Source organism: Mustela putorius, unplaced genomic scaffold (genome assembly GCF_011764305.1).
Source record: "Mustela putorius furo isolate JIRA1106 unplaced genomic scaffold, ASM1176430v1.1 tig00003867_pilon_pilon_pilon, whole genome shotgun sequence".
In the NCBI taxonomy this organism is placed as follows: domain Eukaryota; kingdom Metazoa; phylum Chordata; class Mammalia; order Carnivora; family Mustelidae; genus Mustela; species Mustela putorius.
Genome location: NW_025422019.1, coordinates 28,008,534 through 28,080,622, shown reverse-complemented (window position 1 = coordinate 28,080,622; position 72,089 = coordinate 28,008,534). Strand labels below are relative to the sequence as shown.

The following is a 72,089-nucleotide window of genomic DNA, read 5'->3' as shown; positions in this document are numbered from 1 at the left end:
ATTTAAAGAATTTTGACTTAAATAAAGGTGTCAGGAAATAACTACAAGGAGAAGCATTTGGTCTTTTTTTTTTTTTTTTTTTTTTTTTTACTTATTCTTGATGATTCCTGTCTTAATAAAATTTCCACATTTAGTGTAGTGTGGCTTATACTAATGAACTCAGATAAATAATGATATTATCTGTAACAGAAGCACATGACAAAAAGGATTCCATTTGCAAGGTGTTTTAATCTTGCAAATGATTCTACAACTAAGGGAAGACTGTGCAAATAATTGCAAAAGGGCTAAGAAGAGGCATAGAGAATCAGTTAAAGGTTTGCTTGATTTGGCAGTCAAAAAGTACAGTCAAAACAATAACAAATAATTATAATATTACAATAATCTGTTAGGACTACTAAGTATGATTTTTGTTGCTGTTGTTAAATCAAGGGATACTTCCATCTTCTGTATTGCCATAGAAAGTGCATGGGAAACATAGTTTGCCACCCAGAAAGTATGAAAATTACAGAGAATAATAATGGTAATGACAATGATTAAAGAGAAAGACCTATTAAAGAATAAAGCAAATGAATTTTTGATATTGCCAAGTGATTAATAGAACTTCAGAAAGTCATTGATTCTATGCCACACTATACATTTATCATGGGGTGATAAAAGAAGAACAGGGTCAGGTATGACAAACTATGGCCTAAGTCTTCTGTAGACCATTTTTTAATATATGTTGTCAATTATGAAGTCTTCCCCATCCTGAGAGTCATTGGTGATCCCCTAATGCAGTGAATAGCCGGTTTTTTCAGAATTGAAGGTTTGGAGTTCTCTACTCCCTCTGATAACATTCTGTCTTGCTGTTCATGCCTGCTTCCCATCATATCAGGCACCTTCTTGGAGTAGAAAACAGGTGAACTCATAATTCATGAGGCTACAATTTGACTCTTTCCTACATGCCTGGGGTTTTGTCCCAAAAGTAGATTGACAGGAGCAAGTCACTATAAACTACCTCTTAAAACCCTGATCATGATACTTCAACAGAGGCTGGCATTTTAGCCTGACCAGATATATCAGAGAAAGGTAAAGCCAATAAGTTATGACTAGGTAAAGACGGGAATATCATACTGTTAAGCGATAGGATAAAGCAGTATGTAGTAGTGATCAGAATCCTGAAACGTCATACTAGTTTTGTTTGTGAAAACTAGAAATTTGACAAGCCTAGTTAGAGAATGGCAATTATTTTCTTTTTCGTTTTTGTGTATTTTCAAGTATATGACAGTATACTTTTCTAAGTACACTTTTCTAAGTATATGATTTTCTACGTATATACTTTTCTAAGTATATGATTTTCTAAGTGATCTTTCAAAAATTTAAAGCATTATTCCTCATATTAGATGGATTGCCCACTTCCTTTTGTGTCACTGTACTCTCCCCTGATGTTTCCAGTTTCCCTTAACATGTTTTCCAAACATGGGTGAAAGAGTAACATTAACACCTATTATTTAATTGAGTATTACTGTATGCTAAACACTGACCGAGATTTGTTAAATTATTGGTCTTCTTAGGTAGGCACTGTTGTTATTTACATTTTACCAATGTATAAACTGAGGCTGAGAAAGGGTGGGTGACTTTCCCTGGGCCATATATATATATAGAGCACTTTATGCCCTGATGCAGATTTAGACAGTGTGGCTCCAGAGTTTGTCCTCTCAATGTCTGCTTTATACTTGGCTACAGTAGAAGCATCCTCCTTCCCTCTCCGTCTTGGGCAATCTCACAGTTAAGAAGTGAAAGAAAGAGAAGAAGCCTTACTCAATCAGTGCCTCGCCAATTTTATATTCCTCAGAATCACCTGCAGGCTTGTTAAAACATTTTTCTGAGCCCCTCTCCCCCCTGTTGGGGCAAGTATCCAGTGCTTCTGGAGCTTCCCTTTGAGTTTCACAGCATTCGGTTATATTTAAGTAAATCATAAGCTATTCCCTATATACATGCTGACTGTGTATCTTCAAGAACCTCAGAATGTGGCTCTTCTTCTAACCTGTACCTGAGTTAATAAGGACATAAAAGCTGGGCCCCCTATGGGAATAGAAGTTTGTTCATGTAGACTACATCATTGACACTTGTAGTTTCTTAGTTGTGGGGAAATCTTTCCTGTGAACAGATGGCAGCAGGAGAGATTTAGGTTAGTGTTCAGCAGGAATTTTCAAAGATTCTTTTTCGTGTCGTAAGCACAAGATTTGAGCGGGATTAAAATTAATTCAGTTTTGGTCCCAAGATGTTGACCTTTCTAATCAGCTAGGAACATTTTGCTAGATGAAGAAGAAACTTTATCTTGAATCAATTGTTGATGAAATCATTTCTCTATTTTCTTCCTGATCTGTGTATTTCATCACATAAAAATTATCAGCCATTAAGCTAGTAACAGAAGCATAAATGAAAAGATAGTAGAGTAGTGCTTTCAGAGGAATTATTTTTTATTTTAACATTGTCATTTTTCCTCTGTCGCATTTATGCCTATAACATTGACTTTGCTAAAATATTTTCCAAAGAAATAAAGTTAGTAATGCATCTGTTAAAGAGCAAAGAAAAATCTTTTTTTTTCCTTTCTTTTTTTTTTTCTGTCTCACTCCACTCAGGCCTAAATAATTTTCACCCCTTTGGAAAGAGACATTTTAATATGTCACGTTTCAGTTCCAGCTCAATAAACAGCCATTTATTTACAATTTTAAAACAATCTTAAGCCTAGTCAGGTAAGAATTATTTCAAAAGAATAAAAACATTTTCATTTCCCATCACTGCCAAAAAAGAAAAGAACATGAGTTATGAGTCTTGCTATGTTGTCTTAAGTTGATTACTATGGAATGATTAAAAAACTAGCTGTGCTGTCAGTGCAGAGGAGTACATTATAAGTGTAATAACAGCTTAGGGATACAATCCATCAATGCCGCACTTGGAAGAGGAAAAAAAGTTGATCTATTTCTTTGGTCATCATTTTCAGCATATTAGATGACAAATAATTGTACATTCATCAATAACAATAGATTAAAGTTGAAATGATTTATTGCTATTACACTGCTGTTATGATGGAGCACCGGGTCAGTCAAGCATCAGCGGGGTCTGTATTTAATTTTCATGGGTCTCTTAACAGAAATAATAGACAGAGAGTAAACCACCTGAAACAAGGTAGATCAAAGTTGTTGACAAGTGATTTGTAGGTTGGTTCTTCATGAGTGGTGGAAGAGAGGCAATAGGACCTCTCTGGCGGGCTTGTTGAACCACTAAATCAAGCAGACCTTAAGGAGCTCAGGCTAACATGCAGCCAGGCAGCACGTGGAAATATGAAAGCTGCACAAGTATAAACTTCATTTAATGTTACCCAAAGGTAATGGAATGCAGTACATGTTTCTGGGGCCAAACCAAGCAATTTAAATAATCTGCAAAGCCCAGGTAGGGTAGGCTAATGAGTAGTCTAATTGTTTTTATAGCCACTGACTATCAAAAAGTTGTATGATCCTGGAAAACTGCATAATATATTAATTTTAATATTTTTATTATGTCTTCTTAAGCAAGGTGAGGATTACTTATATTCAATGTATTTGAGCATTAAATTTCAATTCAATAAGAATTTACTAAGCAGCACATTGGTTAGGTTTTCTCAAAGTGTGCTCTATGGACTATATCAGAGTCACCTGGGATTCTTGCAAAAACTCATTACTGGACTCCATCCAGACATACCTAGTGAGTATTTCTAGAATAAAGACTAAAAACTGCATTTCTACAAAGTATCCTGGGTGATTATGCTGGAATCTAAACTTTAAGAATGAATGTGTTAGGACCAGATATTGTGAACAAGCAATAATAATTATACACTGTCAGTGGGTTTCAGGAAAACCTGCCCACCTTGGGGTTTAGGCATTCCCAGAGAAAAGTCAATATAGCTTATAAGAATTCCACTATGCATGGATCCTTATTATCCTTAACCTTAGGTTTTTAAGTGATTTCTTTACATTTTAAAGGATGAAATCCAATTTTACTGGATTTCTCCAGTGAAACATTGTGACACAATCCCTTGTTTGCAAGCCTATGAAATAATTTTGTGCCTCATGTCACCCAATATGCATCTTTATTGATTTATCTTATGTTTACTTATCACTTTGTGTGTTTTTTTTTAAGATTTTATTTATTTATTTGACAGGCAGAGATAACAAGTAGGCAGAGAGGTAGGCAGAAAGAGAGAGGAAGGGAAGCAGGCTCCCTGCTGAGCAAAGAGTCTGATGCAGGGCTCAATCCCAGGACCCTGGGATCATGACCTGAGCTGAAGGCAGAGGCTTTAACCCACTGAGCCAACCAGCACCCCTCTCTTTGTGTTTTTTAATTTATTGTCCATTTTTTGTTTTTGCATACTCTTCAGTATACAATTTATAGTGGACTATAAAAGGATTTAGCAAAAGCTGGTAAACAGCAGAATTTATTAAGATAAAATGTTTGATGATATTTTGAACTGTTTTCAATTAAATAGTCTTTCCTGTTATTAAAAACATAGACATCAGTTTTGGAATTCAAGAATAAGTAATTTCTTCCTACTCAAAGTGATGGAAAAATTGTCATTCTGAGGTTTTTTTTTCAGTAGGGATTTGTCAATAAAAGTGAGAGGGAAGACTTTATAAGGTATGTTTCATCTAATTCGTAAATAAAAGACCTTGGATTGTGTCAGGCCAAAAGAAAGTCTCAGAATAATTTGGCCTTATAATTAATCATAGCGAAATGACCAGTTCAGAATGGAAGGAAGTAAACTAATAAATCAATGTTTCGTATATTGCCACTGAAATAGAAATCAGGCTATATAGTGTTGCCACCACCAACTGCCTGCTGGGTTGGCATTTCATGGGCAGCAGTGGTGATTGGTAATATCTACCCAGAGCACCATGTTTAGAAGTTGCCCCAAAAGTAGACCCAGAGAAAAGTAGCATATTTGGCAAATGAAGTAAGAAAGAGAAGCGGGGAAAGTTAACTTACTTACGTAAGTACTGGAACTGTCCATAGAATTGCAAACTGACCTCTAAGGTGGGCGTGGGCCAGGGAGGTTTGGACAGGGCACTGATGGTGTCTGCTTAAAAAAGATTCTTAGGTTAAATCTAGACTCAACGAATGAAAGTATATTCATATATGTATTAGATGTCTCTGCTGGTTTTTCCATCCTTTAACTTGTTATAATCCGCATGATTGCATTTCATGGAAACTAAATCTCATGATATTTTTCTGTGATATATAAATGTTCCCTCTGTATGGTTGATTGACATAGAAATAAATGTGGGAGTGCCACATACATGCCCTTAGTGTCTTTAATTAGCAGTAGCCCTAGGGACATAGAAATGACTTTCACAGTGGAAGAATAAAGACCAACAACATTCCTATTGTTTGATGATGCTGTTTGGGTGGTGAAAGCTGAGTTCTCAGATTTAATTTGGTAAACATAGTTTTGTGTGAGGTGGTTGTCACAATACTGAAAATATTTGAAATCATGTCATTACATTTCCTAATTTAAAGCTTTTAAAAAAGACATATTTAATAATCTTAGCTGTGAAGACAACAATGTCTAACAAGAAATCTGTCTACTGATGTTTGTAATTTACAACCGTATCCCTGTATAGAGCAGTGTACTAACAATCACAGATAGTATTAATTATTCCTTTCAGTTTAAGAAGAAAATGAGAAGTGCTTAATAATCAATCTCAAGTTTATTAAGAGCTAAATTCCATTGGATGTGAGAAGCAGTTTTGCAGTAAGAATGCCAGAGGAGCACATCCAGTGGCCTGGAGCCCTGATGAAATTAAAATCATTAGAAAACAATTAACATATGTAGATTTAGCAAACCAGAAAACTGGCTAAATTCAGCTTTGAAAAATCCCACACCTGTCAATAGTTATCATCAGCAAAGTAGGATGTATAGTTAAAAAAAAAGAAAAAAGAAAAAAAGCTTTAATTTTCTGTCCAGTCAAATCTAAGTGTATCACACTCAATTTTCCTTCCTTAGTAATCTAAATAATTTCCCACCTTGCTCATGATGAATGTCTTGCCAGTTCCTACTCAGTTCCTCCACTTTACACGACCTAATTAAAGAAAACATTCCATGATTGCCTATTTTTTCTCATGCATGACAACCTATTATTTTTTCTACCACCTGATTAGGGCTTTATTACCCTTGGATTTAGATTGATTTGCTGAGCACTTTAATAAAACACTACTTAGTTTGATTTAAAGGGCTACAGGTTTCCTTCATTCATACAATTATTCTTATAACCATCTTACGTTCTAAGTACACTATAGTCCCCCCCAGAATGCAGTTTTAGATTGCCAATGAACAAGGTTATAAAATAAGAATCACAGGTGACATTCCTGTTGAATATGAGCAATGCGGTTTCCATTGTGGGCAGTCATGAGAGGACATTTTGCAATATAATTTGTCAAGAGTGATAAATCTATTTCATCATATCTGTCAGAATGGCTCCTGTGTATTAAAGCCACTATAAAGTTTGCTCAAGATAAACCAAAACTTTCATATGATTAAATAATAATATGTTTATGATGACAAATTACATTTACTGTGTTATCTACAATGAGCCAAAATTAGATAGAGTTCAAATAGATGATGATGCATTTGATTTCATATCTGGTGAATTTTTATTAAATGAATGTGCAACATTTATAAAACTGTCTTTTATTTTGGACCTTTGGGTAGAGAGTTGTATCCTACTTGTAAAAAAGGTACACACATGTCCACGTTGAATAACTTACTAATTGAATAAATTTCCAATAAAAAAGATAGAGAAAATATTTAAATATTTACTGGAGAACACACTTAGCTTTTTGGAGGCTAGGCAGTTACAGGCAGAAAGAAATTCCAGTCCTAGGAACAAGTTATAAATCCTACTCTATAGTGGTGGAAGACAGGTGTTGTTCATTAGTAGGCTAGAAGAGATAGCCCACTGTGGTCCAGGGACTAAAGAAATATTGATAGAAGCTTCAATTGTACATAATCTAATCAGAGAGTCAATCATTTATTTATTTACTAAGTGCACGCTCTGTGAAAGATTCAGAACAAAATGTTTTCCACGATTTTAAAGAACCTCAAGGGGCTTGCAATCTCATTGGAGTAACTGGGTTTATTTGTCAAAGGGAGTTTAAGGAGGACAGGCTTGGAATATGCCCTAGAGGTGTTAAGGAGCTGTATGAATCCCAACTATTTGATTTTAGGATTCTGTGCTGAAAGAATTCAAATGGGAAGTTGTTTTTGGCGAAATGGGTATTTCTGTGACTTTTAATACCACAAGCAGGTGTGTACCTGTGTGCACATGCAAGTGCATGCCCACACACACACACACACACACACAATTTTTTTATACTTGTGAAATAGAATTAAGAGTTTTCCAAACTTGGTAGCATTCTCAAATCATATAAAGACATTTTAGTATCTGTTTCATATCAGGCAAATTGGGATTTTTTCCCAAGGATTTCTGTGCAGCAGTCTATCCTCTACCAATCAGCCTGTGGAAATCTGGGAATCAGTAGGTAGTCACTTCCTAATTTGGTCAGTGAGAAAATTCAGCGTAAACATCACCTGTCTGAATAGACAGGATCAATGAATGTGAGTGTTGTTAAGAGTTTTGATTTCTGTAGAGCGTGAGGTTAGGAAAAATCTAGACAGGTATTTTGGGATATAAATAACAGAAGGATTGAGAATATGGTAGGTGTAGAGTGAACACATAATATATTACCCAAATTGGAACAATTTTGAAAGTAATAGTGGATGCTGGTAATAGTTAGACTGCTGTTACGGTCATGACTCTGGATAGTCCCAGGCTAACAAGATAAGTGTTTGCCCTAGGCGTATTCCTCCATGTTTCCCATTGCGTTTTCTCCTGATTTAATCCTCAAATCCTACAAGACATGGATCAAAAACAACATCGGTGTTACTTATGCTCATATCATCATCTCTATCACTCATCTACTTTGTGGCTTCCATGTTTTCCTCTTTATGTTAATCTCTTTTATTATTGAAACTTAGCTGCTATGTCAATTCATTTTTTCCCCCCATCTCTACTCTTTGTCATCTATGGCAGTAGCATCCATGTGGATGTCGCAATCAACTGCCTGGTCCCTCTGTTCCTGAGTTCACCTGGGAAAGATCTCTCAACTTCTCTGGTTGATTCCAACATCAACAGATATGAGTGTCAGCTGTTCATTGCCAGGTATCCACATTCTAAACATTGTCAACAACAATAACTGCATTACTCTTAAAATCTTGGTGTCTAGCATTTTATTTTCTAACCACCAAATTTTATTTTTTTTACTTCCTTACTCTGTCTATTGTAGCAACCTAAGAATTCCAATTTATCCACATCAGTATTTCATTATTTGTCACTGTCTGTCTCCTTCCATATTTATTGCTTTACTCACTTTAGAGATGACATACTATCATGATCACCTACATTGAAAATGCCCTAAAAAATTTACTCCATGCTTTCTGCTCTATATTCCTTGACCAAGCCAAATTTAAATTCTGTTACCTACATTTCCACACCTACAGCAGAATAACTGAAAATTTTAAGTGGAAAAAAAAAATCACTCTGCAAAGAAATTCCTTTCTTTTCTTTCATATCAATCAATTAAAACATAGTCATAAACCACATAAACCCACAGTGTCATAGTGGGCACCGAAAGTATTGGCCAAGGGCTGATTTTATTAATCCTTAAATGGGCGCTTAATCCTTTTGTATTTCTGAGGTAAGATCACTTCCTCCTCTTTGAGAAAACTCTACATTCCTCTTTCTTGCCAATTTTTCCCCCACTTTTACCTTTACCTAATTGCACTTGATCGAGAAAATAGAAGTAATGAGGAACAAATTACCTCCTCTTCTCACTAGAAACATAACATCTGCATTCTTAGTACTACTCTGGATTCCGTGCCTTCTCGCCTTTCAGTAGCTCCCTCTTTCTTCCTTCATCAATTTCTCCCTCTTTTTTCTCTCTTTCTCTCTTTCCCTCTTCCTCTCCTTCCCTCCATACCTCCCACCCCTTGCTACCTCACCAGGCAAGATAATTTTAATTTTTTTTTTTTTTTTAAGATTTAAGACAGGAAGAGTGCACAAATAGGGGTAGGAGCAGAGGGAGAGGGGAGGTAGACTCCCCTCGCTGAGCATGGAACCCAACTTGGGCTTTATCCCAGGATCTGAGACAAAACCAAGAGTCAGATGCTCAATCGTCCGAGCCAACCAGGTACCCCCAGGATCATTTTTTTGAGTTCTAGCTATTGATTATTGGCTCTTCGTTAAGTGCATGGACCTTCTCATAGTGGACTGCTGCTTAGTCTTGCAAGGCATTGTTCTTGAGAGGACACTGTAGCTGAGCCTTCAACATATAATTCCACTATTATATCAGGGCAGCCATGTACATGGTCAGAGCTGAGGAGAAAATGATTTTCTCATTATATGCTTTTGTAGTAAAAAGAGTTCCATAGTCTAAGGAAACACTGTATATGATAACATGACAATGGATTGAGCCCTTAGATGGTGCTAGAAGAGGTATTTAGCAGGGAAACTGAACCTTAAGCACATGACTCTGTATTCTGTTGTTCTCTATTCTGTCAGGCAGCTGCTTCTGGGTGAAGAAATATATATTACTCAAGAGCCAAGAAAATAACTACAGAGTGGGTCTGCATATCCTCTGAAATTAATAAGAGATGGACTCAGTCCAGCATTCATGTGGCTCCTGATCAAAGGAGGAGCTTGATGTATTTTAGAACTTTCTGTACAACATCAATTCGGATCCTGTATCTTTTTTTTTTTTAAGATTTTATTGATTTATTTGAGAGAGAGAGCAAGAGAGGGCACAAGCAGGGCAGAGAGGGAGAAGAAGGCTCCCCACTGAACAGGGAGCCTCATGTGGAGCTGGATCCCAAGATCCTGAGATTGTGACTTGAGCTGAAGGCAGCTGTTTAACTGACTAAGTCACCCAGGTGCCCTTCAGACTCTGTGTCCTTTTTTTAAAAAAAGATTTTATTTATTTATTTGACAGACAGAGATCACAAGTAGGCAGAGAGGCAGGCAGAGAGAGAGGAAGGGAAGCAGGCTCCCTGCTGAGCAGAGAGTCTGATGCAGGGCTCTATCCCAGGACTCTGGGATCATGACCGGAGCCAAAGGCAGAGGCTTTAACCCACTGAACCACCCAGGCACCCCTAGATCCTGTGTCTTAACAGACCTTGAAAAGTCCAGGTATTCCCTTTTCTGTAGTGCGTGGTTACTCTGGTAAAATAAACTCAGATTCCTTGGGGGAAAACATTATAGTGCTGAATTTACTCTATTCTGTATTTGCAAATTGCAAATTCTCAAGGGGAATCCTATCTTTCCTTCAATTAGTGGGCTTAGGATATGAAAACTGACTTAGATCTGGAAACTGAATGAAGATGTGATTTTCCTTTGAGGTAAGCCTTCTCTTCATCATCTCTTCTATTATAATTAAGATTATCCTTATGATTATTCAAATAGAACACATTCTAGTTGGCTGTTCATCTATAATGCCCTTCATAACACTGTGATATATTTTCATTGTCATAAATCTCTATAGTTCAAAATATTCTGATTGCTTCCATTTATTAAGATGACTACATGAGGACTTGCTATTTGTTAAGCCACTTTCATCTACCTCTCCTTTTTTCTTTACATTCCTCCCACTGGTCGCTGGCCCTCTGAAGTTCTATATTCAGATTCCATGGTGGCATCTCCTACTATCACACCTAGACTGGAAGTAGATGAAAGCCATACCAGATTTCTCAAAGATGTCACTGCTCCTCCTCATAGATACATTCCTTATTGACCTAGAAAAGACAGAGTCCTCTGGCCCCATAGAGAAAACAGCCAGGTTTTTTGATATCAGGCCTTATGTAATAAATGGTTTCATATATTTCATCTTATAGCTAACAAATCACATATTACTGTCTGAGAGCAATCTTCTCTGACAACCTTGTGTAAAGAAGTTTTTCTGCTGCTGCTTTATTATACCTCTGTATTTATTTCCTTCAGAATACTTCAGGAGAACCTGGAAGTTACTTTTTTTAGGTAGTTGATTTTTTTTTTTATTATTGTCTGGTTCCCCAGTCAAATGTGAACATCTCAGTAACAGTAATATTGCTTGTCCTACCATATGTTTAGCTCTTAGGAACTAAAAAGAAATTTATATATTCAGGAAAAGTGAAATTTTTGATTTCTAGAAAGTTTACACCTTCTTCTTATGTGCAGAAAGTGCTTTGATGCATAGAAGGTAGAAACCCTGCTGGGGTTTAGGCTTATTTAGTGACACTAATTTTTCTGGTTCACACATGATTACTCAACTGAGCAAATCTTTGTATGTTAAGAAAAGTTAATTTTATTTTTTGTATGTATCTGAAATATTATTATATTGTGCTCTTTTCTATTACATAAAAATACAGAGGACTGTATTTTATATCAAATAATACTTTTATGGTAGATATTATGGCATATAAGTAAAGAGAATACCCACATTGAATCAAATAACATTATTTTGAGACTTCTGATATTTTATACTGTGGCCAGAGATAGTGACAAAAATGTGCTTCCTTTAAAATAACTTATAGATTGGTGCCTGGGTGTCTTAGTAGTTAAGCATCTGCCTTTGGCTCAGGTTGTGATCCCAGGAACCTGAGACGGAACTTGGATAGGGCTCCCTGATTGGTAGGAAGCCCTGCTTCTTTTTCTCCTACTCCCCCTGCTTGTGTTATCTCTCTCACTGTCTCTCTCTTTCTCTGTCAAATAAATAAATAAATTAAAAAAAATTAAAATAAAATATCTTATAGATTGTAGATTATGTGCTCTGTTTTTTTTTTAACTGCTAATACTCTTTCCAAAATTCAAACTTACAAAAACATATGCACATTAATTGGGAGGGTAAAAAGAGAGAAAAAGATCATAATGCAATAAAAATTCTGGGATAGGAATTCTAAAATTTTACTGTAGTCAGAAGACTTAAATAGATGTATTTAATATGCAAAAGTTCATTATAGGAGTTAATTCAGTTCTTATGTAGAATAACTCACTTGTTAAGGAAACATCTCAGTAGAATAAGAACTTTTGAGAAAGATTTAGCACCTAGGTCACCTGGGTGACTCAGTCTGCTAAGGAAAGACTTAGCACCATGCTTTCTCCTTTCTATGGGAAAAATAGGCAGGGATAATGCCCTTAGAAAGAATAAAGAAACTATGAATTAGGGTATGTTATTTACTTTCCATTGAAATGACCAAATTACTGATTTTCAATAAACACTTCATTTTTGCAGTCTTTCCTAGTGAATATTTTCCCTCTTAGACATATGGAGCCATATTTTGTCAAGGGTATATGACTCAATCTATCTAAACCTACTTAAGTCTATTTAAATTATCTTTAAAATACGGAATCTGGGAATTCACAATGTGGTTTAAACTGGGAACCCGTAGGATGTTTATAATTGTATATCTAGATAAATTGATCAGATATTTGTATGAGATTTTTTAAATTCCAGAAACAATAAATTGATACATAAGTAAGTTCTACAAAAGCCCAGTTTTATAATTTTGAACAAGATAGGGAGACAAAGTATTAATAGGATGAGAGTATGGAAGATTTTTAGTATGCAACAAACTTTTTAAAAATTTTCAGATAGTAGTTTGCTTGCTAATATTGTCAATTGACTAGGGCAAAAAACTTTGGAAGGGAAAATTTACAGGAACATTTTTTAAAAACTCAGTGTCAGGGGTGCCTTTGTGGCTCAGTGGGTTAAAGCCTCTGCCTTCAGCTCAGGTCATGATCCCAGGAGTCTGAGATTGAGCCCCTGTGTCAGGCTCTTTACTCAGCAGGGGGCCTGCTTCCTCCTCTGTCTGCCTGCCTCTCTGCCTACTTGTGATCTCTGTCTGTCAATAAATAAAAAAATAAAAATAAAACTCAGTGTCATTTTTTAATTCTTGGGAATGTTGGTTTAGTGCATGAGCAGAATCTTTTAAATTTGTGTAATTGTGAGAAAGATGTATATTGTTTTTGCTATTGATATTCATGAACCAAAGTAAGGCAAGATTTTGTATATGTATTTTACTTCCAAGATATTATATAGGTGTATGACATTAGACGAATAGGAAGTCTTTGGTCAACAGGTGGTCAAGACAAGAGGTCAGGTCATAGACCCGGTCAAAGAGTGTGTGCAATTGTTTTGTAGCTCAGTGATAAGCATGTGGACTCTTTTAATTTTGTCCAAGTGTCTCAGATGTTATGTTTAATCTTCATATTCTAGAAACCTTGATAACAGTTTTTGAGAAAAGAAGATGCTTACCATGAAATTCCAGAACCCAAGGCAGAGAGTATCCTTAAATGGGAGGGTGGGATGTACACTAATTTACAAAGATAAAACCTGAAAACAAGAAAGGAGAAACATATAAGGAAATGATCGATTCAGTGGCACAGAAAGCAACCAGAGTTTCTCCTATTATTGGTAATTCTATTTTAACAAGGTTGTTCTCTCTCTGTCCCTATAGTACAGATAATCCAGTCTTCAGAAAGGGAACAGGGACATTTTCATATGTATATTCCAATGCTCAAGTACAAATACAAAACATACAAGTAGGTGGGTATTGTTTTTTATTATAGTATTGTTTCAATAGTAGTTAATCATTCTTACTTTATGAAATAATTCCATGAACAATAAAGTTGGGTATCTCAGTGAACCTATAAAGTGCAAAAATATCTCTAATTGAATTTTTAATGCCTCAATTTCCTCTTTTTGGATAAATGGCAATAAATAAGGGTTTTATCTAGTGCATTTTGATTTCTAACATAATATTTGAAAAGTTTGTAGTCTTGACAGCAAAAGGAACTTGCAAGGAAGAGCTTCAGGCTGATGAGATTGTAGGTTTGCATGATTCTGTTGATTTATGACTGAGGGGGTAGCTTACTTACCATCCCAGTTTGTGTGTATTCATTAAGAAGAATGAAGAAACTGACATATGGGAAATACACCATTTCAGTTCCAGACACTCTGACATATTTTAAAGCTTAATAGATGGAGTTATTCAAATGCAAAACAACTACATTCAAGTCAGTACACAAAAACATGTTGAAATTTTCCTCATCAAAATATGAGGCAAGGCCTGCCCAGGTTCAAAACAATTACTCTTTTTGGTGGATAAACATCAAAAATAATTTTCTGCATTTGTTGGTGTTAAGATAAGGTGCTTTATCAGTGTAATAGTTGAGAATGATATGCTCTAGTAATATTTTGATGAATTACATGATTATAGTTAAAATGAACAATTTCATCATGCTTGAATTAATAATGGTACTATGATTTGGCAAGCACTCCTGCAACATTCTCTAACTCATTACTTCAGAAGACAGACCTATACAGTCCATCCATTGTTTTAGAAAATGTGAGTTGATATAGTTTCAAAAAAAGAAGGGACAGGGAATCCTGTCAGCTATAGAAACTAATACATGCCCAGATTTTCATAACATCATTGCTTGATTACATTACTTCTTACTTCTCATTTTAATCTCTTGTATAACTAATGGTAATTCAGCATAAAGGGGCATTTTTCAATATTTCATTATTTACCAAATTTAATTGAAAATGATACACACCTCAAGGTACTCCTGATACACAGACATTGTATGTGTATATACGTTACTTTATATTTAGATTTAAGAGGATTAAGAAGAATAATATATAATCAATGCAACATTCATTTGGGTATCAATCAAGTAAAACACAGACACAGAGCCAAACTTTACATAATTTCAGTCATAAAGAGTACAAATTGTGAACTGATTTAATATATTCATAACTAAGCATTCTCCTTTAATGTAATTCACAATTTGTTTCACAAAATTATTCTGTTCATTTTCTTTCAAACCTTACATGCCTGGATATATCTTCTTAAAAGATACATATAAAGGCACTCTTTTAAGGATTTATACTTACATGCTGCATTGTAGATCAGAAGTAGTCAAAATTAACATTTTAAATACATCCTTTTTTCACAGATATATTTGGATGTAGTTAAATCACAAATAGATTATTATTTTTCTTGAAATAATGTGTAGAAATTCTAATAAATATTACTATAATATAATGAATTCATAACAAATCTATACTCATCATTTATGTGAGGGGTTTTTGTACATTTTAAATGGATTTCTTTTTATTTTTTTTTAAAGATTTTCTATTTATTTGACAGAGAGAGAGAGAGAGAGAGATCACAAGTAGGCAGGGAGGCAGGCAGAGAGAGAAGGGGGGGAAGCAGACTCCCCACTGAGCAGAGAGCTCGATGTGGGACTCGATCCCAGGACCCTGGGATCATGACCCAAGCCGAAGGCAGAGGCTTTAACCCACTGAGTCACCCAGGTGCCCCTTAAATGAATTTCTTAAGTGACATGTGGCATTTATTTCATTTTTCTTGAGTTAGAAGTAGCTTGAAATTGTGTATCCATTTTTCATTTTTTTTTTTAGCAATCTCAAAATCTATCTGTATTCTGAAATGTTTTATCTAAAATTATTTAGGTGGTATCAATAGAGCAAAGCCTCCTATACATTGTGGAGTAGAGCATTTCAAAACTGGTGTGTCATTAAAATTGATATTATCTTTTTATCTTGATGATCTTTAATATATGTGTTGTTTTGGAGTTAAATTGTGAAGTTAAACTAAAAAATCCTATGTATAATTTTTATCAAAGATGTTTACATAAAAGGTTGTATTTTCATCTCATTCTATATAAAACTAAGTAATTGTTCTTATCTCCATCCATAAAAGGCTTTCCATACAGAGTGGAAAGGGAAGATTTAATATCATTTGGTTAATTTGATTGCTTTATGCAAATTATATACTTCATACCTTGGAAGTGCATATGGCGTCTTAGAATGCTATATTGACAAGAAGTTTACTTCTCATATTGGGATAAAACTAGAAGTTAAAGAAAAAGCAATCAGTACCATATTTTCTAGGACCATCTGTTTTAATAAAAAGAAATGAGCTTTGTGTTCTTAGAAGTTGTATTTATCTACAACCATAAGTAAGTGACATCAAACAGCTTCCACTTTTTTTTGAAAATCAACCTTGTGTCATTTATGAACTCAGGAAGCAAGTCATATTTAAGCTTAATGGATGGTTGAAAATTGTATGTATACTTCGAGAGCTTCATGGTATAAGTAAGGTACTCATCATATTTCTAATCAGAGTGTATTACTCTGGCAGGAAGAAATTGTGTCTGTATTAGTGCCTCACAGACCAGGTGCTAATCATAAGTCCTTGGAAGACTGATGAGTTAACTTAAAAATGTTAATATTTTTTGTTTATTAATATGTTTGCTTTTTATACTCCTTCACTAAAACCCAATTATTTTTCACAAGTTAGTTAAAATTCTTGTGGACTGTGTTTTTATAATCACTTGATTATCCTTAGTTGCATTTTCTGCTGCTTTGAAAACATATTTAAAACATATGGCTTTAAAATGACCTATGTGAAGACTTCCCCTTCTCAAAATGACATACTGGGTAAAAATTGAGCAAACTTCTTACTGAGGAAAATTGAATTGGGTAGAGTGTTGAGAATGGTGGCAGGTCTAATGCATGCATTTGTTTGAGGGCATCAGAGAGCTAAAAGTTGTGAAGTATTTCTAATTTAATATTGAGGACAAGATGAAAATCCGTGGAAGTGGGGTGCTTTTCCCCAAGTAACATTCACAAATTCCCAAATAGGTGACTGAAAATATGAGTAGTTCTTTCGATCCTTTCATGGTTCAGGGCCACAATTTAGAGTAGCGGGCTCGCAGTAATGGTCATCCTGGTATATCCTTCTATCATCTAATTAGCACACAAAATGACTCTACCCAGAAGTAAAGGTGAACTGGAAGCAAACAGGCCTCACACAGACTTTAGCCCATCTACTAAGCTATTTAAGTGACACAGAAAATTATTGCTCCAATTGGATTAAGGTATTCTGGATGTTAGTTTTCCCCAGGTGCCTAACCATAGGAAAACAATATCCTAGACCTCAAAATATATCTACAAGTAAGTTAACGATACAGTGTCAAACAAATCAAAGATATCCGGGGAAACAAAGAAATATAAATGATAACCAATAACAAAAAAAGAGAATATTGAAAGAGAGCTATAGGGGCTTCTTATATTGGAATTATCAAGTATAAACTTAAAAAAAACAATGCTTACTATATTTAAGGTCATTTTAAAAACATACAAGGTTAATAATCTTGACAAATAATTTAAAATGATGAAAAATTAGAAGGCTTAAACAAATACAAATTATAGAACTATAACTTGTAAGAAACAAGATAAAGATGTCTGTGGATAGTTTTAACAGTAGACTGATATGAATAAAAGAGAACTTACAGGGTCACCTGGGTGGCTCAGTGGGTTAAGCCTCTGCCTTTGGCTTAGGTCATGATCTCAGGGTCTTGGAATAGAGCCCTGCATGGGTCTCTCTGCTCACCAGGGGCCTCCTTCCCCTCCCCCTCTGCTTGCCTCTCTGCCTACTTGTGATCTCTCTCTCTCTCTCTGTCAAATAAATAAATAAAATCTCAAAAAAAAAAAAAAAGACTTGAACTTAAAAGAGAGAGAGAGAGAGAGAGAACTACAGATGTCTAAAAGAGATCAGAAAAAAATACCAAAGTGGATGGAGAGAGAAAAAGACAGAAAATACAGAAAACAAGGATAAAAACTTGAGAACTTATGATGATTAGACCTAGCATACTTTTATTTGGAGTCCACATTTCAAGTGATGATTGCTGAGAATTTTCTAAAACTTACTAAAAGAAGTATTTCTAGATTCAAGAGTCCATGCAAATCCTAAGGAAGATCCTAAACAGAAATTCATACTTAAATAACTCATAGAAAAATTGCAGAAAAACAAAGACAAGGAGAAAATCTTAAAAGCATTTGGAGGAAAAAAAAAAAAAAGAAGAAGAGGAGATTACTTAAGTGGAGAAAAAGAAAAAAGTGATTGTAGAGGACTTCTAAATAGAATCAGTAAAAACAAGAGTAAAATTTTTAATGTGATGAAGACTAGATAGTCCCAAAATTGTAAGGCCACTGCAGGTTTACATCTACAGTAAAGATGAATAAAGATTATTTTTGACCAAAACAAAACAAGAAAAAACTTGAGGAGAAAAAGAAAAATAATAATCTGAATATTTGGTTCCCCTTATCAACCAAGACTTTCAAAGGTATAAATAGTATTATATTTATACATAGTTTTACTTATATGTTTTATATATCATAAATATAAAGAGTATTAAAGAAATTATAGATTGTTTTGAGTTAATCTTAAGGCTCTACTGGATTTCTAATATGTGTATTTATCCTATATAATACAGTTATGGTCATATAATGTATATTACAGAGTATGATAGAGAAATATAGAGTCAGAAATGAGAAAATCTGCTATATAAAAATATATTTTGTTGGACTCCTAACTTATATCATTCGTAAATATTAACTTGAAATGGGACAATGACTTAAATATAGACCTGAAACTATAAAACTTCTAGAAGAAAACATAAGGAAAGATTTTCTAGCATTGGTAATGCTGAGGATTTTGAGGAGATGGCACAAAAGAACAAGTATCAAAAGCAAAAAAATCAACAAGTGGGGCTACCTCAAGCTAAAAACTTTCTGCACAGCAGAAGAAACAATCAACAAAATAAAAATGCAATTTACTGAATGGGAGACAATATTTATAAACCACACATTTGATAAGGGATTAATATCCAGCATGTATAAAGAACTACTGCAACTCAATAGCAAAACAAAAACAAAAACCCCAAATAATCCAATTAAAAATGGGCAAAAGATCTGAATAGACATTTTACAAAGAAGACATACACACAACAAACAAGTACATGAAAGGTGCTCAACATCACCAAACCTTGGGGAAATGTAAATTAAAACTACAGTGAAATATTACCTCACACCTTTTAGATGACTATTATCAAAAAGAAAAGAGATAACAATACATGGAATATTATTCAGCCATAAAAAAGAAGAAAATCCTGACATTTGCAACAACATAGATGGACTTTGAGGTGATTATGTTCTGTGAAATAAACCAGACACAGAAAGACAAATACTCTATGATCCCACTTATATTTGGCATCATGACCTATAGTTAACAATACTATATTGCATATGTAATGCAATAACAATTGAAGTTGCTATGAGAGTAAATTTTAAATGTTCTCACCATAACAACAACAACAAAGCAGTAATTATGTGAGGTGAAGATATATCAACTAATCTTTTTGTGGTAAACACTTCACAATATATGTGCCTCAAATCATTACAATGTACACCTTAAACTTTAACAATGTTATATGTTAACATATATATAACATGTTACATGTTACATTTATACCACAATAAAGCTAGAAAATAAAATAATCTCATATATATGTGTGTATTTCAACTGAATTTGGAAAGATGAGCTGAGTGGATGACATGAAATAGGGCTTTAATGTCATATTAGGTGTTATGATCAATATATTGGGTTCATGTGTCCTATTCTGGTGTATTCTTATATAATACAAAAGGGGAACATAATTCTTCCCAGAATCTGTTATTATTTATTAAATGTCTACTATCAGCAAAGCAGCCTGCTGGATATTACCAAGGGGAATGTGAAGGGAGCAAAGATGATTAGGACATGTCTTCATCCTGGGAGGAGTTTTCTAACTAGTGGAAGTGAATTTGTTATTGGGTGGTCATGCATGAAAAAGACATCAGAAGTGAACAAATGTGGGTGGAGTAAATGCCAAATATGGACCAAGAATGGAAATCTCAAGCTTTCCAATGGGAAAGTTTTTCATGCTCCTATCTCTGAGTGTAGGTTTTTAGAGATGCTGCTTCTCAGTTTTAATTTTTTTACCACTGAGCATGTAAGTTTACATCCTTTTTGAAACTTTGAATCCATTTATTATTTTCAGAACCTCAGAATATTTTGAGGCTACTCGATGAAATCTTGCCTCTTTCTAGAAGATTCCCTTGAATCCTCATCTCAGAACTTCAGTGATATTACTTTATAACTTTATATTCAGTTTTCATATTACAGTCACTTAAAATCCATGGGTTGGTTTATTTACTCATTAAGTCATTCAAAAATGTTTCATTTTCATGGATATTATTAGTATCTGGGATTGAAAGAAGATGAATGATATAGATCTTACATAAAGGTTTGGCTCTTCTTGCTTACATGTCTCTGCTGCTTTTTGATTAATATTATGTTGAGCTATTTAAATAAAGACTGCTTGCTCTCTCTTGTGAGTAGAAAATCGATGTATTTTGTTGTTGTTTTCAGATGTAATATATGTCCTGTAGTTCCACCATGGTTATACTGAGTGAACCATCTGTGGACACTCTATGTCAGGGTACATAAACTAATAGTTCAAATTATGAGACCTTAATGAATCCCTTGAAAATAATGTTCATAGAGTATTCAGATTCAAAGTAATTGGGGGGAAAAAAACTGTTCTTTTTAATGGTAGAGGCATGATGAAAAGCCAGATATTCTTTTTTTTTTTTTTAAAGATTTTATTTATTTATTTGACAGACAAAGATCACAAGTAGGCAGAGAGGCAGGCAGAGAGAGAGGCGGAAGCAGGCTCCCCGCAGAGGAGAGAGCCCGATGTGGGGCTCGATCCCAGGAAGCTGAGATCATGACCTGAGCCGAAGGCAGAGGCTTTAACCCACTGAGCCACCTGGGCGCCCTGAAAAGCCAGATATTCTTCTATATAATTCTTTTTACAGATGAATCAAAACAATCTGAAAATTATATTAAGTACTGTGATATAAAGTATGCTTAGTCTTATAATCTTCATGGATATGTTCTAAATTTATAAGTTAATTTGTCTACTGTCTGAGGTAAATAGTTATGATTATATTGAACATTAAAAATTCTAGATGCTTAAATAGTGTTTAGTTTTTTTTATTTTAAATTTTCAGAATACTATTATATGTTCACTGTGGGGAGAAATAGAGATTACTCTAAAGCAAATAGAGGTTAATTTAAAAATACTGATTATCCCACTCATCAGAGATAAATTTAGTTTATTTTTTCCTACCAATATATGTGTAAGTATATTTATGAAAATGATATTATGTTATAATGGGGATAATATCTCATAGGGGTGCCAGTAGGATTAAATGAGAGCATATAGCAGAGTGCCTGTTACAGCACAAGTGCTCAATAATGTAGCTATATAAGGTAGTATTTACAGTTTTTAAACCTGCTTTTATCACTAGACTGAACCAAATGAACATTTGTTGTGAATAGATATTTTTTTACAACTCCTGTTCCTTTAAAATGATTGGACTAAATTTGGTTGCATGGATAAATCTTATTTTCCCTATTACTGGAAATAAATTATTTCTAATTTTTTATAATAATGTACAACAAGGCAAAACTTCTTGTTTTTTTTTTTTTATCTTGTTTGCTTTGTTTTGTTTCTTGATTTAAAAAAAAAAACTTTCAGTGATACCTTTTTTAATTTTTATAACCTGACAACATGAATCTCTGCTATGTTGCAGTCTACTTTAATTTAAAAATTTACCATTCCCCTATAAAACAAGTACCTCACATAAATTTAGTTGTTTATGATCCTCTCATCTTTTATGCTATGATAGTCGTGTTTTATATCATACAAAATATTGTTATTTTATATGCCAGTTTTAAATTTGTTACCCACCTCTCAGCTCCAAATCTACACTGCATTGCTTTTCTTTGTGTTGGACCTGAAAACATTTCTCCTTTGCCAGTTGGCTCAATGTTAGGCTCTGCAGTAGAGGCGCTGAAGGGACACTGCAACAAGGAGCAAGGAATAGACTTATCTTCCTGGTTTGACAAGGCTTTTCTTTTTGTTGTTTAAGGCAGGGCTTCCAGCAGCAAATGGGATAAAATCTGTTGTTCTGAACCTTCAGAGTTTCAGCAGGGATTAAGCAATTTGCTGCTCACCATTCCCAGTCCACTACGTATGGACCAACTCTGTCCTGTGGACATATGGACCCACACAACTTTTTCATCTTCCAGTAGACCACCGTCTTATCCCTGTAACAAGGTCTGAATCTCAGGCTGGTGGTGGTGGTGGCAAGCAGGGGCACAGGGTCTTTCCAAGTATATTACTTTCTTGGGTAGCCTTCCTCAGCCTTTGAGGTAGAAGATTCTTTCATTGGCTATCCTATATTTTTTAAAGTTCTCTTAACTCATTTTAGTAGTTAACCATCTTTTATTAATTAATAAATTTTATAATTTGTTTGTTTGGGTCTGAAAACATCTTTATTTTACCATCATCTTTAAAGCAAATTTCCAGTACATACACACTTGTAGATTAACAGCTGTCTTTTTCACATTTAGTAATTTAAATATTTCAATCTAGTTTCTTCTAGTTGCCAAAATTGGTTGATATTCAGCTATCAGTATATGGCTTCAGTGGAAGTAAAATGACATTTTGCTTCTATCTCATTAGAATTTTATCTTTGTGTATGATTCTTAGCAATTTGACTACAAGTAATTTTCTTTGTGTTTTTGTGTTTCCTATAGGATTCTCTAAGATTCTTGAATCTGTGGGTTGATTCATTGGATTATTCCATTTTTTTCTCTATATCATTCTCATCCTCTTGTTCTAGAAGGCTAATTAAATTCTGTCCAATCTTTCAGTTGAGTCTCAACTGCTCTTCTCATCTGTCTTGATTTTCTTCTCCAGTTAATTTTCTCTCTGTTCTTCACTTCAGATATTTTCTGTTAACATCTTTTGAATTCACTAATCCTCCCTTCTGCCATGTGCAGTTAAATATTAAATCCAATACATGAGGTTACCTTCAAACTTGAAATAAGGTTCTTAGCATTTTTTTATTAAGGCATAATCTATGTGCAGTGTACAATGCAATGATTATTGGTGAATGTGTATACCTTGGTACAAAAACAGGTAAGACATAACTAATTTTAATCATCTGAAATTTCCTTCAAGTCCACTATCAGTCAGTTTGCACACCTCCTAAGTAAAGATTCTTCTCATTTCTATAATCATAGACTGATTATCTCTGTTCTTGAATATCATATAAATGGAATCACACAGTATGTACTCTTTTATGTCTACCTGCTTTCATTCAACATGTTTGAGATTTACTCGTATTCAGGAGGTAGTATTTTACTACTTCTCTTCCCTCCTCCTCCATTTCCTCCTACTATGGAGTAATATTCCACTGTATGAATATATCAAAATTCATTATATATTATCTTATTGATGGACATTTGGTTGTTTCTAGTTTATAAACAGTATAAAATAACTGCCACTCAAATATTGTACAGTTTTTTCTTGTGCATGTATAAGTTTTCATTTATCTTGGAAAAAGATTTAGGGATAGAATAACTGGGTATGTGGTATGTTTATAATTAAATGTATAAGGAAATTCTAATTTTCCAATTAGTTGAACCATTTCATACTCCCACAGTAATTAATGAGAGTTCCAGTGGCTTCACATTTTCACCAACATTTGGTGTTGTCAGTCATTTTATTATTATTATTTTTTGATCATTTAAAATTATTTAACGTCATTTTATTTTTTAACCAATCTAGGGAAAGTGTTTTTACAAACTTGGATAAACAAAAATGGGGTTTATTCTTTATTACTGATAAAAATTTATTTATTATGCTGGTTTAGGAGGAGGTTTAGATAATTATGCATTTTAAATACTGAGAGCCAGGCATTAATTTCTGAGCTAAAAAATTAAAGCTAAGTACAACATAATCTATAACCTTATAAACATGTGATTAGGATGATTACTAATTCTGTTTAAACAATGTCCTTTCACATCTCTAAACATATTGAAATGCAAGAATATTATCTTATATATTTACTTCTAGTTTTCCTTGGTTTTCTTGAACCTTATAAATACTTATAACTATTTTTATGGGGGTATCTATCTATCTATCTAAATGTATACCATTAATCCATTAAATACTCCCTCTCATCTCTTTTTTTATTCTTTTTGTATTTGATCCTTTCACTTCTATCCCCATTCATTTATTATCACTCTCCCTTTTTAATCCTTCTGCATCAGCAATGAGCTTCATCTTATTTTCCTTTTCACTAATTAGTTCTTCAGTTGTGTCTATTTGAAGTATATATTGAGTTTTCTGCTTTAACTGTGATATTTTCACACCCAGAATCCCTAGTTGTTATATTTTATTATTTTTTGTTTCCTTTTCAAGTTTAGAATATTTTCCTTTGACTATCTGACATTTAGCATGCTCACTTAAATGTTTGTTAAATCAGCTTTGACATAGAAGTTTGCAGTTGGTTGTCTTTCTCTTATATTTGTTGAGCTCACAAGGTATCTTTTTACTTTAACTTGTGAGTTTCTATTGTCTTTGGAATTAATCATATTTACTGGGTTGTGTACTTAGGGATGGGACCAAAAAAAAAAAAAAATCCACGTCCTGATCTTTATCCCTCTTGGTGACTTTAGGAGCAAGGGGACATGCCAGAAAACAAAGAAACATCATGGTATTATTTGTACATTTACCCAGATACTGTTCTTTTTAAAGAAGCATTTCCTCCCTTTCCCTTATCTAGCCAGTGGTTTTCCTACAAAGGGCAAAGTGAGGGAAAAAAAAGGGCACATACCTCTACCAAAACTTATGGGTATTTTAATTAAATCAGTACTATCTAATCTGCCTCTATTCCAGGTTTTTCTGCTTTTTATTCCCTCCACTTCTATCTCTATTTCCCTACCATTTCTCCACCCATACACAGTCCTAACCATCATCTTTTACCCCCACAGACCTCCAACCATTCTATGACTTTTGCTGGATGATTCTCTCTGGAAAGTCTTTATATAGAAGGAGCCAGAAGAACATATTATTTTACCATCCAAAGAGACTATGTGGAATTGTGAAGGCAAAAAATTTTAATAAATAAATAAATAAATAAAAGCATCTTAAATTATTTTTACCACTGTATTATCTCAGAAGTTAAATAGTATGCCAAAATTAAATGAACAACCTATTTCCTAGAGCTCTTTGAGGACAGATAATGGAATGTGTATTTTTCTTTGTATTTCCCTATATCAGGATTTTGCTCCAAGTAGGACATCCATTAATGTTGTTAAGTCATTCACCAATAAATTTTTATATAATTTTGTTATTGAATTTGAAAGATGTGGGACACCTGGGTGGCTCAGTCAGTTACGTATCTGCCTTCAGCTCAGGTCATGATCTTAGGGTCCTGGGATCAAGTCCTGCATCAACCTTCTTGCTCAACAGGGAGCCTGTTTCTCCTTCTACTTGCTTCTTCCCTTGCTTGTGAACTTTCTCTCTTCCTGTCAAATACATAAATAAAATCTTTAAAACATTTGAAAGATCTATGATCAAATAGATTGGAATAGCTAAGAAACCAAAACAATATAGTACACTTTTTGAGGATTCCATAATAACAGAAACTGAAAATTTGTTAATAAAAATTACTATCTGCACTATACATCCTTCATTCTTAACTATAGTATACATCCAAGACTTCAATATGTGCCACCACACATACAAAAGCTGATGTTTTAATGGTTTTTTAAATAGTGATTTTTGTATTTATTAATCTGATGTGTCTGTCAATCTTTGTAAGTTAATATCAAACAAATAAGTAAGAAGTATAAGATGTGAGGATTTCTATGAACTTGGTAAACACTTCTAAAAAGAAATACAATCTCATAGTAATTTTGTTTGATTTTCTCCAATTCTTTATGGCTAAAAAAGGAGGGGGGAATTCAGTGAGAAGAGATCGCATTCACCCATCCATTTAAAATCAGTGCTTTATTTCCACGGACTAAAAGAGTTACAGTTGCACTGTTCATTACTTTGGAAGTGTCACATTTCCTAGTATGACAAGATGTATTATGGATGGGGGGTTTTACAGATGTGGAGAAATCACTTTCCAAGTTTTTTATTTGACTTTCTCCTCTTATGCTTCTTTGTACTTTAGCGGCCATCCTTGGGATAATGGGATTACTTTATGCCTTCCACATCAGGCTCTGGATGAGTGCACAGAGGCCAGTGGCAAGAGAAATAAGATGGCTGTAAAAATGCAAACATTGGAAGTTAAAAAAGGTGCACCCAATAACTTGCCCTTAAATTTAAAGGGAACTAAATGAGGAACTTCTGGACAATTTATCTTGCTGTTTACTGATAACAAGTCACTTTGTTTTTATGTGCTCAGTCTAGTATTCCATAATTTATTTGAAAGAAGATGAGAAATAATGTAGATAAATGATGAAGTGTCAGGGTCTGACACTCTTAAATGAAGCTATTATGGTCAAAGAGAAAACGTAAAACCTGCGGCTCATTATGAGAGCGTTCTACTTGTCAGTTAAGTGAAAAGGCCTGGAATGATTTCCAGTTTATTTGTCATTGCAGTTATTAAAGCTGTCTTTTTGGTGCCATGAAAATGAATTGAAGACTTTATTCGAAGTAAATTTGTACTAAAGCTTTCAGATGTATCTTATGTGAGCTCAGTGAGGCAGGGAAGCAGCTTAAAAGCTGAAATATTACAAGGAGACAACTTTGTCTCTTTTGAAAAATACCAGGATATATAAATGGCAATAAATAAAGTATTTTTTCTTGACTGAGGAACAAACATTTTGACTGACACAATAGAATAAGATTGGTAATGGGATATAGCACATGCTAATTGTTGGGATATATTTTATTCCTATGAGGAAAAAATTGCCTACATTTCTACCAGAGTATCTTTCCTAAGACTGATTTCCAAGAAAAGTAAAGGGATGTATCATTTTAAATAATAACTACTTATAAAAATGTAGTGAGAATTAACAAAACAGGTATGTCAAAGAAACAGAAAAGTTTAGTTCTTTTTGAATAACAAAAACTGCTGGGCTATAACAACAACCTCTTCTAAAATTTACAAGGTAAGAAGTTCAGAAAACCTGAGTTGCATAATCTATTTTCCTAATTGAATTATTGGACTGCAAAAGGCTATGTCTCAGTTTGAGGAATGAATATATTGACATTTTTATCTCATATGCTCTTCTTAAAATACTTTACATCCTTGCCGAGGTGTGAGAATAGCTTACATTTTATCTCATGTTAGAAGAAGATCAAATCAGATGGACTATTGATATGGTTGAGATGGAACTTTTTTTTTTTTAAGCACTAAAAAAATTAACTCCTTTGTGTTTTTTATTCCATGACCTAGATGGAGGCTTTTGGTGTTCCTTGTACTAGTCTGGCAGTTAAAAATACTTTTTTTGCATAGCTTAGCTGTGCTTTTTGATGAGCAGCAATTAATAGATAGAGATAAAGGACAATTGAAAGACATTCTCTGCATCAGTTTCCACCCGATTGCATGAAAGCAGACTCACTAAACTGAATGTTTTATTTCAAGCCTAAGAAATCTCCCAGTCATGTCTTTGAACTCTTTATTGTGGATATTACAAATGTTTGGCACATCTTCAGGGTCAATTTAAAAACAAAATGGATCCTACATCCCCCTCAGAGGTAGTCCCTCTTGGAGGTAATCTTTCAGGATTTCTGTCAGAGTTTATAGCCATTTTCTGTGATATTGTCAAAGTAAAAAATCTACCAAGCTCTTTATTATATGCCTTATTTTTAGGCATTTAAATGTGCAACAAAACCTTCCTTTGAAATAGAATTCAGTGTTATATTTGGGATATTTCAAATATTTCTGTAACTTTTATATGCTAATAACTACAAGTCCCAGTGATTTAAAAATAAATGTTTTACAAACTCATAGCTGTGATGTGACAGTGGAGAAAGCTACATCATAGTAATTGCCAGTTAAAGGTGTAGAGTTTAAATTAGATTCACACTGATTCAGATTTACACTATCTTTAAGTGCCACGGAAGACTTGTAAACAAACAAATTGGTTGAATTCTTTGGATAAGCAGTTATTTGGGGGGAATTTTTTTTTTTTTGGAAGATTCATGTATTAATTTTTGTGCTTATAGAACTCCTTTTGTGTGTAGATATACCCATATGTAGATATATAGGTCCTTATGTTGCGTCCCCCAATAATGGGTCTATGATTAAAGGAGCGAGACTGATACAAAGCGAAGGTCAAGCAAAGCTTTATTTCTCTCCAAGCATCAAGAATCAAACTGAATGTTCCGGGCTGTGCCTCTTACAGAGAGGGCAACCCCTCCTGTTTCATGGACTAGCTTTTAAGGGCAAAGGCCATGTGGTTGGGCCTGGCCACGCAGAAGTGGCCAATGAAATTGTAACACACAGAGAAAGATGCACAGTCATGTTAGGTCACACATAAGTGACCAATTGAATTACAATTTACCCTAGTAGATATTGGAATCAGCCTATCACCTTGGTCAGAATTGGCACCCAAAAGGTGCCCAAAGGGCGGGATCCATACTCCTTGGTAACTAGGGAGACAGTATGCACGCTTTACTGATTGGATGTCTCCACCTGACCTGACCCACCCTTGTATTTGGGCTTTGTTACCTGGGACTGGTTTCCAGACTTGCTTTTAAGTAAGTTCCCCCGGGGGGAGGGGGGTTAGGGTCAATTTAAGTTTTACTGCATAAACAACAAAATGGCCATTCAACCGGGGTGGGGCCACTCCGGCTGAATAGGTCCTTACACTTATGTTTTTGAATATACTCAAGTTTTTATTTAAGGTTAATTTACTTTGGGTGGTCTGTCAGATATATTTTATCCCATTTTACTTATTTAATAAACAGATGTTAGGCACTAACTTAGTTGGATTATAAAATTAACAGGTTTTCTTGAGATCATGGAATACAGAAGGAAGCAGAATCATAGAATAAGATATATATACATAGATAAGCAAGGCTTCATAAATGGGGAAGATTCCTGACCTTGAATATTGAAGAGACAGAAAAATTAACTCATTAGGACTAGGTAAAAAGTATCTTATTTTCATGGTTATATGACCAACAGCCTGGCTGGCTGATTTCTTGCCTACCTATAACACTAGGCCAATTTTCTTTGATTAAAAAAACCACTTGGCTTTTTCTTCCTATAAAAACACCTAGAGTCCAAGTGGCACTCTATCCATATTAACCATAGGGAGTTTGAAATCTGTTAGGTTAGCTACTGGGGACTAGAGCCAGTATATTTTACTATAAATTTTCATAGGTTAAAATTATACTAATTCTCCTACCTTATTTTTATAAATATGTGTTTACAGGGTCCACATAGAGATGTAGTCAACATGTATTTACTTATTAAAGATTAACAATGAAAAACAATAAAGAAATTTGTGAACATGCATAATCTTTTCCCACGTAAATTTATAATCAACAAACTTAGAAATAAAAGAATATCATTTTTTAAATGTTCCAGTAGAATTTCTAAAATTTCTAGTTTTCCATTTTTCTCTAAAAACATGAGAAGTAATTTTTCTTTTTTAAAGATTTTATTTATTTAAGAGAGAACAAAAGCAAGAGAGAGCACAGAGGGAGAGGGAGAAGCAGGCTTGCCGCTAAGCAGGAAGTCTGCTCCCTCTCCCTCTGCTTCTCCCTCTGCTTGCTCTCTTTCTTTCTCAAATAAATAAGTATTTTTTTTTAATTTCCTTACAGTTACCACATGCTTGTTGCTATATGTTGAACTTTGGCCTCACAATATTCAAATATTGAAGCTTAACCCCCAATATGATTATATTTTGAGATAGGGTGTTTAAATAGATAATAAGACAAATGAAGTCTTAAGTGTGGAGCCCTAATCTGAAAGGATTAGCTGTCCTTTTAAGAAAAGGAAGAAGTTTCAGGGATGTGTGTGCACAGCAGAACAACCATGTGTAGACAAAGCAACAAGCTGGGCAGTTGCAAACCAAGGAGAAAGGCTTCAAGAGAAACTAACCCTGCCAGTGCCTTGATTCTTGAAATTCCACCCTCCAGAATTTGAGAAAATACATTTTTAATCCATCCAGTCTGTAGTGCTTTTTTATGGCAACCACAATAGACTAATATGATGCTTTATTCACTAGACTATTTATGTGGTATTAAATATAACTATTTTCTATGATAACTAAAGGTGGTATCTTATAATTTATATAAATTCAAATCCAGTTGATGATAATGACTTCAATGTGCAGATAGGTTAGAGGAAACTAGAAAAAATAACCAAAGAAAACTATGTATAAAATAGCACCAAAATATTTACTATAAACTGTCTTAAACTCTTAGCTCATTCCTTTGTCCTTATCAGAATGTCTCTATTTTTTTTTTTTTTAATCAATTCACCCTCTTTTCTCGCTTCTCAATATGAGTTTCCTGAACTGAAGCAAGGAGTAATTTCTTGTTTATTTCAACTACCTCTCAGAGAAACTACCACTAGTTTTAAAGAACCTGACTCCATTGGACAGCTGGTCCTGTTTCTTCATCCCACTTTGCATTTCTTCTGGCTAAATCTACTTACCAGAATGTGTTAAATTGAAAGGACAATTTGAATCACAGTCTTATCTTACTAAGGCTTTGTTCAGCAATATCTGTTTGTGTTTCTACATCAAGCTTAGCAATAGACTAAATATGACAGACATGCAACCACTGTTTAGTGTTGAATTCATTGAGGAAGCCAGATCCTGGCTTGGTCAGTTATATTTTGTTTTTCCTTTAAGAATGGTGGCATAATCTTGATGAAAAGAACATAAGTAAATATGACCAAAAAGTCATTAATTTTATCTTGTTAATACTCTCAGAAAGGGGTGCCTGGGTGGCTCCGTTAAAGCCTCTGCCTTCAGCTCAGGGTCATGGGAGCCCACATGGGGCTCTCTGCTCTGTGGGGAGCCTGTTTCCCCCTCTCTCTCTGCCTGCCTCTCTGCCTACTTATGATCTCTGCCAAATAAATAAATAAAATCTTTAAATATATATATATATATTTATATATATTAGTATATATATATATATATATATATATATACTTAGAAAAAATGTATTAAAACATTCTGACTGAATTCCTAATATTTCTGACATGCAGCACATAACTGGAGACCCTGTTACTTTCCCTTGTCTTTGCTTTCTTTCTCTGTATTCTTTTCTTACTTCCTTTCTGATTTCCCATATATTCCCTTTTTTAAAAAATAAGACCATTTAGGTTCATCCCTCATTTACAGTTTATGATTTCAAAGCTTTTCTGGCAACTTTTCCACGTAATAAAAACATAAAGGCTGATTATGAAAATGTCTTATAGACATCTTATAGACTGTTTTTTGTGGCCCAGAAAAGGAGAGTCAGCCACCACCATTAACTAATGTTTGTTTCATGAAATAAAACATAGGCATATGGTTGTTCATTTAGGTCATTTCTTGGAGCCTCCCCTCCACGTCTAAATTATCAAGATTAAGCCATATGTAAATTAAATTATCTATTCCAATAGATAGGAATAGCAATATTTTTGTATGTTTATCTTTTCTTTATAGTTAAAATCAACTTTCTATCTTAATTACACTGATCGTATTGAGGTGGTGAGAATATAGTTTTCCTGGTCCCATATGTTAGATGCATAGAGTGAACCTACGGGAATTCAAATGACTTCTTCAATATAACCCAAGAGCCTTTGGAGTAGTCTAACTCCCGGAATTATTTATTTATTTATTTGTTTGTTTGTCACATGGCTGTAGAAAACTCCTACCTGATCTCAAGTGTATTTTTCTAAATAAAGGGTAATCAGCAGTCAGACACATGGTAAATATATTTGGCTGCAGCTGTTACTCTGATGTGTTCTTATTTGGGGCTTATGAATAGGAAATGTAAAGTAATCTCAGAAGGAATTTCATTCTAGTATTCTTTCAAAGAATGAAAGCTTTCTTTGAAAGGAGTTAGGATGACAAAATCCTAAGATTATTAGATACCTGGTAGTAGATCATTCCTTGGCAAGATTAGGGTGAGTTATTACCAGTAAGTGGTAATCAGGGTTCTTTCATTTTCCTTTTGTGAGTTGAACTTCCAAGGAACAGTTGCCAAAGGCTTTGTGGTATATCATTCTGTCACAATGCTTTGGGTTAGAGAAATATGGAACCTTTCTAGACTTGCCAACTAGTGTCCTACAACTAGTCCCTCTACCTGAGCTAAACCTTAGATGTTTTGATTGTTAAAATTCTAATGTAGCTACGTTGGTGGAGAAATTTAAATCTTATTTTTCATCATTTTGGTAGGCTGTTTTCTAAGAAACTATATAGACATTAAAATGTCTCTTCTATACACAATATAAAAATTCTTAATATATTATACAATTTATACTTGGTCATGTCAAACATTATCTTCCCTGGGGTGATAACCTTATTGACTGTTTGTGAAACCTGTCTTATTATTTCTAGATACTAATTTTTGTAACTTGATTTAAGAAACCACAATAACAACTATTCAAGAAATAGACTCACAGTGTCCGACTCTTGATTCGGCTCAGGTCATGATCTGAGGGTCCTAGGAATGAGCCCCGCATTGGGCTCCGTGCCCAGCTGGGAGTTTGCTTGAAAATACTTCTTTTCTCACTGTGCCCCTCTAATCTCTCTCAAATAAATCTTTGAAAAATAAAGACTCATGTATAAATGTTTTCTACTCTTTCTGGCTTCCTTATGAATAAAGAACTTTTCTACTGTAGAGATTCTATGTGCTTTTAACAGAAAGAAATTATCTCTCTCATGACATATGTTCTCCCTTAAAGTATCTTTGTTGACCAAATCCCAAAGGTATCGTTTGACTTCCTTATGATTGCACTACTTTCTCCCATTCATTAATGGATAACGTAACCTTTACTTCCTAAGATATGAGACATTGACTTTTCATAATCAAAATACATATCATAATATATCATTGAAAATGAAATGAAGAATTTAGGGATGATAAAATCACTTCCTAAATACAGCTTTATTTTGATCTTGGTGTGAGAAGTCTAGCAAGGAAAAGAAAACTTGCATGCCCTAAATTTAAGACGGGCAGAAGAATGAAGAAATCATATATAGAATTCTTCAAATATATTTTAACAGAGTGAATATTTTGAGTCAATTCATGTAATAAAACTTGATGCATCTCATTCTCAAAGATGTTTTCCATCTTTTACTGGCATAATTTTGGTCCTAGAATACCTACATATAACAAAGTGGGCTATTTATTCATTTATAGAAAGGAATTTGATAAGAAATTATTAATATTTTCCTCCATTAAAATTTGTTGTAAAGACCACATTCCTTATTTTGAAGCCTAGATTCTTACTTAAGGGTTTCTTTATGATACTGACTCCAGTGAATACAGTTTTACATATTTTATATAGCACTTATATAATTATAGTTATAATTAAGTTAAGTTTCTTAGAATTATAATTAGCTAGATACACAACTAAAAATAGACAAATCAATCAAACAAACAAATCCACAACTGTAGCTAACTTTTAGAATGCAGGAAGTATGAGAAAAACCCCAGAATCCAGATCCAGGAACCTCAGCTAGAAGCTTTCACAGACATTCTGTTGAAAATACTGTAATAAAATTGACACAGTTTTAAAGATTTTTAGAAATTTGACCCCTCAATTACAAATGTCCAGTTTCTAATGAGACAGAGATTAGCATGGCCCCTATACAAGGATGACTTGCCAATTCATGAAATGTTCCATATTTTTCTGAGATGATAGGTTTTCTATTACCACCTGCAAGCAGAGGGACTCCAAGGTTATGAAGAGAAGCAGAAAAATACAGTGAGAAGAACGAGGATCAAAAGGTCGTGGCTTCCTGTCCAACCCTTTTCCCCTTAGCCTGTGTCACACTATGGTGGTGTGTCCTCCTGTACTCACAGGTTCCACCACCAATGACATCCCTTTTCTCTGAGTCTTGGTGCTTCCTTCTCCTTAGAATGCCTCTCCTTCTGGGTCACTCCTGGCAGTGAGGGTGTTCCTCTTCCCAGTGTTTTGAACTCCTGTGGGGCTCACCTCAAATTATTAGAAGTAGCTTTGTAATAAACAAACAAATACACAAATTTCCAATTTCTAAGGAGAAAAAAAATCTGATTTTCTTCGCTTGACTATGGTGCCTACCTAAGCATGAGAGATAAGTTTCTGTATTATTGTTGTACTTATGTGTTAGTGAGGGTAGGGCAGTTTTTAATAAGAGAAATTTCCAGAGCAAAGGGTTGGTCAGTATGAGCTTGGAAGCCCTTTCAAATGCTGAATAAGTCAAATCCAAACAAGTCACATTAAGGATTATGGTGGATATTAAGTAGTGTGAGATCGTATGAGTATGAGACTCTGTCTTCAAAGAAATTATAATCTAATTTATTATGGCAACATAATAATAAGGCTGATAGAAAATAAGAACAAATTATTTAAATAATCACTTAAAATAAAATAATACTCCAAAGTAGAGCATACTTTATTGCTGTATAAATTATGCAGAGATTAACAGGGTACAAGTCAGAAAGATTACTTTCTGTTGAATGGCTATTGGAAGTTGTGTTGTTGACATGAGATATACATTGCTCTTATAAAGCTGAGTCCTTCAAAAGGTAAAAATTTGTTCAGAAAGCATTTTATTTATTTGCTTTATAATGTTTTTAATTGAAGTGTAGTTGATAATATTAGTTCAAGATGTACAATATAGTGATTCCACAATTATATACATTGCTAAATGCTCACTGTAATGTAGTTACCATCTGTCCCCATACAAAGTTATATTATTGAGTATATTCCCTATGCTGCTCATTTTATCCCTGTGACTTATTTATTTTGTAACTGGGAAGTTTGTACCTCTTAATCCCCTTCACCTATTTCACCAATCTCATAACCTCCCTCCCTTCTGGCAACCTTTTTAGTTTGTTCTCTATATTTATGAGTCTTTCTCTTTTTTATTGCCATTTATTGTGTTTTTTAGAGACCATATATAAGTGAAGTCAGATGATATTTGTCTTTCTCTTTCCAACTTATTTCATTCAGTATGATATCCTCTAGTTCCATCCATGTCACAAATGGCAAGATTTCATTCTTTTTTATGGCTGAGTAATCATCCATTGTGTATAAATACTACATTTTGGTTATTTTTCTATCAGTGGTTGCTTCTACATCATGGCTATTGTAAATAACACTGTGATAAACATTGGGATGCATATATCTTTGAAAATAACTAGTTTTGTTTTCTTCAGGTAAATACCCAGAAGGGGAATTACTAGATCAGATGGTATTTCTATTTTTAGTTCTTTAATGAACCTAGCTAGTGTTTTCCAATTTACATTTCCACCAACAGTGCACAAAGGTTCTCTTTCCACCAAATCTCTGTCAACACTTGTTATTTCTTGTCTTTTTGATACTGGTCATTCTAACTGGTGTGAAATGGTATTTCATTATGGCTTTCATTTGTGTTTTAGGTGGAGGAAATATACTGATGGAATATGTATCATTCCTTTTCTTTGACAAAAACAATACAATTTTGAGTGGAGGTTATTAGGCTGGAAGACTTTATACAATGCCCATTTATGAATAATGTCTGTTGGGGAGGAATATTTTTTCTTTACCCCTCTTGATTCTTTGGCTAATCTAATAATCAAATTAATACAGGGCAGATTAATAGGATTAAAAACAAATTTAATTATATTCTTATGGGGCTCCATAGAGATAATAATACAAAAAGGCATATCGGGCAGTTGAGGTTTATGTGCCATCCTGAGCTAAAACATGGGGTAGAGGCCTAGGGCTTCAAAGAGGCTGAAGGTAACTCAAAGGACAATAGAAAGAACAGATGTTTGGTAATGAGATGTTTGCTCTGGCATACAAATAGGTCATTCAGAGCTCTCTTTCTGAGCAAGGCCTCCTATCTAAATTCCTTTAAATAGTTAAGAGAGGGGTAAAAGTTTTCCTTGCATCTGGGTCTTGATTGCTATCAACTCAAATAATCCAATGCCTGAGTGGCATATTTTGGGGTCATATATTCTTGCTGCTCTTCACCTTATAGATTTTACTGTATACAATCTTCCAAGTTGGGTAAAGCTGTGTACATGTATTTGATTTCTAAAACTATCATATAGAAAATAGTTTCAGGATAATTGTCTTAAGATTTTTGTGTTAATAATCTCCTTAGTTTATATATGTAAAACATTCCTTCATTGGACATTAAAAATAAAATGGAAATTGGATACTGATGATAGGAATTTGATCATTTAGGAAAATGCTTGCTTTGTGTATTTTAATATGTTTTATTTTGTTATAAAGATATTTTCTCTCAATTTTTGTCACTTTGCCCAAAGGAAGTAAAGTGTCAGCATAGTACTTGATTTCTTTGTATATATGTATGCATTTTTCTGGTAATAGGGGTCTCTTCATATTGGGTTGTTGTTTCATGTGATATGTGCTATTTCTTGAAATATTTATTTACAAATAAGGTGATAATAGAGATAGCTAACATTTTTTCAGGCAATATAATCATGTTTAGATAAAGAACAATAATTCTGTCCTGATAAAACAACCACTTTGTATCAGGCACTGTGCTAAACTAACACTCACAAAGTACAAACTAATAGAGCCTACATACTTCTGAAATTACATATATATTTAGAAACATACTACCAGTTGAAAAAAAAATATTTTGTGACATTTGACAAAAAGTTTTAACTACTCTGAAAAATATCTTAATGGACTTAAATAAACTGTTAATGTTAAAGATAAAGATACATCTTAACATCAAACAGACATGAAATTAGTGAGGTCTTTTAAAAACAAACATTTGATTCTAGAAATTAGAAAAAAATATACATCTTAACAGTTTAAGAAGTGTTCTACCAAAGGGCTTATAAAAAACTATTCCGGGGGCGCCTGGGTGGCTCAGTGGGTTAAGCTGCTGCCTTCTGCTCAGGTCGTGATCTCAGGGTCCTGGGATCGAGTCCCACATCGGGCTCTCTGCTCGGCTGCTCGGCGGAGAGCCTGCTTCCCTCTCTCTCTCTCTCTCTCTGCCAGCCTCTCTATCTACCTGTGATCTCTCTCTCAAATAAATAAATAAAACCTTAAAAAAAAAAAATTTCGTAGGAAAAAACCAAACAAACAAAAAACAGAACAACAACAACAACAAAAACCTATTGAAAGCAGTGTTTTATAACATTTTTGCATATTTTGAAATTTTTGGTATGGGACAGGAATCCTGAGAGGCAACAAAGATTGTGGACTGGGCGTATTCCTAAGTCTAAAGTAGTATACTTAGTAAATAGTTGAGACAGCCTATGTTGGATATTACAAATGAGCTTCATATGGTAGGATTCCAGAGGTGTTACATGGATTTTTTTCAGTCAAGTAGATGAACACTTTGACATGTTACCTTCTGCATTCTGACAGAAAAGCTTTCATTCTGTCATTTGGCCATTGAAATAATTTAGCAAAAAAATATTATCTAATGTAACTGAATACGTTCTTTGTATAGCTACAAAATGTTCTCTTGGAGAAAAATATTTCAAAGTTTTTTATTGTGATAGAGTAAGCAAATGACTATATTCTGCTTCATCCTCTGAAAAACATTCTGTGACGCCGTATTTGAAAGTTTTACCAGGTTTCACAACTTTGTCACTGAAACATCTTCTGTAAAATTGAATCTATAGTCTCTTTACTGCAATAAGTTCTCAAATACTTAAACTATTACATTGTTGTGTGACTCTTTCTTTACCCCCAAATAAACTACTTAATGTTCTTTGTCATTCTTTAAAAGCAACACAGGCCCTGTGCCCAACTCTAAGCTAGGTAAGGTTTACCCTGGGGCTCTCATCCTCATTCTACATCCTCATTCTCTACTTTTGGACACTTCTTTCTGCCTGAGATCACATCAGTATCCTCCTGGCAGCTCTCTATGGAGACTGTTGTCAGAAAAGGATAGAAAGCTCTTCCCCAGGACACTAAATGACTGTTAGCAATTGCAAGTATTGCCTTCCTGGAAATGATTATATATCCAGTATAATGGAGATCAAAACCTTGACTTTAAACATGGGTTTTAAAGTCTTTGAGAATACAATGTAATAATGTAATCAGGCATTTCTTCAGGGGTAAAAATACACACAACTTTCCACAAAATTTTACAAAAAGATATGTGGGCAAGCTATCTTGTATAAATTTTATTTATATACACATACACACGTATATATACAATATATATATACAATATATATATATTTATATACACATATATATACAATATATATACATATATTATATGTATATATATATGTAAATCTTAAAGCTCCTTTTGACTTACCCATAATCTTTCATGAAGTACTCCAAGATGGTTACCATATTCTTAGAAGATGTTAACTATTCAAATTAAAAAGCCATAAAACAATTACCTTTCAGCTTTAAGACACTGTGATCCTTTTTAAATACAAAATAATTAAATGGAGTAAGTATTTTACTTATCCTGGAAGCCATGTAAATTTCATTTAAAGAAATTTGTAAGTAGAAAAAATAAATTTATATGTATCTATATCTATATTGATATAGATATAGATATATTTAGTTGTGTAGCAAACATTACCAATATTTGTAAATTCTATGTTGAAAAGGATATGCTCTTTTTATTGCTAAGTATGAACTACATAAAAGTTTTAAATCACTGGATAAAACAAAGTCCAGTGTTTGCTAACATCGAATTTTCATCTCTTTGTCACTTTGTATTAGGAATGACTTCTATATATTTACTAATATGTCAACAGTAAGATTTTCCTAAGATGTTTCTATGTATAATTAATAATGCAAGCAAGTAAAAACTATCCTACAGGGAACTCGTAGTCCTAAAGTTATATGTGAATTAAAGATAAAATTTGTGATATTGTACTACTCCTTTTTCCATTCTCACTCTGTCTATAATTCAGATTGCTTAACTAAACTTAAATACAAATTGCTTAACTTAAATACAAAAACTTAAATAAATACAAATATGACAATTACAGTATTTGCCAAATACTAAGCTGACAAATACAGAATGCTGGCTATTATTTCTGTTTGGAAGTCAGAGATTTGAGCTATTCATTTTGTAGTCTGACAGTCATCACTACAATTCCTTGAATTCCCAAAGCTTTTCATACAGCTTCCTCAAGGATGGCTATCATGTCGTAGCCACTGCAATGACAGATGGGATATAATGTGTCATGTGATGGATAACTCTGGAGCCATAGTACTTAATCCTTCTAATACTAATAGCTGCATTATCATAGAGATTTATGGGAATGTCAGTTTCAAGTTCCCAGTTCCATTCATGGGTTTTTAAAACTTCAGCTGCAAAAAACATGCATCCATCCCATTAATTCTAATTATCATGGTTCATCTTCTCAGCAGTTTTGCACTCCGGAACCTTTCAGTGCAAATTAACGTACCAAAAAAGTGTATTAATTAATATTTGTAGCTTTTAATTTCTGCAAGAGTGTTGTCTGGAAGCAGCTGGCAGTACAGGGCCGCTGCTATTGAATCTTTGCCAAACAAGTGCAGATGTAATTTTGTTATCTCTTGCTTAGTCATTTACGCAAATTAATTTGAACAATTAGCCTTTTACTGGTCCTTCATGAATCATGCAAAAGGGATCTGCCAAAAATTGCTAGTTGACAGAAAAGAATTGGTTAATGCTGTGCATTTTGTGGGAAGGTAATGCAGAGTGAAGCTCAACACTATTTTAGACTGTAGACAATTGCTTAAATATTCTATTGTAAGATTTACTTAGCACTCTAAACTTGAGAATCCCCTTAATGAAGAGTAAACCTGCATACTAGTGAAAATTTATTTGATAGGATTCAAATTTTTCATGAAATATAGAACCTGAAAATGTCTTAATCAAGTATATATGCAAAATAAGAAGTGTTTTCATTATGAAATAGAAATTAATTAACCAGTTTTTACTACTTTGAAGGTCACAGATACTGCTATTTACTCAATACTTGTGTATATCTTTATGTAATTATTTGTTTATCATATAACATAGATATAAAACACATTTGTAGCTTCATTTGGTACCTTCTAATAATCCTCTAACCTTCTAGAAGTTAGAGATGGAGAGTGTTTTAAAATAGTTAAATATGTAGTCATTAAATTTTGAAGAGCAGGGTAAAAAAAGACTTTAAGTGAAGGATACATAATTAAATAACCTCTGAATGAGTAGAGATGTATTTTATGGTTTTTATATGAAGTTACCAGTATGTCAAAGGAAAAACAAAACCAGAAAATAACAGTTATAAAATTTGCAATTCTTTTTATTAGAAGTGCTCCAAAATATCCGCAATTTTATGTTTTTAGTTAATTTTGAATCTGTTCTTTTCCTAGCATTTTTAATCACTGGAGCTAAGGATTTTTCATCTAAAATTATATATACAGGTGGTAGCACACTGTCATAATGTTAATTAAAGCTCACTGAAAAATAAATCTTGCTTTATTTTGAATAGCATTAGTTTAGAAAGGACCCAGGAAGTAGTTCATGATATAATTCATGTATACTGGAAGTTATGCATATACAGGTTTTAAATACATGTACATATGCTCACATGAACAGATTTTATTTATTTGTTTGACAGACAGAGATCACAAGTAGGCAGAGAGGCAGGCAGAGAGAGACGAGAAAACAGGCTCCCTGCTGAGCAGAGAGCCCAATGCAGGACTTGATCCCAGTACCCTGAGATCATGACCTGAGCCGAAGGTAGAGGCTTAACCCACTGAGCCACCCAGTTGCCCCAGCATATTTATATTTGATTAAAATATGTCACTCCATTTTATTATTATTATTTAAGTATAAAAGAAAATTGTTACTCTCAGACCACACCTTTTAGAAAAGAGAATTGAAAAAACAAATTAAATTCATTTAGATACTTGTCCCAGCATAGATCTTAAAAATGAGTCTGCTTGAGATAGGGCTAATGAATTTCTCCTGCAGAATATTTTTAAAATTCAAGTTACTGATCATTTTGCGGATAATCACTGTAATCATAAAGATTAAAATCATGAATATCTAAAACTGCAAAGAAATTGTTTTTCAATGACATTTTTTTGTTTCATAAAGGAATTTAACTTTTCCCAAATGTAATTCCCATAAATCTAACATTAATGGCAAAAATATATATATTTGAAATATTTTATATTGTCATTTGTAGAAAACCTTTTTTATCTCTATGTTGGTCTCAGTCATCTTTAAAATAAAATGCTTTGAGACATTTTAATTGCATAAATAGTGACAAGTCAAGCTCAATGTAAGATAAATCCAGTGGATATTTAGGTGACATTCGAAGTTTTAAAACACAATTAGTTATATTTTTTCTATTTAAAGAAGCAACATTTGCTCACCGTTAAAAATCTATAAACTTCAGTAAAGAATATTTGGAAAATCACCTTTTAATACCCCTTTTGCAAAATAACTATAGCTAGCATTTTGATTTATTTTATTCCTATCTTCTATATTTTTTAAAATGTCACCATAGTATAAGTAGTAATATATAATGTGAAACCTTTCTTTCTTTTAAAATAATTATTAATATAATTTTAAAATATTTATAGTGTGAAATTTCATTGCCCATTTGCTATTGCTACACATTAAGTTGTATCTTTTAGTTATAAATAATAAAGCAGTGGACATCTTTTCCTTTACTTCAGTCAAATTCTTTAGGCTTCATTCTCAGAAATAGGACTTTTCAAATGATGCAAATACTTTGACCTTTGGTACACATTTCTTTATTTCTTTCCAGAATAGTTGTACTTTCCCCTAGAAATAAGAAAAAACTTAGATTACCACATCTTCAACAGCATCAAATGTTATCATTAAAATAATAACACAAAAAATTTAATATAATAAATTTAAAAAAGTAACATGCCTATTTACTTACCTCTCACTATTAGTAAAATTGAACATTTTCTCATATAACATTTACTTCACTATTTTCTCACTTGTAAATACTCATTAATATGAAGCCCAGTGATTATTTTTTGAGATTTAGTTGCAATGATCTGTTTAAAAGAGCTTTATAAAATCCCATACAAAAGTAAGTTATTATTAATAACATATTGATGAATAATCTTTTCCTATAAAAACCTGATTTTATAACTAAATAACAATAATATTGTTACTTCAGCTTAGCACAGAAATAATAATAAGACCCTGTGCTTCCAGAATGAGGGGTTGCTCATTTATCTGACTAAAATCCGTTTCAGAAAATGTATTTGTTTTCTGTATTACTCTGTTACTCATTAGTCAATACAAATAATCAAAACTTAATTTACATTATAACAATATATTAGATAATCTGTAACTATAATTTTCCTAGCTCAAGCTATGAAAATTCAGTCAATTTTTAAATTTCATCATCTCTCACTTTCAGTAGCAGATACTTCCATATATTTACTTATTGTTTGAAGTCATCCTATAATTTATATTACATATAATAAAATTCCTTGGCTTTAATTACATGAAAATTAACTTTCTCATATAGAAAATAAAAAATTATATGGAAAAATAAATCAACAAAATAATAGTAATTATTATTATTTTACTAATTGACCAAGGTAATTTAGTGATCACCTTTATCATTCCCTAAGCTGCATGTACATAGCTACATTATTGTCACAAACATACACTGTAATACAATAGCTATCCAGGTTTTTTTTTTTAATTTTTTTTTTAAAATTCTATGACTTAGTATAATAATCATTTATGGTACTATATAAATATTGAAGAAAAAAAGAGGACAAAATACTTCCATTTTTTTGGGGTATGTAGATGAATTCTTATGTATGGAATGAGGTGAATTAATGTCATTTATCTAGTTACAAAGGAATGTGTATTTGATGTTGAAAATGCAGAATTAAGAAAATAAATATGACTCATAAACCATCAAAACATAAGTACTGGTCATATGTGGATGATTGTATGGGCAGGAATTTTTTGCATTCGCATATATTTTAACAAAATAAACTGTCTTTTTTCCTACTTAATATACGACACATATGTCCCATATTAAAAAAAAAAAAAAGGCTTGTATAAACCTACTGTTATATTATTCAGTTCTTTGGAAGAATGATCCATAATTTGTATACTCAATTTTCTCTTTTGAATATTTATGTTGCTCTAAATATTTGGTATTGTGAACAACATAGATAACAAACATAGATCTTGGCATATATTCATTATTATTTTTTGAAATAAATTTCTTAGTTGATTTTTATATTTTAAAGTATGTTTCAGCGTGTGTCTTAATGAAGGCATTAGTGTTTTATAATAGTAATAACTCTTTGTTAGCCATGAATACCAAGGAATTCAGATTTGTATTCATTCTTAAAAACAATTAATAGTTTAAGATAATTTATACTATTTTGGTTTGTTGTTACCAAATCTACAACTAACATCTTAGTAATGTGTGTCTAAACCAAGTTTGCAGTTTTTTTCATTGCTGGGTAACCGACTAATCAGAAAAAAAAAAAATTCCCCTTATATGTACACACTGAGAGAGATGAAGCTAGTCTCTCTGTAATTGAAAGTATCAGTGGTAAACTTGGCTGGAGCTTGATTAATAGTATATTAAAATCAGAGTCTTCTTGGTGAGTGCTAGATAAGGAGTTTTGGGCAAATTACTTGGTTACTGGGAAGCCTTTAAATTTTAATCATGGAAGTACTTCAGTGTCATTAGAAACTGAAAGGACAATGGGGTCTGCTGGCAAGTTCTTTGAATTGTTGTGCTTTTTAGGCTCTCCTTTTGCCATGCTATTGAGAGCCAAGCATGGGCTGCAATCGAAAATCCTTTAGCTCCCCATGACTTTGATTGCTATTATTGTAATTTAATATTACACAGAATCTTAGAATAAAATAGTCCATGGAAATGAGCAGAGATAATGCAGGAGGTGGGGTGGGGGTGGGGAAAACTGAAATAGAACTCAAAATTAGTTCTGAAAATAGTTTAAAGCCAGTGAATCGTTCTTTAGCCCACTGAAGCTGCAGTGAGAAAGGCAGGATATTAAAAAATGTTTAACTTGAAAAATAAGCAACACGCATAAAATACAGAAAACTTTGTGCATTCTTGAAAATATCAAACCGTGTTTAACTGGTCATAAGGTGAAAAATGCAATAGGAAGCAAAGGTGGGTTTCCATACTCTGCATGTTTTGACATTTCACATATAGTCTTTAGATAAACTGTGAGACAGACAGTTTCATCCAAATAAGAATCCAACATACAGTTGGTTATTATTCAGATTTTTATGTTAAAGTCATGCCACGAGATTATTCAATGTTCAAGAGGCAAATGAGCATTTTCCCAGTGTATGTGTATTCTAGTCAGTGTGAACCCTGGCTGCCTCAGTTTTGAAAAGGATGAACAAGGAATAGAATCTTAGCCCATAAGGTTACAACCTTAGAAATCATCTAATCTAATAACTTTTATTTTACCAATTAACAAAAGGAGGATAGAGTGGGGACATTATCTGATTAGTATGACACACCTGAAACAAGCTTCCCCTTAGAGGATTTTCAGTATTGTTTATAAGCTGGGGAATTCTGTATTATGTTTAACTCCTTCTTAAGAAATAATTCTCAGGGGCAGCTGGGTGGATGAGTGGGTTAAGCCTTTGCCTTCGGCTCAGGTCATGATTCCAGGGTCCTGGGATCGAGTCCCGCATCAGGTTCTCTGCTCAGCCAGAAGCCTGCTTCCTCCTCTCTCTCTGCCTGCGTCTCTGCCTATGTGTGATCTCTCTCTGTCAAATAAATGAATAAAAATCTTAAAAAAAAAGAAATAATTTTCATTGATTTATGCAGCTGTTTTCTAGAAAATGGCACAGAGGATTTGTGAGGTTGGAATAATTTTCTGAATAATTCTAAGAAACCAGTGTCTTACTCTTTGCATCGGTGGCTTGCATCTGTGTTGTCCTCTGCATTCAGAGTTGGTTTGAGTTCTTATAACTTTTTTAATATATACGCATGAACTTTTCTTTTTCGTGAAAGAAAGGAAGGCAAACCAAGGTAGGTTATTTATAATCCAATTATGAACAAAACATGGTCTCTTCAAACATAGATACGAGCCACTTTAAGCAATGGGGCTGTAAATATTTATCATAGAGTAGATTGCAGGAGAGTAGTCTTTACACAAATATTTTCATTGTGATGTGATAAGCAGATTTGTAAAGGCACAAACAAGATTAAGTTGTGCTATGAAACTGATATAACATAATTATTTCCTAATTATCTTGTGTTCATTTCTCTCTACACCTTTAAATTATTTAGTTTTTTAGTATTGAAAGAATCGCAAATTTACAAAAAAGTTACAAGGTTGGTACAAATAACTTCATTTATTTCCTGAACCAACTGAGTATATGTTGCAGCCCTCATATTCCTTCATCCCTAAGTGTTTTAGTGTTTGTTTCCTACATGACAATAATACCACCATCAAAATCAAGAATTTAACACTGATGTATCACTTTAATTTAATTCTCAGAGGATCCAAGTCAGAGTCAAGTAGTGTTTTTAGTTATTTTATTTCCTTAGTCTCCTTCGGCCTAAAACAGTTCCTCCATCTTTGACCTTTATGATTTTTTGAAGATTACAGGCTAGTTATTTTGCAGAATGTCCTTTAGGTTCTTGATTAGATCCAGATGATACATCATTGAAGGTAAAATAAAAGTCTAGGTGTTTTGATTACATTCTATCAAATGGCTCAACATTTTTTGTTTGTCCTATTATTTATGATTTCATTTTATTACTTGATCAAAGTGTGTTTGCCAGGACTCCTGAAATAGGTGTATTCTATGCGTTTCACCAGTGGTTTTGCATAGTTTTTCAGAGGATTCTTTACAGATATTTTGAGTTCTCTGCACATTTTCACCATAGGAATTAGTAAGTGTTTTGTGGGAAATACTAGAACTTTTAAACTATGTAATAAGTTCATGGAGCAGAACAGTAGCTGCTTTATTTATTAATCCAATTTTTAAATTTTTTAAATATCTGTATAGATTCATGATTTCCTATTTTATTCAGTGGTTGTTCCTAATTCATTACTATCACTTATTTTTACTTGACTGTTGGGAACCCATCAAGAAGCTAATTTTTATGTCCTGTCATTCTTTGAGTCCTTTTTTTTTTTTAATAGACCAAAATTTCTTGGCTTATCTTGTACTTTGCTTGAAAACAGTGATTTCTCTGAGGAATTCTGATTCTTTTCAGTCGTGTGTGATATTTAGATGATCCAATTTCTTTTTAATTCCTAATTGTGTCATTGTTCTCAAGCTCTATTGCAGGGGAAACTAGAAAGAGAGTGTGTGTAGGTGCACACGTGCATGTGTATAGTACATATATGCTCTGTTGATATCTATCATTGATCTATATAAAACATATCTATTAGATTTATATTTTTCTACATATAACTATATGCATGTGCACATGCATGACTATGTATAGGCATGGACATATGTGTATTTCCACCAGTAATTCCAATTCCAACACATTACCATAGGGTTTACTCTAGTTCTTGTTTGTTTGTCCTTACTTTTCCGTATTTGTAAAAGGGCTTCTTCTACAATGAGAACATGACTCCTCTTATCCTCAGTAAACTAATTTGATTAAACCTCTCTACGTATACAACCTAGTGTCTCCACTGCACTTCTTCCCTGTCATGGACTACCTGTTGACACAGCTTGGGCTTCAAATTCGGTGAAGGGCTTTTCTTATATAAGCCTCTACCCTTTCTGACTTGGTATGTGACACCTTCCCCAGGGCTGCCGTTCCAGAAGGATACCTTCCGTGTTCTGCTTAGGCACCAACAACTTGTTCTGGACCACTGCCACTGCATTCCACATACCTGTTTCCATTTACTGGCCCATAAATTTTTGTGCTTCAGGTAAAGGCTTTAGGACTAATATAAGAAGGAAAGGGAGAAAGGAAAGAAAGGAAGGAAGAGAGCATAACAGAAAGAAAGAGGAAAAGAGGAAGAGAAAATGCTCTACATGTCCTTCAACTCGCCTACTTATTTGTGCTAGTTATGATCATTCTAGCACACAGTTCATTATTCTTTGTTCACACTAAAATGTGTTAGAAGAATTTGGCTGACTGTCTATGAGAGAATGTCGAGTCTTTCCATGCCCTATAGAAATATGGGGTATAATGTTTTTTTTTTTTAAAGATTTTATTTATTTATCAGAGAGAGAGAGCGGGGGAGAGAGCAAGCAGACAGAATGGCAGGCAGAGGCAGAGGGAGAAGCAGGCTCCCCGCTGAGCAAGGAGCCCGATGTGGGACTCGATCCCAGGACGCTGGGATCATGACCTGAGCCGGAGGCAGCTGCTTAACCAACTGAGCCACCCAGGCGTCCCAAGGGGTATAATGTTTTTAAAGGAAATAGAATCCAATAGATTATGGGAAGTCACTTGAAAGCAAGAGAGCAGGTAAAATCAGAAGTACATTAGATATTGTCACGTTGGGGAATAGCATGTAAAAATGTCTAGAGTTGTGAAAGAACAGTGTTTTAGATGAAAAACAGAAATAGTGGTCTATATTTTTTTTAATAGTAACTGAGGAAGATAGTCATCTAAATAATAGCAGCCAATAAATTGAGTCCCACTTTTGATTACTTATGACAGTAGTCAATATTATTTCCCCAACTGCCCAATTTGACAGTCTCTTTAATTCTATAATTCTAAGTATCCATTAGCTAATTTAAAATGTTTAAATCCCAAATGTTTAGGATATTTAAATGTTATTATTTTTATTTTTTAAGTTTTTATTTTAATTCCAGCTAGTTAAGATACAGTGTTATATTAGTGGACAGAATTTATTGACCCCCAAAATAGGGTAGCTAGTTCCCAATTGCCTAGCCAATGAACTGTTAAAATTGTTGTGTGTGACTATATGTCTATGGAAAAGACACCTAGAATAGAGAGCTAAAAAATCCTTAGAAAGCAAAAAGTTACTATTGACGTGGAGAGAAACCCTACCTGGTTCTTGTGTCCACAAATTCAAAATTCCAGCTGCATGGAATGGTCAGATTGAGGTTGGCAGCTCTTGGAGTAAGCATATTTGCAAGAGCAATAGCCATCTTCAATCTTGATTTTAAATATCTTATGTAAGGAGATAGTTTTATCATTAAACAATCAATAACATAGGCTTCTTGATTAAAGATGTAAATGTAAATTATAACAGTCTTAATCCACAGCCTGACACAGAACATTATTAGATTGTGATAATAAACAGGCATATTGAATGAGTCTTTGATTTGGAAACATATCCCTAGAGAAATGGCTCATGGAGGAGCAATGATCTCAGTCCACATTTCTTATGAATGATCCTTTGTCTGAACTGGTGATATTGCTGGCATTCTAGTATAGTATCATCATAGTTTTGCTTAATATGGAGAGATCTTCATAGGAGTCTAAACTTAAGAATATGAAATTTTGCAACAGTGTCTGCTGCTCTTACTCCTAAGACTAAAGCCATCAGTTAACCATATCATGGAATTTTCATTTCTTCTTCTTTTTTTAAATTAATTTATTTATTTTAGAGAAAAAGAGAGGGAGAGAGAAAGAGAGAACATGCATGTGCATGCACACGAAAGCAGTGGGAGGGGAGGAGGGAGAGAGAGAATCCTGAAGCAGAAGCAGACTCCCGTTGAGCATGCAGCCCTACATCGTCCTTGCCTTCAAGGTCCTGAGATCATGACTGAGCCGAAATTGAGTCAGCCACTTAACTGACTGAGCCAACCAGGCATCCCGAATTTGCATATCTTACTGACTCTAACCATTTAACTGTAATAACTGAACCAACGCCCCCCCCACACACCTTTTATTTTTTTTCTGGAATTGATACATTGGTATAAAATTACTTGTGTGGATAAGCTTATGTATGATTTCCTTTGAGGAAGTTTGTTTGTTTTGCAAACATTGCCCCATTTCCCCAAGCTACCCACACTTTATTTTTGTTAGTGCTGCCCTCCGAATCCTTACTCTTTCCTTGTTTCTTATTATGTGATGTTGCTTATGACTCAGCAGGACCTTGGGGAAAAGTGCCAAAGAATGCTGCAGTATACCTTGATTATTGGGTGTGTGTGTGCTCTTGGGCACACAGACCACTTGGGTATGAGGGGGCAAAAGACAAAAAATAAATTTCAATGTAACACTCAAGTTTTGGAATTGAAAAATGTAGGGGAAAAAAGAGACAGGAAGGCAAGCAAAGATAAAACTGGGGGAGTTGTGTATATTTTAAGATGATTATGGGGTATTCTTGTAGAAATGCCCAGCATGCTGATGTTGGAAGGGCACTCATTTTAAACGATTTCACACTTAATAATGTGTAACACTTGGAGTTTTTGCATGTTGGGAAAAAGCACATCATCTTATTTGGTACCTGGATGCTTCTAGATGAATTCAGTTAGAACTCTTTGAATATTAATTTTACTTGTGGGTTTCATTGGGCAATATGAAAATGATTATTAGTGCTTTTGAAGCTGATAAAGTTATACTTGGAAATTTGAAAGTTTTCAGACTTAATTGGCCACAGATAGTTGCAAACTTATTCCAATTATTTCAGTTAAGGAATGAAGTATAGACCATATTAAAAACAAAATCAGGAAACGATTCTGATTAAGATGAAAGATCCATCACAAATTAAGAAATAAAAGTGTAATGCTGGTACTTCATGTTAGAGCAGGCCATTTAAAAAATCATGAAATGAAACATAAGAAGGCTAGAAAAGTTTGGAGTAGGCTAGATAAATTATTTGGAAGACTGTGTTAATCTGCCATAAGGGTAAGAATCAATTTGGCTGATAGGCAACGAGTGACTTGTGTTTGATATCTGAATTTTTCAATCAGCATTTTCTGAACATGGTTTCTCATTATGATAATGACTAAAGGATTAATTATCACCATGAGAACAGTGATAATGGCACTTTGAACTGTACTTGTCACCATATGACACAGACTATTACTTGTTTTTTTGTATTTTAAGAAAGATTTGTGCATTTGGAAGCATTTGATTCACTTGGTGAAAGTAATACTATTAAGTTGTTGGAGTTAAATGATGGGGAGACAACATTTTAAAAACACTACTTGCACACTGGCCATCCTTTTTACAGTTTTAATTGACCAGTTAAAACAGAGAATAATTAACAGAATCAGTGTGAATGCTTGTGTCAAATGCATAGTTCAATTAGAATATTTGCTGGTTTCTTCTAAAACTCTTACTGTAGCAGATAGAATGTTGTAAGAAATAATATTGCTAATTACCTTTCCAAAACAATATCCTTCACTAGCTCAAGTGCAACAGATTAGATGTAAGCCATTTAATGAGAATGGCACAGCATACTGGATTTTAATTTTAGATTATTGGATACATGCATGGTAGGCAATGATATAATTGAGAAATGACCATGTTGCTAATTGATACTAATGGAGGCAAAGTATAGATTTTTTGGTATCATCGTTTTTATAGGGACTAGAAACAATGTTTATTAAAATAAATTAATTACATAAATGATTATATTTTCTTTGTTCTAGAGTGCTTTGTTTTTGCCATATTAAGGAAGGCTGCTGAGTTAAAAGAACAAAAATTTCTGAAATACTGGATCCATTTAGTGTAGCTAGCTGCCTTTCTTTGATGTATCCTATGACAGCACAATTAAGATAACCTCTAGACAGTTTTAAGTGAATACTTCTCCTGAATCTGCATTTCTTACCTAGGTGAAATCTAGAGGAAGTTGTTTTAATGCCTGTATGCTTTAATTTCTTCATCTGTTTATATAAGTTGTTTTAGAGCCATAGTTTCTCAAACTCTTCTGCCCTGGTCCCATAGTAAGAAATACATTTTGCCATTGCATACCAATATATTTTCATATATGTAACACAGAAAAAAAGTTTCACTAAAAATATTTTTTTGGTTTTGTTTTTAGGATTTTATTTATTTGAGAGAGAAGGAGAGAGAGACAGAGACAGAGAGCAGAGGAGCAACAGAGGGTGGGCAAGCAGACTCCATGCTGAGCAGAGTCCAGTGTGGGGCTCTGTTCCAGGACTCTCAGATCATGACCTGAACTGAAAACAAGAGTTGGACGCTTAACTGACTGAGCCACCCAGGCGCCCCACTAAAAGCATTTTCTTACCTCACAGTGCACACTGATTCTTTTTTTTTTATCTCTATTTTATACTGTTTTAAAAAAATATTGCTGGGGCACCTGGATGGCTCAGTAGGTTAAGCCTCTGCCTTCGGCTCGGGTCATGATCTCAGGGTCCTGGGATCAAGCCCCGCATGGGGTTCTCTGCTTGGCAGGACCTGCTTCCCCCTCTCTCTGCCTGAGTCTCTGCCTACTGATCTCTCTCTCTCTCTCTCTCAAATAAATAAACAAAATCTTAAAAAAAAAAAATATTGCTGTGGTGCCTGGGTGGCTCAGTTGCTTAAGCATCTGCCTCAGGTCATGGTCTTGGGGTACTGGGATCAGCCCCCATATTAGGCTCTCTGCCTGCCACACCCTCTGCTTGCCCCCTCTCTCTTTCTGTCAAATAAATAAATAAGATCCTAAAAAAATAAAAAATTAAATAAAAATTTTAAAATATTGCTTATGACTCATTAAATTAATGGATTGCAGTCTGCAATTACAAAATCCTGGTTATAGGACCTTGATATTAGCCCAGTGTGGCAAAGGCAGGTCTGAAGGAAGAGATGAGTCAGGATTGCAACTATACAACTCTACATACAGTGCAGAGCAAATGATGTAAGTAAAGGAGAACTAGTTAATAGGTTTTGAGAATAATATTTTAGGGAAATATAAACATATTTCATACTCAGTAAAAATCTTTTAAAATAGTAAAGGACCAAGGTTAGAAAATGAAAGTAGTAATTCTGACACAAAAAGATAATAGTTGTTAATATTTTGCACATGAGTTTTTAGTAATTTTTCATGTGTATGTGTATAGACTTTTTTAGTAAAACATAATATGTATGCTATTTTAGAATCCAGTTTTTCTCAAATATTATTTTACAATATGATTTTTAATATCTACAAATAATTATTGGGAAAAATTTCAGTTTGAATTCTGGGATAAATGTGTTGCTGACATCAAAAGTTTGATTGCTCATCTGTCCTACCAGAGGCTGGGTGCTCCTTGGCTATATTAGAAATGTATAGCTTCCTCTTCCAAATCATAAATGAGTTCATCCTTAAGACCTAGGATTTGCTTTTCTCTTTTAAAGATAATAGATGAAAATTTTTGGAAGTACATGAAGCTGTTGGCTATAAAATAAAGTAAGAGTGATTCAACATAATAGGAAAAATAATAAAAGGCTGGGTAAAATGAAGAGGTTCACAAACATAAAGTTGAGCCCTTGACTTATTGGGGGAAAAGGAAGATTAAGTGATCTCAGATCATAATGCCTCTTATGCATTGAAAACTTCCATAAACAGTTGTCACTGCAAATGGCCTTGGCCTCAGGATGCATTAATAATACCTGCTATAAGACAATATGAATCCATTAATGTGTGTCCTCGGTATAATTATTTTAAGTGACATATAATTAACTCATATCTTGTATATACCTAATAGTACTCTTCAATTAACATGTGATGACTATATTAGTAAATCAAAGCTAAATGCTTGCTAAAGACACTAAGTTTAGTGTGTTGCTCTCTAAACCCTTCATGATTTACACATTCGTATCTCACTAGTGATAAGTGTATATGTCCTTGGGTTGTGACAAACTTTGGCCTTACAAAACAACAGCTCAGAGGTCTAAAAAGGCAAGGAATGATGGATTTAGTTCATTGGGTGGACTTAAGTATTCATTTTAAGCCCAGGAATTTTGCTCTAGCAGGTGCAGTCCCAATTGGCTCTCTTGGTTGTGCAGGATAGCTTCCAAGCTGTAGTCTTCCTCTGTTTAATTTTTGAGAACAGTTTTGTCCTCCTGAGTTAGAAATTTAGATGCTTCTTTCCATATTCAAATTTTTACTGCTGGAAATAGTTTTCAAGTTCTCAAGGAATCCATGGGCCATCTGTATACTATATCCATCATTCTCTAATTCAGTTTTGTTTATGCTGCTTTGAAATTGTTCACTTCCTATCTCCAATAGGTATGAATTCATTTATATCTGCAAATAGAGTATTTTAAATGTGGCTTTAAATTTGAACATAAGAAACCATGCCTTTATTTGCATTTAGGGTCAATAATATGTAGCCACTAAAGGTATAGATTCTGGAAAGGACTCCCTGAATTTGGATCCCCAGCTGTACCACTTACTGCCTATGTGACACAGGCCTAGGCATTTCACCACTTTCTGCCTTCCTAATCTGCAAAAAATGGAATATAAAACTGTACCTGTCTCATAAGGTAAAGAACTAGGTGAGTGAATTTATATAACACACATTCATAGTAACACTGAGTAAATATTATCTATCTCTATATTTGTCCTTAATGTTTAATAGCATACAAAGGATAGTCATAGCTGAATAACTGCTATTGGATGAATCAATACATATTATAGCCAAAATAGCTTATAGACACCTTGATTACCCAATTCCTTTATGCAAAATTGAAAAATAGAAGCAACTTGCTTTATATTCTCTAAAACACCTAGCATTTTATGGTACAAATGATATTTAATGAGTGGGATGTGGAGAATGAAATTAGCAATAAATGTTAGAAAATAAAGTGTACTCTATCCTAGAATAAAAGCCATTTGTAATGATTTAATATGTACAAGTCTCAGGAAAAGCGTATCCTATAATGATCAATGTCATCTCTCTTTCAGAAGTTGTTTTAAATATATTTATTAAATTGTGTGTGTATATATATATACACATATATTTGCATACATATATGAACTATATATTGAATTTAAGACTATATTTTTGAAAAGTAAATTAGAAGTATGTGACTGCTATGGACTTCAGGATTGTTCATATAAATTCAGTGCTATTCTAATATCTCCAAGACTTGTTCTCAGAATAAATTTATTCTGGCAGTGGATTAGAATCCAGAATGAAGACCTTTATATTCAAAGTAATTAGTAGTACTTAGTAGTATTAGCAGCTTGACCCTGAATTCTGTGGTCTCTTCCCTAGACTATGTATAGATGTTCGTGTCAAGCAGTGTCTAACCAGTGTACAAAAGATATTAAATTATAGGGAACACATAATAGAGGCTGTGGAGCAGCTTTGGCAGTAGAATGTGCATCTGGAAGTTGATGAGGGTGGGTGGAAGCTAAGAGGATACTGAACTTGACTCATGTACTTATCATAATGTGGCAAGTTGTAACTTGTTTCCCACTTCTTTAGGAATTCTTAGAAAATAAAACATATCCCACATTGACTTTTAAATTTACATAGTAAGAGACATACTTCAGAGTAGAATCAAAATAATTGTGAAAAATTGAAGTCCACATCTATAACTTGAACTTGGGTTGTTTTTCTCTAATCATTGATCCATTTCATAGCAAGAAGAAAAGAGTTTCATTTATATCCCAGAGCTCAGGAACAATTGCTATAGTGAAAAATTGGAATTCATTGTTAAAACTTGGGATAAAATCTTTCCTTAAATAAAAAGCTTTTTAAAAAATATAACTGGAATAGACAGCTAAATCTCTAGACATAAATGTTATAAAATGATAGATTCAGTAGAAGCTAACTTAGCCTGAAAGGAAAGAATCTGAGGAAGCTAAGGTATGGAATGTGACATTATCTTGTATGTTTCTATTGTATCCAACAGTTTTTCAGAAAAAAAAAATATTGTGCATTTAAATGATACATGTGAATTAGAATTATATTATTTCTTTACATTATAAGCATAACCTTGCTTGCCTAGATGCTGTCTTTGGAAGTGTTACTATGTTTAAAATGTGTGTCAAACTTTATTAAACCTCTTTTCACCTCATCTTTTAGTTAAATTACTGTGAATTTGACAAATCTGGAGCTAAAAGACAATGGAAGACTATTCATTGAAACACACTTAATTGAACTTCTGATTCAACAGCTATATTTCATTTCTCTACACTTTCCTCTCTTCATTTTCTTATCTTCCTCATGGCTATATTTTATCATTGTCTTTCTAGCCATAATTTATTCATTCCATTATTCCTTTCTATTCCTTCCTGTTTTATTTTGGCTTTCCCCTTCTTCTTTTCTCCTCTCTTTTCATCAAGCCTGAATCTTCATAGCCTGATCTTCTGCAACTCATGTGTTTTCTATGCATAGGAATGGAAATAAGGTCTTTGAAAAAGGAAGGTGAACAAAAATCATATACCTGTATTTTGGTTGCTCTGTGCATAGTCTGTTAATTAGGTGTTCAAAATAGCTGTAACCTGGGTGTTTATCTGGATGACTGGAGGCTTACTTATCCAAATTTGCTTGGAGTTGTAGGCAGGCTAAGAAAGTCAGGGATAGATTGTTTCCAGGGCCAAACATCTCCATCCTTTCTCAGGCTTTTCCATACAGGAGAAAGATGCTGGTTAGCAGTTCGAATTTCCATCAATCTGCAGTTTTTATGCAACCTGACATTATACATATTTAATATCATTATAAATATTTTAAAGACAATGTTGCTGGAATAGCTTTATTTGCAAGTTTAGCAAGTGCTTTTAGGATCATTAGTTTTAAATATATTTTCGCTCTTTTAAAAAGTATACTCTAACTAGAAAAGATCAAAATACTGAGTCAAAGACTGACTCTTCAAACATATTAACTTAAATGCAATACAGTAGAATTTATGGTTATAAAGTTTTTGTTTGCTGTTTCAAAGATATCTACATAGAAAATTATTAATCAAGGGACACTTTAGTGGAAAATTTTGCAACCATATCTTTCAAAATGCATCTTTCCTATTTTTAAATGAGGTATCTTTTATGAGTTTTTGGGTCTCTCATGTTAATGAGGCATTCTGTATTGGTAAGAACCTTTGATGATTGGCACTTTCCTGCTATATTTTTGAAAGTCTTCCTTTTCAAACAGTTTTTGAAAACTAATATTAATATATTTATCAGGTTTTAAAGAAACTATGAACTATTCTGGAATTTGTAAATAAATTGAGACAATTTTTTTTAAGATCTTATTTATTATTTTTTTAAGATCTTATTTATTTATTTGATGCAGCAAAAGAGGGAGCGCAAGCAGGGAGAGAGGCAGAGGGAAAGGGAGAGGCAGAATCCCCACTGATCAGGGAGCCCTATGCAGGGCTGGATCCCAGGACCCTGGGATCATGACCTGAGCCAGGGCAGACACTTAGCTGAGTAAGGCACCCAGGCGCCCCTAAAGATCTCTATTCTTTATTTCTCTGACTTTCTTCTACTACCTCCGTTTTCCTTTTCTTTCTTTCTTTCTTTCTTTCTTTCTTTTTTTTTTTAAGATTTATTGATTTATTTGAGAGAGAGAGCAAGGGGAGGAACAGAAGGAGAGAGAGAGTCTGAAGCAATACTGCTTCTGTTTTTAATGAAAACATTTTAAAGTTCAAGGGAAGGTTTCTTCATAAGATTCTTCATAAAGATTCTTCATAAAGAATCTATTAACAGAGTTTTCTTACAAGATGGAAGATGTATACTGGAAAATTATTCTCATCTTCTTCTGTCCCATTAACCTTGCACTAGTTGAGTCAAGGATGTGAAAATGCAGAGATGGACTAATGTACCTGAATTCTCAGTTTTCATTTGTCACACTGAACAAGTAGAAGTCTGCTAGAAAGCTACAATCATTGCTGTCTTACTGGATCCATTCCTCATCATTAATAGTAGCAACAGAGAGCCTCTGAAAGGTATTAACAGCTTTATCTCCCTTGGATAAATCCTCTTCCCTCTTTGTACTGTAACCATATTGCCTACTTCAGTTTCTTCATGCCCTTTCTAACCTCAGGGCCTTTGTACGTACTATTCTTTCTATCTGGGATAATTCCTGCTTGGCTTACATTGCATTAATCGTTATTCATTTTGTAAATCTCAACTTAAATGTGAGCTTCTTTTGAAGGACTCTCCTGACTACCCAGATTTGATAGGTTTTCCAAATAAACCTTCCTATAACAGAATGTATTTCTTCCTACCACTTACCACAATTGCAATGAATGAAAAAGTTAATTCTTTCCTTCAATCTTTCTCTCACATCTGCTTTTGTTGCCAGTTTAAGCAGTCCATCATGGTACAGATTGACTTTGCCTTTGCTAATAGCTATCTTCCCTGGTGCCTAGGACAATTCCTGGACTATAGAAGTTACACCATAATTAGTTATTGAAGAAAAGAAAGGAAAAACGGTTTATGAAAAAATTGATTGTTTTTAGTCCACATTTAACCAACTGAGCCACCCAGGTGTCCCTTTAGTCCACATTTAAATATCTCATTTTATTTTATCCTTTTTAAATATCTCATTTTAATTGTCAAATATTATTCAGAATTATTTTTGTATGAAAATTTGGTTTATCATTTTTGTAGCTGGTCACTGAGATACTTCCAAATACTTTTGATAATGTAAAATTATCTTTGATTTGCATCTTTATGTATAAATATTTTCTCAACTCTCTGATTATTTCTTTAAAATAAATTTGTTTGTTTGTTTGTTTTTTAAAGATTTTATTTATTTGAGAGAAGGAACAGGTGCAGAAGGTCAGGAGGAAGGAGCAGAGGGAGAGATAGAAGCAGACCTCGCACTAAGCAGAGGGCCTGCCAGGGCACTGGAACCCAGGACCCTGAGATTGTAACCTGAGCTGAAGGCAGACGCTTAACAGCCTGAGCCACCAAGGTGCCGCCAAAATGAATTTCTGTAAATAGAATTCCTACATCAAATTAAATAAACTTTAAAAAATTCTCACTACATATTTCCCAAGAGTATTCTAGAAAGTCTATACCAACATACAGTCCAAAACCGGAAGCTTACTTAATTGAAATTTTTATATTTTCCCTTTTATATTTATTTGACTCTTAGTGCATTGACCATTGTTTTTGTGCTTACTGCCTGGTTCAGTTTATTCTATGAATTGTTAGTTGATATCTTCTCATCTATTATTTTCTTGGTATACCAGTGTTTTTACTGACAGATTAAAGCCCATTTTATATTAAAAGTATCATCTCCTTGGGGCGCCTGGGTGGCTCAGTGGGTTAAGCCACTGCCTTTGGCTCATGATCTTAGGGTCCTGGGATCGAGTCCCACATCAGGCTTTTTGCTCAGCAGGGAGCCTGCTTCCCTCTCTTTGTCTCTCTGCCTGCCTCTCTATCTACTTGTGATCTTTCTCTGTCAAAAAAAAAAAAAAAAAAAAAATATATTTTTTAAAATATCATCTCCTTTTTATAAGCAAATGTAATAATGTTTTAACTTAAAGAAAGAATTTAAAGGGTTCCTGGGTGGCTAAGTCGGTTAAGCATCTGAACTCAACACGGGTCATGATCTCAAGGCCCTAGGATCTGAGTGTGCTTATTTCTCTGCCCCACCCCAACTTGTGCTTTTTCTCTCAAATAAATAATATCTTTTAAAAAAGACTTAAAAACAGATTTTTTTTTCTAAATTCTTGGTCAGAATGATAAAGCCATTTGTTTCATAGAGAACTTTATGATTTCTACTTTATACTTAAGATTCAGTAAACCTTTTAAAACTTTGGTAAAATTTGATAGATTTATGTACCAAAATCTCCTGTCCTGAGTATAATTGTGGATACAAGTAAGTCTAGATTAAATTCAAATACTAGTTAAAAATCCAGTGTTGTTAAATTCCTAGAAATCACGCAAAGCCATTGACTGCTTATAATGATTTTTATAACTGACAAATTGTCTCTTTAAAAGAAGATACACAGCATTCTACTTTACTTTGCATTCTTCATGATAATTTACAATGCACTTTCACCTATACCACAAGTTGACTATTGGGAGCCCAAATCCAATTACAACATGCAGAGGAGTTTTAATTATCTGCAAGTCATGGCTGCTGAGACTTGTTGAAATTTGAGTTTGGAGAATCTAATGTCTCCACATTGGGCTTTCACGCTCGGTATGGGCATGATAAGTGTTGTTGTTCTTGACCTCAGTGAGTTCAAGCAGTAAGGCTTTCTGCCACTGACCCTCTGGTCAAAGACCCTCCAGGCAGTTGGCAATTCAGTTTTGCCTTTTGTCCAAGTCCTTCCCTCCATGGAGTCCCATCCTAACCCTGTGCCTGTCAAATTCTTGCCTTTTCAACTGAATAACCAAGTAACAAATCATTTACTGCTGAGGAGGAACTTCATTTTTTAGAAGAGGTCCTTTATTTTCCAGATTGTGCCAGATACTTTCTATTTGTCCCCACTCCCTACCCCATTCACTTTCTATTCTTCTCTGCCCAGGAACTTCTCTCTCTGAATACCATCAGCAGGGCTTCCATTCCCTGGTTTCTATTTCTTTTCAGCCAATGGGGAAATGGGAAAGAAAGAAGAGAGAGAGGTTAAGACTTTTATTCTGCTGGCTGAGCTCCGTATGAGATCACCTGTTTTAACTCTAAGTTGTCCACCCCCACCTTGTGTGATAGCTTCTTATATGTGATTCTTGAACCCCACTGGTTTCAGGAAGTTTTTCTTCCCATCATCTATTCCATTTCAGTGTGGTAACAATGCCACTGCTGCTAGTACTAGAGTCTATGAATACTCCTTAGCAATTAGTTATTACTTCATAATTACTACATTCTAATCAGCTTTTCTTTTTTGTAATAAATTATATTTATCTATTACTGTGTAACAAATTGCCTCTAAACTTCTGAGTGTAAAACAGTAATAAATTATTATGTCACTGTTTCTGTGGGTCAGGAATTTAGAAGTGGTTTACCTGATAGGTTTGAGAAACAATTCTCCATGAGTTTCTCACATATCTGCATTTATTGAGAGAAAAGACATTTGTTGCCCTCATTCTAAGCTATCTTTTCAAGTATATTTGCAGAATGACCTGCCTTGGGAGATAAATTTTTTCTCTTACCTGAGCAAAATGTAGTCATCCTTATTGACTGTGATAAAAGATTTGGTTTTCCTAAACTCAGTGAAATATAACACAATTCAGTGTGGATGCAGGTGTTACCTGGCCCCATCCAAGTTGCTTTATGGGAATTAAGACTCAAACCCAGCTCAAGAAAAAGCTAATAATTTGATTATTGTACCTCTTCTGAAAGATAAAGTTCTTTGTTTCTGACCCAGGAATCTTGTGTCTTCTGCAAGTATCCATTGAAAATGAGGCAGGCTAATATGTTAGTTCACAAGTAGGCTAAAATCTTAAACCTTCAACAATTCTTAACAGGTAGTCTTGGCTTAGGGATTCTCATGTAGTCATCTGAAGGCCTGACTGGAGATGGATGTTTAATTTCCAAAATGGCTGACTCATATGACTAGCAAGTTGATGCTGGCTATTGTCAGGAGGCCTTGGTTCCTTGCCAAATGAAATTGACCATAGGCTGGTCTAAGTATTTTCCCAACAAGGTAGCTGTTTTCTTCAGAGTAATTGATTCAGGACAGTGCAAGGTAGAAAGCACAATGCCATAAGACCTGACCTAAGAAATCACACTGCCATTTCCATAATACCCTATCAGCCTCATTGGATAACACACCTATTCAGTGTGAGAGGTGACTGCATGAAGGAGTGAATACCATGAGGCAGAGATCATTGCAGGCCATTTTGGAGGCTGGTTAATATATAAATTGTTCTCAGAATATCCCAGTTTGTGTCTAATGTCCTTTTCCTGACTGAAGCTTACTTATACGTGCTCTTAGCTCCTGTAGGCATATTGTATTTGAATTTGCTCTCTTTACTCTCTTAATGCGTATACTCCTAGGTCATTAATTCCATTTACAAGGAAATATCAAGTTACAATCTTTGAGTAATTTGGCCAAAAATTTCAGTCAGTATGAGACTAAAGATATCCCAAATCTAATACTCCTTCTAATATTGAAAACAGTTTTTTGGATAGGAAATATAAAAATGAATAGAGAACAATAATAAGTCTTCTTATGTAAATTAGATTAACATGTAGGCAAACATTTACTTAAATGGCATAATTGAAAGAATATGTCTATCAAATATCTTTCCCAGTCTCCTACCAGAATGTCTCTAAAGTGTCTATTATAAAAGTTATTGTTGGAGAGTCATCCAGGAAAGTCTATATTTTGTCTTAATTAAAACATTACATTTTATCAGAAGGGCAATGTATTACTTTGGTCTTTAGTTAATAGTTTTAAAATTGTTATTAATAATTGATTTATTTATAGTTAAGTTCAGTCCCTAAACATATTGTCACCTAGCAGAAAGCACACACATACAATGTTGATTTTATGGGACAGAAAGGCTTGATAAAATCCAGAAACCTATTAGGTTTTGTACAGTGGGGATCTCAGAAAATTTCATACTATATTTAAAGGTGCCTAAAGGAATGACAGTGACTGTAAGAAATTCTGCACCCTTCACAAATTCAACTTGAGTTGACCCTAATAGCAGAAATGTGCTAGTAATTCACTTTTTAATGAAAGAATGATGAACAGTTGTACCATTATTGTGTAAACAAGCTGAAGAGCTGTGAATTACTTCTTTTACAGAAAGTAAAGTATTAGGTGACTGCAATATTGTGATATCGTGGTTAGAAGTATGTTGAGGTTAGAAATCTTATAAAAAGGACAAACCCCCACCACCAATTTTCAGTGGAAGCACATTTAGATTTTGTCAGTATTTTGAGCTGAAATATTAGCTTACATTTATCTTTATTTAAACTTTTTTTCATTCTTTCCTTTTAACTCATTCCTATGACAATGTGTTTTCTGCAGCTTCCTTGACAGAAAAAGCTACGGAGTATTTCAAATCCAGTAAGAAAGATTAGAAGGGAGACATGTCTTAACCAAACCTCCACCAAAAGACTTCAGATCTTTAGTGAATGGGATGTCTTCAGAGCTATTAATTTGGTAAAGCATTTGACAGCTTGGAGTGATTTTACAGATGCATGGGATGGGTGCTATGTTTTCAGTGTAAACTACTTCTACATTCTGGATACCTCAGCTCTTTACTGTGAGGGTCAGAGTGTGAGTACACTCTTTCAAGGTATGGAAGGGGAGAGAGAGAAATGAACACAATTGTACACTGCGTACTTGAATCATTTAGGTGTGACAACAAAACACACTTTTAAATAATGCTTGACGTATTCCCATAAAGCCCCCTAGCTGAGACAAAAGCAAAATAGCCGTGTTAGTCTAGTGCCCGCTACCAGAGCTGCTATTCAGGTTCAGTGTTCAACCTCTCTGATACTTATTTTGCACTTTAGTGTGGAGTATTCTGTTAGATCTCCAGATGTGGGACTGTGGGACAGACTTCAGTGAAGGGTAGAATCGTGGGTACTCTCACAAAATGCTCCTTTGGTTTCCTCTAGTCAGCTGATACTTAGGCTTCTGTTGCCAGTTGTTAATTGTTCTGAGATTGAGCCAATGAGACTAATAAAACCTATTTTCCGTGGACCTTTTTAATGGACCTTTCTTTCCTCTCTCTTCTCCTCCCTTTCCCTTTTCCCCTAACCCTGCTTTCTCTCCTTCTTCTTCTTTCCCCCCCTCCCACCTCTTCCTTGCCAGAGATGAATAGGAGAAGCCCCAATTACTTTTGGAAACCATCTTAACCCACGAGGAGAAACAGCTGTAGGATAACGAACCAGAGAGGGGAGAATTAAGCCCCATGATGATATTCTTAGGCCCTTCTACTTGTTCTGTTTGGACTTGTCCTAACTCTAGGGCAGGAATAGACAATTTCCTTGTTACTGAAGCCATTCTGAATGGGGTTTCTTACAGTTGCATCTGAAATCATCCACTCTGACAGATGAAACATAAAGGAAATAGAGAGGTAAGCTGAGGCCTGGCATGAGTGGCCCTGCTAATTGGTCACCCTCCAGAATTGGGGTAGAGGTTGGAAAGGTGGGAGGAATTAGAAGATGTTATGTGAATATACATTTTAATCAGTGTGTTGGCAGTGACTGAAATAGAATAATATGTTAAGAAAGTAATATTGGGGAAAAAAAATGTGCCTGTTCCATGTTTTGGCAAATTTTTTTTGGGCAGATTTAGTATTATCTTCTAGGAGGTCACATCAGGGCCATCCATGAGGCCCCTGCTCCCTCAGGGTGTTCTTCTCTTATTAGTTTAATATGTTTCTGGATGAGATTTTGCTTGAAAAACAGGTTCATAATCAAAGACTGAAAACTACTCTTCAGCAATACATACTCATACATTCTGTTCTGTTCTGTGATAAACACAATGAGTACCCCAGATATTGCTAATCATACGTCACCCATTTACATCTATACCTGACTTCTTCCATCTATACCTGACTTCTGGCAAGGCCATCCGTTTAGTGTTCTCATTTAGCATATGATCCCCACATTTTTCATGTGACGATGCGGTAGAGGTACTACCAGTCCATCTCCTTGTCTTTCATTCTCCTCTCCAATGCCACTTAAGAAGGAATATACCACTTCATCCACATTCAGTACAGATCTTCAATCTACATGTGTAGTCAGGCTATTTTTTCTTTCAGGGATGAAATTGGTCTAAGATTTCAGTTTGCATTGTTCTGTTAGAAAAAAAAATACATTTTGTATTTTTATGATTATCAGATACCTGCTTTTTCTTTTCTCATTTTGTGTCCAATAAGTTTATTTGTTTGTTTAAATATATATATATTTTTTTTGTGAGAATAGGTGAACGGCAGTTATTGACTGGATCCAACCAGAATATACTGATTTCCCTGTTTAAGTCAGCAAACTTTCTGCTTAAGAAGAAAACAGTAGTTGTACCAGAAGCATCAACAGCCACCTTCAGAAAGAGAAAACAAAATGTCCTAATGCAGGATTTTTTTATGTATAACTCAATTGCTTTGGTAAATATCTATTGGCAAAGCCGAACCTAAACAGCATTTCACATGCATCCTAAACAGCTTGCCTGAAGACTGAAGCATACTCTGGTTATATACTTTCTGAAATCTATCTATATTTTATTTTGTCTTGGAAAAAGATTAAAGAATAGAATTATATTAGAACTGGTGGAGGCATGATCCATGCCCCCTTGATTATATTGAAACATTAAAATGTCATCAGCATGTTAATTTTGTCATCTCAACTGCATGAGATTTATTCAGCACTTCTATCTATTACATTACTGTGGAAACACAATTTATTCTGATTGTGGAAATGTCATAGGCAGCAACTAAAAACATCTGGAATTCTTGGTTTAGAAAGAATGCCTGGTTTCAATAATGCTATTTCTAAATTAACTTTATCTATGAAGAAGGCAGGAATCACGCATTTTAAATTATTCAAATTGAAATATTCATTTGGCTCACCAATTTTAACTGAGGAGGTCAAAATTTAAAAAAAATAAAAGAAAGAAAAGCAGAACTTGTGGATAAAGAACTATTGTTTTTTAATGGTTGAGAAAATAAAAAGGTCTCCAATTAAAGTGTAGTTTCAGGAAAATATAGTAACCTGGCTTTTTTGTTGTTTGTTTTTCCTCTTCATTGTAGCAAGAAAAGCTTGACTAAGTCTGTGACACATCTAGAAAATAAAAGCAAGGGAGAGAGATGGGTAATTAATTCCACGAAGACAAAAGACAGAATTGTCAGGATGGCACAAAGAAATATGAATTTTGCTTTTGCACTTTTCTCTTTTATAAAAATTGTACATAGAGTACATTTCTTTGCTACTACTGAGATGAAAGGTATTCTCCTGCTAAGGACTTGTATACAAGGTTGTGAGGGAGGAAAAAAGCAAATGTTGGTTGATGATAATTTAGGGATTTCCTCAGTATGCATATCTGCAATTTGTTACCTGATATATAAGTCCTGAATCTCTGAAAACTGAAATAAATTTCTATTGGGCTGCAAAAATTGGAGATGACCTCATGTGAGGTTATATTCTTCATTTCGTTTACCTGACTATTCATAATTTTACTGGAGAATTACTAACTCTAATTACTAATACTAAAAAAATTACAAGGTACTGCAACAGACTTCATGTAGAATGTTTTGTAATTCTTTCCTAGAACTTGAAAAATTCTAGAGTCTACCTCCCTGACTCTTACCTCCATCAAACAGGTTGTTTCCAACTTGTATGGGCATGACTTAAAAATCTTTGGATATCAGTTAAATACAAATCAAAACCACAATGAGACACCACCTCACACCAGTCAGAATGGCTAAAATTAACAAGTCAGGAAATGACAGATGCTGGAGAGGATGCAGAGAAAGGGGAACTCTCCTACACTGTTGGTGGGAATGCAAGCTGGTGGAACCACTCTGGAAAACAGCTTGGAGGTTCCTCAAAAAGTTGAAAATAGAGCTACCCTATGACCCAGCAATTGCACCACTGGGTATTTACCCTAAAGATACAAACGTAGTGATCCAAAGGGGCACGCACATCCGAATGTTTATAGCAGCAATGTCCACAATAGCCAAACTATGGAAAGAACCTAGATGACCATCAACAGATGAATGAATAAAGAAGAGGTGGTACACACACACACACACACACGGTGGAATACTATGCAGCCATCAAAAGAAATGAAATCTTGCCATTTGCGACAACGTGGAGGGAACTAGAGGGTATTATGCTTAACAAAATAAGTCAATAGGAGAAAGACAACTATCATATGATCTCCCTGATATGAGGAAGTGGAGATGCAACGTGAGGGGCTTGGGGGGTAGGAAAAGAATAAATGAAACAAGATGGGATTGGGAAGGAGACAAATCATAAGAGACTCTTAATGTCACAAAACAAACTGAGGGTGGCGGGGGTGGGGGGTAGGGAGAGGGGGGTGGGGTTATGGACATTGGGGAAGGTATGTGCTATGGTGAGTGCTGTGAAAGGTGTAAACCTGGCGATTCACAGACTTGTACCCCTGGGGCTAATAATACCTTATATATTTATTTTAAAAATTTTAAAAATTAAGAGAAAATCTAACGCTATGAGGCATTATTTGAAACACCTATGCCCATGTCTTAGCTAAAATTCACCTTCAGGTTTCACATCTAATGTAAAATTATTTTGGCAAACTCTATGAAAAATAAATATATTATCATACTCATTAGATGTATGCAGCTGTTGCATTTCCTTTTTAAAAAATTTTTAACACTCTTCTAATTTTGGAATATTAATAGATTTACAGAAAAGTTGCAAAGGTCATACAGAGGAATCCCATACACCATGTTTCCCTGTTGCTTTCCTACTATTTTGAAGAAGCCGATATTACCAAAGTAGAGTGCTCAGATGTCTGATGATTTGTTAATCAAATCACTCTTTTTTAAGGTGCCCTTTCTAGGCTCTGCATATTGCTTAATTTATGATCTTTAATTCTTACAACACGTATGTGAAGTGGATATTACTTTTGCATAGTTTGGAAGGGAAAAAATGAAGATCCAAGGAAGGGATCTAGGGCAACAATTCTCCAATTAACAGAATCAGGTGTCTAATGCAGGACCTTAGTGGCTCCAAAACACACATTCCCATGGTCAGCAGAATTTGTCTTCCTCCTTCCAGCTGAAAATTGGTCTTAGGGCTGAAGCCACACCCTTTCTCACCTTACTCAGGGCTGCTCCTCGGAAGACTGGGAGATTGGGAAGAAGGCCTGTGGAGTTTCGCAAGATAAGGAGCAGCAGAGGGAAAAACTTATTTTGCCACTTTTGAGGTTCAGGAATAAGGCCTTTCGCAGCTTCTTCCTTTGTTTATGCAAAGGCACTCCATTAGCATTGGCATGCGTTCTTTGTCTTCTAAGTGAAAAAGAGAAAGGATGGAGCTTTAGAGGCTGCTTTTTTTATGTAGTCTCCTTTTATCTGGAGGAACAAGCTGTAAAATATCCTTAGAAAACCACTTAAGAGGCTAAAAGGAAGAATGGTTATGAGACCTTCAGATTTTTAAAACACAGTAGTTTGTTTATGTCACTCAAAGGCGTGGTGAAAATAGAAAGGGAGAAACACTGCCCAGAAGCCGCTGGAGTAGAATTGAGGTAAATAAGCCTCTCCTCAGAGCTTCTCCCTCTCTGAATCTTACGGTCACAAGTGGGCTCCCACCGATTTGGAGCGATGCCTGGAGGGCAAAAAGGATACGCTGGAACATTTTGAGTTGAAAACTTTTCAGTAAATAAGTCGTTATACTTGGCTAAACGTTCATAGTCATCATTAAATAATCTTCTTTTGAACTCCCAAAAGATCTCATGAAAATGTCATATAGCAATTTCTAGATGGGCTATGCATAGTTATGATATCCTTAGAGTACATGTGAAATTAGCCTTTTCAGTATTTTATAGAAATTAAATTTTATAGAAATTAAAACATATTCTTATAATATTAATAGAAAATAATCCACTGAAATATCTCAAATAAATCTGTATTTCTTCCTGTATTAATAAAGCAACATTGATGAAAACAGGTGTTTCTGTGGCTGTGAGGCTCCTTCCATCTTGTGGCTCTGTGTCTTCTAGACATGGTTTCCAGGTTCACCATGGAAGAGGAAAAATATGGGAATCACATTACAGAGGTCGTTACAGGCCATTCTTGGATGTGGCTTTTATCAGTTCCTCCTATGCACTGTTGTCTAGATGGGGATTGTGCCCTTTTAAAAAAATGATTTTATTTATTTATTTATTTATTTGACAGAGAGAGAGAGAGAGAGAGGGATCACAAGTAGGCAGAGAAGCAGGCAGAGGGGGAGGGGGAATCAGGCTCCATCCCAGGACCCTAGGACCATGACCTGAGTCAAAGGCAGAGGTTTAACCCACTGAACCACCCAGGCGCCCCAAGGGGACTGTGCTTTTACATAGGTTTCCATAGAGTAAAAGAAACTGGTGTAGTAAAGAGCTCACTACATACTTATCAAGTTAAAATAATTCTTATTTTATTCAAAAAATTTTCCTGGCTCTTAATTCTGTTATATAAAAATCTCTTAATTTTTTCCGCAACCCTTCATCCTAATTTCTTCTTTTATTCTTTTTTTTTTCTTTTTCCAATTTTCTCCTACCTTTCTCTTCCTTTATTTCAGCTTTCTTTTATACTACCCCCAGGTCATTGAATTAGCCAGGCAGCCCCTTTTCTATTACCCACAGTAGCCTCATTTTCCCGGTTCTGCCAAGACTGCTTGTCCCTACACCCCTAGTCCTCCTACCTGCGTAACCAAACTAACATGAGTTTGTTCCTTAGTGACTCACAGACAGAAACTACAGGAGGTGGAGTTGCCCCATAAAGGAAACTATTTGCAGCATATAAGATCACAGGAGAAACTTTGAAAGCTATGACTCCCCAAGCAAAGGAGAATGGGTCCCTTTTATTTAGGGTTAGGATGAATATTTTGATAGTGAAGCTTGGCATCAGATGTAGACTGGGGTAATAAGACTGGGGTAATGCGCTTTAATGAAAATGCCTGTGCATACATTGTGTTATGTAAATGAGGCCAGCGCTCCTCCTAGGGCAGAGATTTTAGTATTACAATGAGGTAAAGGTAACTGTTGGTCACTTCATGGGCCACTTCTTGGTCCATCTGTGCAGGGGAGTTGGGGGGTTAGCTCAAAGTGATCTGGGCAATCAGGGCCTCCAGAGAGTCATTATTGCTTGAAGGGGGTTTTGATTTCCTTCTCAGGGTTTTATGTCCATAGGGTCTTTTACCTGAGTTAAGAGATAAGTTGGAAAGAAGACCTTAAGGACAAAAGGTTGAACAAATGTCAGTGGGTACGAGGAGTTGAGTAGTAAAGGTCAGGTCTTAGGGTTTAGCTGGTGACACCTAGGCAATCTAATCTGCTTTATTCTCTTTTGTTCCACATGGAAAACACTACCATTCACCACTAGCATCAACAGAAACTCATTAGTCCTTTTTTAAAAATTAATTTATTTTATTTTATTTCTTTCAGTGTTCCAGAATTCATTGTTTATGCACCACACCCAGTGCTCCATGCAATACCTGCCCTCCATAATACCCACCACCAGGCCCTCCCAACCTCCAAACCCCCTCCCCTCCAAAACCCTCAGTTTGTTTCTCAAAGTCCACAGTCTTTCATGGTTTGTCTCCCCCTCCAATTTCCCCCAACTCACTTCTTCTCTCCATCTCCCAATGTCCTCTGTGTTATTCTTTATGCTCCATAAGTAAGTGAAACCATATGATACTTGACTCTCTCTGCTTGACTTACTTCATTAGTCCTTATATATCTGATTCTATCCTCTGCCAAACCCTTATATAGCTGTTTAGCTATTAGTGATTTGTAATCAATTTACTTTTTTCTTGTCTTTCTCTCTCTCTCTCTTTTGAACAATATTTCATTTTATTTTTCTTTACAGTTTTTTTTCTCTAAGTTCAAAGGGAGCTTGAACTCATGACCCTGACATTGAGAGTCACATGCTCTACCTACTGAGCGAGCCAAGTGCCCCTACTTTTTCATTTTCCATGGCAAATATTTCAAACTTTTATAATATAATTCATCTATTTATTACTACCTGCCATAACATCAGAAGGTTGAAAAATTAAAAGAACAACAAATTGCATGCCAAGTTCCCCACATTCTACCTCTAACCAGGGATATTTGTATGGCCTGGTTTGTTGCAAGGACTCTTCTGCTCAGACTGCTCCTGGCCCTTCTTTCCTTACTTCCTTCTTTATCTCTTTTTGGTTCTCCATCTACTTCTTCTCCCTCTATATCTTGTCCCTGCTGTGGAAGAAATACTTCTTTTCATCCTTCAAAATGCACCTGAAATATCACTGTTTTAGTAATAGTACTAATTACCATGTAATAAACTACCACAGACCAGCTGACTTAAATAGCAGAAATTCATTTTCTCAAGTTCTGGAGGTTAAGAAGTCCAAGAATAAGGTGCCATCAAGGTAGGTTTTATTTTGAGGCCTCTTCTCTTAAACTGTAGGCACTCACCATCTCACTGTGTGCTTATATGATCTCTCTCTTCTTTGTGGTCCTGTGAAGAAAGAGAGAGAGGGGGAGAGAATAAGCTCTCTGGTGTCTCTTCTTCAAAGGATCAGAGCCCTACCTTTGTCATCTCATTTAATCTTAATTACTTCCTGAGAATCTCTATCTCTAAATAAAGCACGTTGGGGGGCTGCCTCACCATTGCTTATAATTTCATCATGACAACCATTTGACTCTAGCCACCTAAATGCAACCCTTGAAAATCTGTGTCATATTTTAAACTATGTTCATATTTTCAACTTCATCATATGAATTTTAGAGGGATGCATTCATCCATAACAATCACCTTTACCATCACCTCCTAGCGATGCATCCTTTGAAAGGGAAAGTCTGTGCCCGTATCAATTTGAACAGTGTCTTGCACTGTCATCATACTTTTAAAGTGTATTTCTTATCTATCCTTTCTGGACCATGAACTAGATAGAACTAGAAATCATGTCTGAGTCTCCTTTGTATCATGTTCAATAGCTAGGATGGAGTCTATGACTGAGTAGGTTCTCTAGAGCTATTTTTGTTTGATCGATTGATCCACAAGATCCTAAAAGTCAACTAAATGATCAAAGAGAGATTATAAATAATTTAATAAAAAGAATGATGCATTTAATTTTGAATATTTTGAAATTGATTCCCTATATATGGCATGTATTATTTCTTCAATAGAATGTTTAATTCAGCTCAGTTCTATGATCTTTTGGAGAAAAGTCCATTTGCAAGTTCCAGCTTGAGTACATGTATAAATTCCTCAAGCACTAGAATGGAAAAATTTGAGTATGTTCATTCCATAGCTTGTATACCTCAAAAGGCTGCTAGCATAAAACTGCTACAATAATTGGAAGCTTATTGTGAATTGAGCACAGTAAATAGAGTTATAGCTATTTCTTTCAAGAGGTCTGGGTAGTTTCAGCATATGTTTTAAGGCTTCAAAGTCCTATTTCTTTTTTATCATCATTTTAATCCTGGCCTGATTCATGTTTTTTTGTTTGTTGTTGTTGTTGTTGTTTTTATTTATTTATTTTTTTTACCAATTACATCTTGGAATTGTAGATTAGGTGGTTTTTTGTTTTTTTTTGTTTTTTTTTGGTTTGTTTTTTGTTTTTTAGCTTGCTGTTTGTGATAATGCTTAATAGTTCATCAACTCCATAGTTGTCAGAAAGTCATTTTTGCATGAAATTTAATTTCTGCAATGAAGGTTGAAAATTATCTTGTCTCATCAATAAGGAAAACTCTACCACATTTCCCCCCCTCTTTTCTGTCAGAGCAAAATAATCTCTTGAATTATCTGTATAAAATATTTTGCATTGTTCTGGCAATGATCTGGCTCCATCCTTGGATAGGAAATTGGGCATGTGTGGCTAGGCATCCAGAGGAATATGTTTACCAATGAATTATCTTCCAAGGTTTTGACACCACCATCAGTTATGCCAGATGCAAATCATTTACTCTCTGTCAGTTCAAATACACAGTCTTGTTTGGATGGCTTAAATCTATGCTGGCACCAAAATACAGCAAGCAATATTGCTCAACTTTTGAGTTGAAAGCATAGACAAATGTATACAGCGCCAAAACATGGAAATAATACAATGTAGACTGAATTTTGCTAAGTGTGACTTAATGTTAGCATAGCATGAGATTGTCAAAGAAATAGTGACATTTCCTACTGAGAAAAGGAAATGTTCTTCTACAATGGTAGACATAAATGTTTGACACGGAGTTTTAAGATGACTGTCATGTTCTATATGGCCCACGTCCTGCCAGATCTCATGAAGTCAAAATGAAGCTCCTGGTAAATACCTCAGGGAAATGCCAAATTAAATTCTGGAATTTGGGGACTTAATAATAATGACTTCAGTGCTGCAATATTTCATGGAATTTAGCATCATGTCTTTAGACCATGAACTGGTGGATTGATGGCCTCAAGAGTAAAAAGATTTGACTATTTTTTCTTTATTCTTTCCTACTTCTGAATCAAGGCAGATCATGGTACAAAAATTTGGATTGCTAACTCATTAGTTTTTTGGCTTTTGGCATAAAGACAGCTGAAGTAAACAAAGTTGACCAATATTTTGACTTACTGAATAGCTACAATTTCTGTTTGCATGAAATAATGGGAGAATTTAATAAAATATCCTAGTTGAGGACAGTGGGTTAAGGTCACATACATATCACTGAGTTAGA

At 34.4% G+C, this 72,089-nt stretch overlaps 1 non-coding gene across 1 annotated transcript; it reads left to right on the top strand.

The window, feature by feature from the left end:
* The first annotated feature begins 33,593 nt into the window (after positions 1–33,593).
* Positions 33,594–33,699, top strand: LOC123387968. Its single transcript, XR_006602457.1, has one exon. It is a non-coding gene; the product is annotated as a U6 spliceosomal RNA (small nuclear RNA).
* The last annotated feature ends 38,390 nt before the right edge of the window (positions 33,700–72,089 follow it).